This window comes from Castor canadensis, chromosome 11, assembly GCF_047511655.1.
Source record: "Castor canadensis chromosome 11, mCasCan1.hap1v2, whole genome shotgun sequence".
NCBI lineage: Eukaryota > Metazoa > Chordata > Mammalia > Rodentia > Castoridae > Castor > Castor canadensis.
The window spans coordinates 71,180,713-71,252,801 of NC_133396.1; the positions used below are offsets into that span (position 1 = coordinate 71,180,713).

The following is a 72,089-nucleotide window of genomic DNA, read 5'->3' on the forward strand; positions in this document are numbered from 1 at the left end:
TATTCCTCTTTTCCTGGCTTCTGATGTAAGCAGTTGGCTGTACCATGCACTGCTGTCATGTTGTTGGTTCCTACCAGAAAATTGATGTAGGGGAAAGCATGGATTTAGATTAGTATTGGCTTGGTTTCTCGCTTACTTGAGTGAGTTTGGACAAGTTTTTAATCTCTGTGAACCTCCGTGCTCTCAAGATTAAAATGCAGTTAATAATAACTTTCCTGCACATTTATTGTGAGAGTTACATGAAATAAAGGGAGCAAATGACCATCCACGGTGCCTGTCACGAGTAGTTTCCAAGTTTTCTCCCTGGAAGTGAAATCTCAGAATCTATTTTCTCTTTCTCTGCTCAAAAAATAAGAGTTCATGACACTTTTCACCCCACACCTTTCAGCTAATAATAAAATTCTGTGTGGCAACTCTAGATACAAACTGCCAAACTGAGACATAAAAACTGTGCTAGCACATAGGCTCCAATTTAACATGCATATGAATCACTGAGAGAACCTGGGGGCTATCAGCCAAAGACAAACTGTATTTATATTAACTGTCTTTTATTATTCTTCTCACTTGCAGAGTTCTGTGAGAAAGAACTGAGTGGCAAGTGCTGTCACAGAAACACATCTAAGTGTCATGACACAAGAAAATACATTATTAATTAGAAGCAGCAAGATGAGTCGTAATCTTGTCAAGAAGTCAAATTGTCCAAAAGATTTCTCACTCATTTCTGTACATCACACCTTTAAAATGGTAAGTTTCAAGCTAAAATATGTTTCTAGATCTGGCATATTCCTTTCTTTATTAGGTTTCCTTTCCTTATTAGGAATGGAAGTTCTTCAATGAGTTTATCATTATAAACATGGCTTATTTACTGTTTAGTCTTCCCTACATTGTGATTACTTACTCATTTATTTTTCTTCATTCTGACGTCAATCTAAGCACACTGAAGGTTTGAACTAAATTTTATTTGCCTACTGCTTACTGCCCCCAGCTAGCCCAGAATTCATATATACTAAGATTTTAATGAAGTGCTAATGAAGCAATGGATAAATTCAACCCAATAAATTGAGATACATTGGATCTGTGAATCCTGTTTGACATCTGAGACAGATACTTCCCTTGGTTACTGCACCACTTTACATGTTTTATTTATTTATTTTTTGTCTTGTATCTTAACTACTGCCTTTATTTTGGTTCTTATAAGCCGTTGCTTTCTAAAACCATGTGCTCTCTTTTAATAACTTCTCTTTCAGGATCATAATTAACTGCTAGATACCATGTTCTGGACACTCACATCCTTTAACTCTCTTAAGCCTCACAACATCTGCAAAATAGCTCTATTTTCACTTTGCTGCCTTATCTTTGTCATTGTACTTGAGTCTCACCACTCAACCATTGGCCCGTGTAGCATGGAAAGTCCTGCTTGTTGTGTTTCAGGACTCTCTTCTACATATCAGGAAGAAAAAGGCATCATTACTAAGTTTGTTCTGAGGCTCAAGGAAAATAATGTATGTCAATATTCTTCATAAACTCTGAAGACTTTGTTGATTTGTGAAGCTATTCTTTCAATAAACTGTTAAACTCTGAAAGTGCCTCTTGTACATTTGTGAATATATTTGTATATTATCTAAGCCCTAATTGACTAGTTTCTGATTTTAAACAAGGTCGTAAGTTGAGGCAGCAAGGTCATAGGCAAGGCAACGGTGTTAAGTGTTTGATGCTGGGTGGTACTTTCAGGAAGTGTTCAGTCCTGCTGCATGTGTGGCTGGTAGATAAAAAACACCCCAGATGAGAAAGATGCTGATTATTAAAATTAAATACAAACTTATAATTTACTATGCTATTTTCTTTAAATTCTTTGACAATATATTCTAGATTGTCTTCAGTGCTTTCTTTCTTTGTTTTTGATGATTCTAATGGTGTTTCTTACTATTGGTCAATACCTGTTCCTCAAGGATCTAAAACTGAAAATACACCCTGTCGTTACTGATTGACCCTGGCCCTGACCCTGACCCTAGATCTGCTCTGTTCACTTTTCATCCAAGGCAGGAGTGACATGCTGGATGCTGCCTGGTGAGAATCGTGGCTTCTAACTTCTTGACAGACTGGTAGCTTTGCTCCTCTAACTTCGCCTTCTTTCCCTTGTATAAATATTTAATGAGTACTCAATATATATTCTTTGATTTTTAGCATAAGCAACATATTTTCTACTTAAAGAGAATGTTTCATTTTAGGATTGGAACATGGGCCTCATTACTCAGTTCCCTGGTAATACTTCTTTCTAATGGAGACATAAGCAATATGGTATTTTAAATCAGATTGTATGAGTTTATTAGTGGCAGTAATGAGAAGTTTGGACAATAGAAAACTTTATATTAAGTTTGTATAGTTAATGTATTTTAAATTTGAATGCATATTTATATATTAGATCACTGTAATTTATTTTCTATTTAGCTTGTTTGTGGGAGGCAGTACTTATAATTGTTAAGGTATAAAAAGAATCTTGGTTCTAGATAGCAGGCACTGAAAAAAGTTGTTTATACAAATCCTTAGTACATTTTGGAATCAAGTTAGTAGGGCTTTGTTATTGCATTGTGGGAGTTACTTAGATACTTTGGGCATTAACCCCCTCTCAGAGGGTTTGCAGATACTTCCTTTCTGTGGGTTGCATTACTGCTGACTGCTTGTTTCACAGAGTTCTTAGTTTGGTGGAGGCCCTCTTGCCTACTTTGCTTTTTTTGTTGGTGCTTTTGGTGTCATATCCATGCATCTAGAGTCAGGATTGGTATCATGGGAAGTTGTTTCTTGGTGTTTTACAGTTTTAAGTTTTATGGTTAAGTCTTTAATCCATTTTAAGTTGATTTTTGTGTATGGTGTAAGAATAGGGCGTATTTCATATGTAGATATTCAGTTTCCTCAAAACCATTTCTTTTTTATTAATACTTTTTAATTGTGCAAAGTAATGGGTTTCACTGTGACATTTCAGTACATGCATATATTAGTTATATATGCCCTTCCTTCTACTCACTCGTGCTCTCCCCTTTTTCTCCAGGCCCTAATAGTCCTTTTTCTACTTTCAGGTTATCTTTTCTTTCTTTTTTTTTTTCCTCAGTTCCCACATATGAGAGAAAGCATGTGAAACTTGTCTTTCTGTTTGGCTTATTCGTTTAATATAATTCCTCCAGTTCCATCCATTTTCCTGAAAGTGACAAGATTTCATTCTTTATGGCTGAACAATTCGCCATTGTGTGTATGGGTGTGTACATTGATATGTACATATATTCATATGATACATATGTATATACATATGATGCATATATATTCATATGATACATATGTAAATACATATGATACATATATATATATATATATATATATATACATATACTTTTTGTCCATTCATCTGTTGATGGGCACTTAGGTTGATTCCATATCTTAGCTATTGTGACTAGTGGTACAATAAATATAGGTGTGAAGGTATCTTTTATATACCAGTACCGTTTCATGAAGGGTATATTCTTTCCCCATTGTATATTGCACCTTTGTCAAATCTATCTGCATTGATTAGTTTCTGGGCTCTCTCTTCTGTCCCGTTGGTCTAAATGTCTATCTGTATACCAGTTCCATACTCCAAAGAAGACACATACTCGGCAGACAGGTCTATGAAAAGATGTTTAATATTCATCATAATCAGGGAAATGCAATAGAAAATAACACAGTTGTTATGTTGCACCTGTTGGGATGACTATTAAATTTTGAAAAAGACAAGTGTTGGCAAAGATATGGAGAAATAAAATCTCTGTACATTCTATGTGAGAATGCAAAGTGGTGCAGCTGCTATGCAGAACAGTATGGAATTTCCCTAAAAGTTTAAAATAGAACTACAATATGATCCAGCAATCTCATTTCTGAATATTTCTTTGAAATTAGATCTTGAAAAGATATTAGCACTCCCAGGTCCATTGCAGTCCTATTAAAAAACCAAAATGTAGACACAACCTAAATGTCTATGGGTGGATTAATGGATAAATTAAATGTGGTATATACTTACAATGGAAAATGACTCAGACTTTTAAAAACACAGTCCTGTGATAGGCAGCAGCATGGATGAATATTGGAGACATTACGCTAAAAGAAATAAGCTAGTCATAGGGGACAAATACTGCATAATTCCAGTTTTATGTGGTCTCTAAAATAGTCAAACTAATAAAACCAAAGAATAAATAGCATGATGCTTCCCAGGGGGTGAAGGGAAAGGAAAATGGGGAGTTCCTAGTCAATGGATGTGAAGTTCCAGTAAAGGAAGATGAACATACATGCACAACTGACATACAATACTGAGCCTAGAGTTAGCAATACCTTTTTATTTTTTGTACACTTAAAATATCTGGACTAGCGTTGTATCTCAAGTGGTAGATAACCTGCCTACCAAGTGGAAAACCCTGAGTTTAAACCCCTGTACTCTCAAAAAAAAAATCTGTTGAGGTAGAGCCGATAGTAAGTGTTCTTAACACACACACACACACACCACACATACCACACACACATGCTTTAGTTAACTTATAAAGCCTTGGACTCCTCACCCTTGGTTATGATTGTCAGGAAGAGAAGAGTCTGTGAATGACAAAGAGGATCCCTGACTACTTTCCCCAGTACAACCTCGTGCTGTCTCTCTTATTCCCTGTATTATCTTGTTTTTCTTTCTTAATAGCACTTACCCAATCTGATATGATTTATTTATTTAATTATTTTTTGTTACATAAAGACGATGTAAACTCTTTTGGACAGACAAATTTCTGATTGGTTTGTTGATGAATCCCTCTCTCTGGTAACCATGTTGACCTACAGTAGAGATCTAATAACTTTGTTCAGTGAGTGGATAATATGTGAAAACATGGCCCATTACTCTCCTCTTAATAAAATCAAATGTATGATGTTATTGCTGCTATAGACATCATGATCCGCTTGCAGTGAGAGGTAAAGAGTAGTTAACATATTATTTTGTTTCCTAAATTTGATTGGGTCCTTTGAGTTCCTGCTTTCTCCTCTGCAGTTTCCCTCTAAGACCTCTTTCCATTCCTGACTTGATTTTGCTAAGATTTCCCAGTTCTGTGTCTCTGGCCTCTGTCTCTCTCCCTGGAGTCCCCCTTAGGGCATGTGGTCACCTCATACTCAGTGTCCTTCAACTACTGCTGAGCTCTTCTCCTCAGTTGTAACCAGATATAATTTCTTTATTTGGTTACTTTTTGTTACATAGAGGCAATGTAAGCTCCATAGGGCATCTGTGCTTACCTTGCTAGCAAAACTTTGGATCATCTGTGATATCTCCCTCTTTGCTCTAATCTTATTTGTTCACATTTTCTCCCTTAGATATATCTCTCTTTCATTCATTTGCCCAGTCATGCTAGCATTTTTTGCCATTTTGGTTTCTATGATAACTGACATGGTTAAATTTCATTGAACACAACAAACACAATATCAGAACTTTTACAAACACTTTAGGAATACAGAAGGTTGTGAGGTAGATATCATTAATACATTATTATTTTGCTATTTTTTATTTATTCATTTTTTTGGTGGTACTTGGTTTTGAACTCAGGGTCTGCCTCATGCTTACTAGGCAGGCGCTCTACCACTTGAGTCACTCCGCCAGTCCTATTGTTATTTTTAGGTGAGGGAAAAGCAATATCCAATGATATTAAGCAGTTTTCTTAATTCTTATAGCTGCTCTGTTTTGGAGCAGTGCCCAAACATGGAACAGTCCAAATCTTGCTTTCTGACACAGGATTCTTCCTTCTGTAGCTCTATTCCAATCTCACAGCTTCCCTTTCTTCTTAGTCATCTCTTACTTATTCTTCAAGCCTCACCTCAGACAGTACCTTCTCTGTCTAGATTCCACTGGGAAGAGGTAGAAGCATTTGCTGGGGTTGAACAAGTCTTGACCGTGTCTGTTTTGACCATTACTGTGTTTTAATTTTGACCACAAAAAACTCAATTAATGTTGTGTGTACAATATCTGGGCTCCATAGGAGCTACACAGATTTTTATTAAATATGCTTCTGTAAATATGCTTCATGTAGAAATTTAATATTTCCTCTTTTATTTTTATAGCAATGTTATTTTTTCTAGTAAGGTGCATAATTATCAATTTAGAATACCTAAATTTTAAGCTCAGTTTGCCCCTTTGATTTTTCTATAAATCACATAGTGAGATGTTTATAAGCAATGCCTTTGTACTTGCCATCCCCACCCACAAGTTCTCACTCCAATTTGATATTTGGTAACCTCAAATCTTCCTAATGTTTTTTCTCTCAGTCCAGATATTATCCAGCACTATCTAATATTCCTGCATTCTGTTTTTCCAAGTTTTGTTTTCTGTGGGCAACTGCTAAAGTGTTAGCAGTAGTGACTCATTCCTCACTTGAATGTGAGTTGAGATGCCATTTTTCATCCGTGACAGTGGTGGAATTGCAGGTCCTACATACTTGGAAGATATGTGGGGGGGAGGTAGTCTTACCATTTTCTTCAAATTGCAACTTTCTATGTCTTTGAAGATAAAGGCATGTATATCTTTTCTATAGTCATTCTTCCAAAATTGGTAAAAAGTCCTTTGTAGTTAATGAAACTCTGGTGTGACTGACGAATTATAAACAGGGAAGTGTTCATCTCTGCCAAGATGCTTGAATTCTGAATATGCAAATCTTTGTCACGATTTTCTTTTGGAAAAGGTAAGATTTTATTTTTATGTAGGAGCAATGAAGACTTATTTTACATATTCTCAGAGTTGGAAAAATGTCTATCTAATGATGGAAAACATATAAACATATCAGGTTCTGATCTCAGAATTTTTAAATGTATGCATCTCAAACTACCAAGGACAAAACAAATACCATGTCAAAATCTGTTAATACAAAAATATCCTTATAATCACATGACAAATACCAATTTTTGAATTGTTTAAAAATTGTTTTAGTTAATGAATGTTTAACAAATATTTATTAAAGTTAAGACAACCTGAAACTTTAACTGTTTCCTTCCTTCCTCCCTCCTTCTCCTCCTCCTCCTTATTCTTTTTCTTCTTTCTCCCTCTTTCCATCTTACTGTCTTTTCTGAAACTACTTTAACTATAAGTAAAATAAAACACATACATCCATACAGAATTCTCAGAGAGATAGTATTTATGATTAAGTGGAAATTGAATTTAAGCTTATATTCTCTCTTCTCAAGTCAAATATTTCAAAAGAACTCCCCAAACTGAATTAAATGCTAATGAAATAGTTAATTATTTATCTTCTCATGAGAGCCTCAATTTTAGGAGAATTAGTAAGTCCAAGAGCTTCATAGAAAAGAAAATGATAAGCAAATATGTAATGGATATATTAACACACACACAGCATTTGGCTTATTAATTGTGTAGTCTCACTTTGATTTATAAATGATTAACTGACATCTATTGATACTAAAAGTTCAAGAACACTGGGTGAGCATCCCATAGCATTAATCCAATGAATTGTACCATAGTTAAAAGCTTTTGTTTCAGGATACCATATGGTACTTTCCTTACCTAACATGAAAGAATATAACATTTCTCCATTTAAAGGGAGAAATAAGTAGATAAGAATGCTAATTTTTCTGATTCTACTAATTATGTCAGTATTTGGAAGATTTGGTATATATATGTAATATTGGGATTTGAACTCAGGGCCATACTTGCTAGACAAGCACTCTACCACTTGAGCCATGCCCCAGCTCTTTTTTGCTTTAGTTATTTTTCAGATAGGGTTTTTACCTGGGGTTGGCCTAGAACCATGATCCTCCTACTTACTCCTTCCATGTAGTGGAATTATAGGCTTGCTCTACCATATATAGCTGATTTGTTGAGAATGGAGTCTCTCTGACATTTCTGCCCAGACTAACCTGTAACCATAATCCTCTCTCTGCCTCCTGTGTAGCTGGGATTGCAGGCATGAACTACATGCCTAGCCCAAGATTAGTATAATTTTAGTGAAAATAGCCTAAGATGTTGCTCAAAACATATGAATTACAGGTATGTATGTGTAACACTCCTTCTTGTTAATATGCTCATCCACTGGTAGAGGAAGATTAGAAGACTATCTAAAGCATGTAGAAACTTTTGGTTTTGCTCATAGTTGCTGCTTATGTGTCTTGCTCACTTGGCTTATCTCTTTCTGTTTGGCAAAAATAGGAGAGTTACAATTATCTTAAGGCTGAATAATACAGGTTGAGTATCTTTAACTCAAAATTCTAAAATCCAAAACATTTCAAAACATGAAGTTTTAAAAGCAATAACATGATGCCACAAGTGGAAAATTTGACATTTGACCTCATGTGATAGGCCATGGTCAAAGTACAGGTGCACTAAAACCATTGTATAAAGTTACCTTCCGCCTGTGTATAAGGTATATATGAAACAAATGACTTTCATATTCAGCATTACCTACTCTCCCTGAGATAACTCACTACATGTAATGGACCTGTAGGTTGTTTCCATGTCTTGGCTATTGTAAATAATTCTGCTAAGAAGATGGCAGTATTTATGTGTCTTTGAAATCTTGTTTTCAGTCTCTGAAAAGATACCCAGAAGTGAAAGTGTTGGATCATCTGATAGTTCTATTTTTACGTTTTTGGGGATACGGTCCACTGTTTCCACATTTCCTGAGGGTTTTTCTTGAATCTTGAACACAGGTTTCAGCAGTGAATGACGTGGGAGTTGTGGGACAGGAGTGGAGGAGGCGTCTTGGAAGATTGCCTCTGTGGCAAAGCTCAGTTTGGAAGGTATGACATATTAAGTACTATGAAAATCAAAGGACAGGCAACAGAATGTCATACAAACCTCTTCAACTGTTGAAGAACTCTGCAACTTAAATGTACTGAAGATAATTAGAATTATAAATAAAGTGCTTTATCTATTTTAACCACTTCATCTCAAAGACAAGAAACTGAAGAACAGAAAGAATAAGAAACGTTTATAATTTTCTATAGTTCACCCATAGCTCAATGAATTTATATAGTTAAACTAGGTAATCTGGAACTTTTTCTTAGTGATGAATTTAGTGTTCTTTCCTCTGTGTGGAATCAAAGTGTTGTCCTTACTATGTTAGCAGTGCTTCTTTTCTTTCCTTCCTTCCTTCTTTCTTTCTCTTTCTTCTTTCTTTCCTTCATTATTTCCTTCCTTCCTTCCTTCCTCCCATCCTTCCTTCCTTCCAACCTTCCTTCCTTTCTTTTTCCTGGGCTTCCTTAGTTTCTGAGCTGGAAGCAGGGTGGTTTGTCCCCCTGTCCTTCTCATCACCTGAGTACGTGGTAATCAGGCACATACTCATGTCACTCCTTGTGAAAGTGGAAAACACTACAGACAAAATGCTTGAGAGCTTGTGAACCATAAAGGGATCTCACTGATAAAATTTATTCTTCTTAGTACAATAAAATAAAATAGCTCAAAGAATATGGCATGGGGAGGTTTGAAAATTAGTACATCACTAAGAAGAGAGGGAAAGTTCTGTTTCCACAGGAGGGTCAAGTCTATATTTAAGCTACTTTTCAAAACCGAGAGAAAACACAGATTTTTAAAATGATTTCCTAGAAAATCACTTTTTATGTTTTCCTCTCATCAGGAATATAAGGCTTGAAATTTCTAAAATCTCTTTAAATATGAAAGGCAGTAGATCAATTTTTATACTTGTAAATATTGTGTTGCTCTAATGAATGTGGATGTTGAATCTAGACTCAGTGTTTTAAAGTAACAGCAAGGCAACATCAAATGCATATGTCGTTACCTACACTTTCAGTGAGAACGATAGGAAGTAAAAGTATTATATACTCTTATTATTCCAACAGACTAATTTCAGGCCTTTAGAAATATGTACTGGAACAATACCTTTATTGTGTCTTTGAAAAATACATATATTTATAACGCTTAAATTTATATTTAGATTTATTGATTGCTAAGATCATGCTCAATACATATGCTGAGAAGAAAATCTCAAAATACAGGAACCAAATCTCCTTCCATCATAGCAATGTAAGAGCAAGAATCAATAAAAAAGTTCACACATTTTTAGGAGCATAGAATCATTGCAGGTTTTTCACATGTAGGAGAAATGTATAATATAAGTCAGTTATAGGCAAATTAGTGAGAACATTTTATGGATAGAATCTCTCTCAAGAACATATCCTTTTAATATAGCTCATGATAAAGTATAATGGATTGTACTACGAGTACCAAACTTGTCTATTAATTTAAGTACTAAGAGCACTCTATTTGTACAATACATTCATGTAAGAGATTTAATTCACTAGCTATAGTTTTAAAGAAGTTTCCTGTGCATTATTACAGCAAAATTCATTAATAAGAAAACAATCATTACTCAGTTAACTACCATAGCAAAAATGTAATAATGCTTGTCATGAAGAAAGATATTCCCTTTCTCTATATGTTTACTGAGCCACAGAAATACACCTTCAATTGTGCTGTTTCATGTACTAAGAGTTCTAGAGTTCATACCTTTGGAATCTGCTTCTCTTTGGAAACTAGAAATCAATTTATAGCTCCATTTCTGTTTAAATTCCTACTTTATTTCTCATTTTTTTAATTAAAAGATCAAAATGAGTACTTGAAATATATCATCTTCAACTCAAACTTTTGGGAAATACTCAAGAGTCATTGGACTGAATAGTTTTCAGAAGTTTCTGGTACATTTCTGACTTTAGAAATCTGGGGTAGGAATCCCTTTCCATGTGCATATACACTATCTTTTGAGCCTCTTCAAAGCATGTTTGAGTAGGTTCTTGAATATTCCTGGTGATACTTTCTCTTGTCGAACTGTCAATGTTAATCTGAAAAGTGAAGTTACATGTAGACTATAAGTAAGCATAATCAAAGATAGACACATCTAATGAAAAGATTTAATTTATTCCCTCTCCTTTTCAGGGCAATGGAGTTTTGTTTGTAGTTTTCACAGATATCCAAAAAAGACTTATAAGAGACAAACTTTTTGTTTTTTTAAAAATAAATATCCACCTTTCACATGCCAGAAATCAAGACATCACAAGGCCCAAGATCACGGAAGACTTAGAAACCATTGCTTAGTGAGGAGGATGGAAGAAGTTGGTTAGTGGCAGCCTGCAAATGAGGAAGCTTATGAAATGAGGTTTCTATTTAAAGAAAAGGGAATCTGGTGCTGTTTTAAAATTTGTCTTCCCTAAGAGTCACAAATGTTGCTTTAACTGACTGTCTTCTGAGATGGGATGACAGTGAGGAGAAGTAGAGGGGAGAAGTGGTTATCTCAGTAAGCTGAAAAAATTTCCAGTCAAGAGTTTTGAAGGTTAAGTCAATAACATAGTAATATCCTGAGTGATAGAACTCTCTCATGCACCATCTTCTGTCTTTTCCTCCTTAATAGAAATTTTCATCCTTTGTTGTCTCTTGGCCAGGAGAGACCAGGAGTCTCAGCATGTGTTACTCAAGACTCTTTCCTTTCCTTAATCAGTTTCAAATGAACAGTAATAATAAAAATGTGGTCTCTGCTGGTTTTATACTAATGTTAGCATTATACTCTAGTAGGGTGCCACACAGTTCCTAACTGCCCTGGTATGTGCACATTATAATATGTGCAGCAAAGGCAATTCTTCCAAAGACTTCCCTTTTGTACTGGACACTGAGATAGTTTAGCCTGTAGAGACTCGGAGCCAGGTAGCCTAACTTTGAACACTAAAGTCACCACTGAATGGCATTGGGTAAGCCAGTTTGAGTCTCAGGTTTTTAACCATTCTTGTCTGCAAAATAAGATTAGTGAGATTGAAATTTTATCATTTTAGGAGATACTGGAATGTAAAATGCCTGGCTCATATGGATGTGTGACATATCGGTGTCCTCCAAGAGATGTGCCCATATCCACTTCCCATCCTTGTTACCTCTCTAGGGGACTGTGGCTGGATGTAGATCTTATAAAGCTTCTTTGCCCTGAAATTTCTGCTCCAGCGTGAGGCAATTTTCTTATAAGTTTCACATGCCATCCAGAATTTAATATTCTCATCACTGTGCTCCATTTTTAAGTATGCTGCATAGACTACTGGACCATCTGAAAGTAATAGAGAAATCAGTTTATTTTCATGGATTAAAATTATCAAAAAATCTGAAAAATATTTAATGTAGTTTAAAACAAAGCCTAAATAAAGCTCCCACATTATGTTGTGCGTATTTTATATCTACGCATCTGAAGTATGTTTGACAATGCCACTCAGTGGTGAGGTCATCCCTTTTTTCTGAGTCTCTTAGTGGAAAATGCTCACCAGGGTAGATGGCTCTAAGACAGATAGCAAGCACATGTCACAAGGACCCAGGAAAAAGATACACTGGACAGATAGAACACTGGTCCACAATTTACTTAAAATATCTAAGCCTTCACACCAAACCCATGGATAAGGGCTGGGTATCAAATCTAAGAAGACAGGTCAAGGTTGGGGGTAAATGATTTGAGCCATGTAGGAGTGATACTCTGATTAGATTGTATGGCCTGGCAATATCCAACCAGCAGGAAAACACAGAAAGCTGAAAAAATTGAGCTTCATGTTCATAATTCATAATTCAATCAAACAAGAAATGAAGAACAGGCAAGGTCTGGCATCCGGGAAGGACGCTGACCCTCTCTCAGGATCTGGCACAGGGCCGTGGTTACGCTGAGCACAGCTATGGAATGACACTGGATGCTAAGAAGATAGGTATCTTCAGCTTTGGTCTTAAAACCCCTTTCTGGGATGGGTAGATAACCATGAAGATGGGGAAGCTTTCCTGACTGTGTCACTCTTTTGTGGGAACTTGTGACTGAAGGATTGGTGATCTCTTACAAATCTAATTCATTACTCACAATCTTTAGGAGGACCAAGTATTATCAAGGTTCAAGATGAATACTTTGAGATGAAAATTAAACTTCTTTTGTTGACTACAAAATCTCTCAGTATATCTGAAAGATAGAGTTACTAGATGATAAAACAGTGATTTTCAATTGATATGCTAATGGAAATGTGCATATAGTCAAAATATGTGACCACTTAAGACAGTTAGCATAGGATTTTTCTTTTACAAAAAGTTGCATGTAATTTGATGTATACAACTGAATGATTTGGATATAAGTAAATACCACAATGAAAAATTGTCACCACAGTCAATGCCATAAGCATATTTATCACCTCTAAAAACATAGGCTTTTGATGACCACAATCTTGGTCAATATTATTAGCTTAGGAGAATGGAAATGATGATGATGGAAACTTATGGAAGGAAATGATGACAAAAGTCAGATTTTCCTAGATCTTCACATAAGAGATTTTCTAGCACTAGAAAGCCACGCTTCTTGAATCCTTGGTTTCTACTGACTGTCAGCAGTGATACAGGAATGAAGACAACAGTTAAAGTATTTTTTACTTAAGAATACAAACACAGAGGTGGATTCTATCTATAGAGGCATTAGGGTTAGGGAACACTGATAATCTGCAAGAAATATGGCATCCTAGGAATACACAAACTTAGAGCATGGCTCACTATTTTCAGGTGAGCAAGAGTAGCCTTCATGACTTTGGGTGATAGATGGTTGGACAAGAATATCAACTATGATGAGAATACATAGAAATGTAACATAGAATATTACATAGATTAAATATCCCTACCCAGTGGGGAAATATATTTCAACTTAGATTTTAAACAAGAAATTTATTTTCACACCAAACTTACATTCAGTTTTACCTTGCCTCATCATAGGCACAGAAATCTGGGAACAGAAAATAGATGAATAGTGGGCAAACAAAAAAAACCCAAACAAACAAAAACCAAAAAGTCATTTCTGGTTTAATAGAGTAGAGTTGAATGCCAATATTTTCAGTATGCATTGAAAGAAATAGTTCTATTAAAATGAAGAAATTGGTATAGTTGATATTTAGAAGAATTTTGACTGGATGCTTCATTAGAAACAGAAAATAAGGACTTTGAAATAAAGAAATGAGCTATGGAACAGAAATAATTATATGGTAAAATCTACAGATCATAGAATGAGAATCAGACACACAGGCAACTTGGATGGGTTAAGTGGATAAGTGTGTGTGTATTCCTGCCTTCTTTAACTTCCTTCTTGAGAGAGAAGAATAAGTATCTGTTTCTTTGGGGGCTGGCCAAATTCACAGTTCTTGATGTACCCAAGTCCTTTGCTAACAAAGCCATATGTGCATTGTTATATAAGAATAGTCTATGTATGATATATAAAATATAGTGTATTGTGGCTTATAGCAATATTCTCAGTTTTATTTATTTTTTTTGGTGACACTGAGGTTTGAACTCAAGGTTTCGTACTTGCTAGGCAGGTGCTCTTACCACTTGACCCACTCTTCCAGCCCCTAAAATGTGACTAGACTGCATTTTAACTGTGTAGTTTTTTTTGTTTGTTAGGGTTTTTTTGGGGGGGTGGTATTGGAATTTGAACTCAGGGCCTCACACTTGCTAGGCAAGTGCTTGAGCCACTGGAAAAGCCCTTGTTCTCAGTTATTATCTGCCCTTCTTCTAATAGAACTATGTTTCATGTCCTGCTTATAACTACAGTGGATTTGTCCTAGTCAATGGAATACATGCAAAGTGCCATGGTAGGTCCAAGCAAAAGGCTTAAGAGCCCTGTTATGGCTTTGCTCCTCCACTGCCACTAGAAGAATATGCTCTAGAAAAACCTGCCTCTTCAGTCTAAAGTCCAGAACAAAGATAACGCAACAAAGCAGGAGGTGACAACAGATTTTGTGCATCATGAGTGAGAAACCAACCTTTCTTTTTGTAAATCACTGGGATTTTAACGTCATTTGTTACTGTATCAGAACTTCACAAAAACTGATGTGGATGACTCAATCCTGTCTGACATTTCAGATATGAGTCTGGTGCAGAAAAGAAGCAGATTTACGTGACTGGAATGTTTTACAGAATTCTGTACACATCAGGCTAATTTTTATGAGTTTGCTACAAGTTACCCAAGCAAGCAGATGAAACTGCATTTGTGTGAAAGGTTTCAGGCATCTTAGTAAATATTAAAGTCAGGATGGAATTGCTCAGTCAACAAGAGAATTAACAAAGTGGAAAAGTGTTTCTCAAGTCAAGCAATGCAATTCAAGCAGCCCATTCTGAAGTTTGGAATGACTCTCTGTCTTGAGCACCATGCTCAAGAGACCACGAATCTGTTTAAAATGGGTGAATAAAGGATTATTATCAGACTTGTTCAAGGAAGTTGAGATAATGGAGAAATAGCTGTAAAATATATGTTCTGTTTGCCTTTTCCGTGAGGAATGAGAGTTGTGTCTGCAGTAGTCTCTAGCTTGGGCTTTTAAAACTAATCACAGAAATGAGCATTTCTGTGACACACAACATGACACGTGCCAGCATTTTTGGTGGAGAAGGAAAATGTGGGATTTCTTTTGGCTGAGTCAGAAGAGTGGCCTAGCTATCTCAGGGTTCTGTTTTCTGCAATGTGTAAAACCTTACACCATGCATTAATTTTGAAAGCATGCTAAAACTGTCACTGTACATTGGAAATGAGACAGAACCAATTTTGAATCCATTGTATTTTCAATCTGTTCCACTGGGAACAATAAATTCTATGATTGTACCACAATCTGTGTGAGGTTTTATAGTAAATCTACTGTTTTATTAAAATTCTCTGACTTGGTTTCTATAATATTAATCTCCTCTGATTTTTCCCCTACTTTCTCTTTGCTGTATCATTGTAAAGTTAAAGTACTGTGGGTTATTTTTAATATATAAAACTTCAAATAAAGAAGTAATCATTATTAACAATTTGTTGTATTTCCTTTTAGTCTTTCAGTCTTTTGGTCATGTATAATCACATATCTAGTGAGTATTTATTCATCTTCACACTAATATATATACAAATTACTTATTGACATAATGTGAAGCTTTTTTGTATCAGTATTGTTAATACCATGTAGCAAATGCTTTGCTTTCTCCTGTTTACTTTTGATCAAATGGCTGGGTCATAGGTCATAATACAGTTGTCCCTCAGTATTTACAAGGGAGGATGAATATCCATCAGTAACTTCATGTGCCTGTTCAGTGCCATTAATAAAGATGCCCCAGGCAGCAGAGATGGTTCATCAATATGGTGAAGGCTTCATTCACTTCAGCAGTGTATTGATCCTACACTATTCAGCTTGACATTTCTACAGTTGTCTACATGTGATCCTGTTCATTTAGAATGGGAGGAAAGTATGCAGTACATTTCAGGATGACTTTGGTCAAAATTAAAAGATTGATACCAACTCCATGATTCAGAACAATTGTCTGTGCAGAGAGGCTTAACTGTATCTCAGCTCTGCATCTGTGCTGGAGCAATGGTACAGACTACAGAAAAACATCCCCCTGTACTTTCTGATGTGAAGTCAACACTGAAAGTTTTCAATGGTCACTCAACTGTGCCCAGGCATCAACTGACCTCTTCCTGATACTGTGCCTCTTGGAATCTCCAGAAGCTATTTTATCCCTTCTTTCTCTCAACATGCCAAAATAGCCTCTCCTAAGAAACCTGCAGGTGACCTTCTTGCACTTCACTGAGAATACAGACTTAATCAAATGGAGATACACTTCTATTCTTCAACAAGTCAACCAACCTACCACCATCTGTACCTTCCTTTCCTGTTTCCCTCCTGAGAAAGAATTGACCTGTTTCTTTTGGTGCTGGACAAACAATTGGTTTTCTGGCTCTACTCTGATTTGATTTCCTCATTGCTTTGCATTTCTTAGATGCTCTTACCATCATCTCCACTCTCTATGTCTTTCGTCTGCTTCTCTTTATTGGTTGTCATCAGCATACAGCTATGTTACCGTAGTTCCCAAATAAGACTAAAACAACTATTAGCTCATACTCTTACTGTGGACCCTCTCAATCTTTGCTCTTTTCATTTAAAAAATGCTTTTTATTTTTGACACACAGTGATAGTACATGTTTATGGGGATCAATGTGACATTTCACTTCAGACATTTATCATTTATGTTGAGGACTTTCAAAGCTTCACTGTTAGTTATTTGAAATATTCAATTAATTGTTGTCAAACTACTACTGTGTACCCCTGTGTACTTTAGAAGTTATTTTTCTTAGCCAGCTGCTCCCCCACATACATTGGCCATTCTTTCTCCATTCTTCTTTCCCTACCTTCTCAGCCTCTAGTAGTAACTATTGAATTCTCTACTTCCTTGAGATCAATGTTTTAGCTTCTTCATACACATGAGAACATGCAGTATTTTTCTTTGCCTGACTAACTTCACTTAATGTAATGCCCTCCAGATCCATCCATGTTATTACAAATGACAGAATTTCATTCTTTTTATGGCTAATGATATTTCATTGTGGTATATATAAATCACATTTTCTTTATCCATTCATCCAGAATTGGACACCTAGATTGTGAAGAGTACTGCAATAAACCTGTGAGTACAGATGTCTGTTCAACATACAGGTTTTGATTTCTTTGAATATATATCTGGTAATGGCATTGCTGGATAATATGATAGGTTCTAGTTCTACTTTTGAGGAACTTCCATACTGTTTTCCATAATGGCTGCACTACTTTACATTCCCACCAACAGTGTATAAGAATTTCTTTCTTTGCATCCTGGCCAGCACTTGTTATCTTTTTGTCTTTTTGATAAGAGAGATTCTTATTGGGGTGAGGTAATAGTTCATTGCAGTTTTAGTTTGCATTTCCTTGATGATTAGAGATGTTAAGCATTTTTTTCATGTACCTGTTTGTCACTTGTATGTTCTCCTTTGAGGAATATCTATTCAGGCCATTTGTCCATTTAAAAAAATTTAGTATTATTATTATTATTGTTTTGGTGTCAAGTTGAGTTTTTTAATATTCTGGAAATTAATCCCTTGATGGATGAATGGTTTGTAAATATTTTCTCCCATTCTGTGGCTGTTTCTTCACTTTGTTCATTGCTTCCTTTGCTATACAGAAGTTTTTTTTTTAGTTTGCTATAATTCTATTTGCCAATTTTTTGTTATTGTTACCTGTGCTTTTGAAGTATACCCAAGTATCTTTGCCCACATCAAAAGTCTGTAGCATTGTTCTTACATTCAGTAGTTACCACTCTTACATTTAAGTTTTGGTACATTTTGAATTGATTTTTATATGGTAAGAGATGGAGGTCTATTTATTATGCTATCGCTATCCCTATCCAGTTTTTTCCAGTACTATTTATTAAAAGGTTTTCCTTTCTCTAATGTATGTTCTTGGTGCTTTTGTAAAAATAATTAGCTGTCTAAAAATGTCCGTTGATTTCTGAGTTCTCTATTCTCTTCCATTGGTTAGTGTGTCTATGTCCAGATTAGCACCTTGCTGCTTAGGTTGCTATCACTTTGTAATATGTAGCCTAGCATGGGTAAAGCCTGGAGAATGTTCCAGATGCTCATTCTTTCCTTTTTCCCTTTTCAGTTTTCATCTTTCTGTGTTGATGATTTTCTGTATTCCCTTTTGTGTATCTTCTCCACTGCTGAGGTCTGTATTTTTGAATGCTTTCATGATGGCAGTTATTTTCCTTTTGATTCTAGAAATGATCTTTCAATGTTTCTTGTAGAGCTGTATGATGGTGATAAAATCCCAGAGGTTTTGATTATCTTGGTGAGTTTTTATTTTCTTTCATTTGTCAAGAATAGGTTTGCAGGATATAGTACTTTTGGTTGACTTTGTTTTTTTTTTTTTTGGTCTTTTAGGACTTTGGATATAGTGTTCTATTCTCTTCTGGAATACTCAGACTTTTGCTAAGAATCTGCTGTAAATCAAATTGGCATATCCTTATAAATGACTTGATGCTTTTCTCTTGCTAATTTTAACAAGTCATTTTTTTCCAGTATTGGAATCACACCCAGGGCTTCATGAATGCTAAGCAAGCACTCTCCCTCTGATCTATTTTAGCAAGGTCTCTTTGTCTTGTACTTTTGGCAGTTTGACTACAAGCTTCAGAGAGGACCTTTCTTTTCACCAAATACATTAGGAATACTTTGAGCTTCTTGAACATAAATGTCCATATTTTTCCAAAGTTTAGCAAATTTTCAGCAATCATTTTCTATGCTTTTTCCCATCCCTTTTCCTTCTGGACCACCTATCATGTGAAGGTTTGTTCACTCAATGGTGTCAACTAAGTCTCAATAGCTTTTTTCACTTCTTTATTATTTTTTTAATTAGATGGGGTTATTTCAAAAGACAGTACAGAAGTCTGTCTTTAGCCTGGTCCATTTTAGTGTTCAGGCTCCACTATATTGTTTATTGTATTTCTTGAGTTCTACTGCTCCAATGTTTTTGATTGTTGCTTTTTTTATGAACTCTATCCTTTTGCTAAACTTCTCATTCATATCATAAATTGTCTACCTGTATTTTCTAGTATCTCATTAGGTTTTATTAAAATCATCCTTTTGAATTTTATCAGTGCCTTGCTTTCCTTTTCTTTAGAGTTTGCTGCTAGAGAGTTATAATTTACTCAATTATCAGTGAGCACTGATAGTCACATTTTTTGAGAATTAATCAATGCATAAGTGTTTTTTGCATTTTTTTCTGGCATTACAGATTTTGATTATCTGTATTCCTCACATTCACAGTTTGAAAAGTCCTTGGGTTTCAGGAGATTTCTGGTCCTTTACCGTTCCAAATGTATTTTTCTGCACCTTTTCTGGATCCAGTCTGCCTCAGGTTTAGTCACCAGCAATGCCCACAGAATTTTGTCTCCAGCTCCTGAGTTGGTGATGGCTGAGGCTTTGATAGCCATTTGAATTGTGACGCCAAGGTTTGAGTCATCATCATTTAAGGAAGTGTCTTAGGTACTTTTTAGGTATTTTAATGGGAACATGACAAAATGTTTCCAGTACATTTAAAATCTTACCACTACTGATATGTCCACTTAAAATATTAATTGTTTTCTAACAACTTGGGTGTTTGGAAACTTGAAGAACTTTTTATCATCTATAGACACTGAAAAATTACAGTATATTTTCTGCTCAATTCACTATGGTGAATTTTTAATGGTGCTGGTCTTAATACACTAGGAATCATATACACTACATTTCTTCATTAAAAGATACAGCCACTTATCTCTACTGGATTTACTTCTAAAGTAGTTTCCTATCTTTAAAATAAGGCCAACCAGTTCCTTATATAGTCAAATGACATTATTTTTAAAAAGTGTGTTTTCATCTTGCTTTTGGAATTCCATTCAGAATTCTTCCAAAACTTACTTTAATAACAATTTTCTCTTTTACTCCCAATGTGCCAAAAATGGCAGTCCTCTGTTCTTTTCTAGAAGACTTTCACTTTTGGAAAAAAATCTGTGGTTTTTTACGTGTCTTATAGGCTAGTGGTTTTGTTTTGTTTTGTTTTAAAGCACACTGACTGACTAATACCTAAGAAATGCCTAATATGTGCTTATTGAATGAATGTAGAACAAAGGCACACACTATTTTAAAAAAAATCTTTGATGTTTAAAAACCTATTTGTCAGCAATGTGTCTTTGGAGATATATATATATATACATTGTATATATATATATATATATATATATATATATATATATATATATATATATACAATGTGTCTATGTTACTAACATTCTTAATTTCTAGCTAACATCTGTGTTTTCCCATAGTTCTGTTCTCAAATTGATAGGTTTTTTTTTTTTTTTCAATTTCCCTTTTCCACAAAGCCTTTGAATTTAATTGTTGGGCTCTAGTTTCTGCTTAATGGCTCCTAACAGTCATCTTCCACATCTTCCAAACTAATTTCTATTCATCTGTATTTTCTCCCCTTTTGGGCTTTTGAAATGTATGTTCTTAGAAACAGTGTTTTAATCTTTGTAAACATAATCATTTGCATATCTTAGCCTAGAGTATGCATTTTTACTAGTATCCTAAATTAATGTAAGCACATTTTTATTCACTGGAATATCTAATGTTTGTATTCTTAGTTTTATCTTTCTGTTTGAATAGTACATAGTGTGATTTGTCTTACCACTTTTTAATTATATGATTGTAAACCTTTTATTTGAACTGCATATTAATTTGATTTCACAGAGGAATGCTACCATGTTTTTGTTGGCTTTTAAAAAGAAAAGTGATGTCTTACTGCCACCATCTTTTCTGTGAACTTTGCTTATTCTCATGGCACCAGATCTTTAAATTGCTAATTCTAGCTCGACAAGTTCTTTCTTGAGATCCATGCCAGTAACTAACTCTATTCACTTTGTTTTGAGGTCACCAGTACTAGTGCATGCAATTATATAAGAAAGTTTGGTGTACTGGTCTTTAGTTGCTGATGTTTATCTTGAATTTACTCATTGAACATTTATTCCCTGCCCACTAGGTACAGAGCATGGTTTTACTTAATCTTTCAGGAGAACACAGGTAAACAAGAAGCAATCTACCTTTAAGAAATTCACAATCAACTGAGCAAGCTGCTGAGGAAAAGATCCATTATGTAATGGAGTTGCTACAATTAAAAGCAGAATAAATAATGATTCTAATAAAATAGAATAAGAAGGAAGAATATTTTCAAGTGTTTTCATGGAACTTAAATTTAACTCAAGAATGGGTAGAGTAAGGAGACCAAAAGGAGTGGAGTAAAATGTCTGCTGCAGGAGAGTCACAGATGTACAAGTGAAAAGATGCAGCAATAGTCACATAGGTCAAAGATGTGTTAGGTGAAGAGGCATAGTTGGAGATAAATTTTAGAAAATGTGTCACATTAAATTATAAGAAGTCTTGAATACTAAGATTTTGGACTTTTTGGTAAGGAGTAGAGAAAAAAGATCACTATTCAGAGATGTGCACTTTATTAATAATAAAAAACCTGCCAGTTATTGTGTGCTCAGCCCAGAACAGGCATTGGACTAGGTGTGTCATATCCAACCTCTGCAATCATGTGCAACAGGAAGGTGACATTATTGTCATTTTACAGTTGAAGAGTATGAATGTCAAAAGGAAGCTTAATCTACCCATGCTGCAAACATGGATTACAAAGTATTGTGACTGATATCTGAATTATTCAGAGGAAAAATAAATCTAACCAACAAAGCAGACATTTTTAAACTCACAATTATGCTGGCAAATTGCATCACAAAACTATGAAGAATTTCTGAAAAGTGAAAGGCATAGTTTGAAATTGCATCATTAAAAGAAACTATGAACCAGGGGCTAGTGGCTCATGTCTGTAATCCTAGCTACTCAGGAGGATCACCATTCGAAGCCAGCCCTGGCAAATAGTTTGCAAGACCCTATCTCAAAAAAACTCATCACAAAAAAAGGGCTGGTGGAGTGGCTTAAGGTGTAGGCACTGAGCTCAAACCCTGGTACCACATATAGAAAAAAAAAAAAAGAAAGAAAGAAAAAGTAAGAAGGAAAGAAAGAAAGCAAAAAGTTCATTGGGATGACTTGCTACAAAAACTGGAGCTCAGGTGGTACCCCAGACCTGGAGGTGTAGATCCCAGTACTAGGAGCTGAGCCATGAAGTCAGAGCTAGAGTGGCTGATTAAAGTGTTTCATAGGAATAGTCAAGGAAGGGTCCGTAGCCACTATTGCCTTTTGGGCCACACAGTAAGTATTATATTCCAAAGAGGGTTCAAGAGTCAGGGAGCAGGTAACATCCTAGGAGCATGGCAGTCCCCAAGAGTGACACAAGAAACCTCATCCAGAAGAGCCCTGCACACCAACCAACCAAAACCTCTAAGATGCACACTAACTCCCTTCCACAGTGAATAGATCTGAGCAGATTACACCTCCACAGAGAACCTAAAGGGGGAGCCAAGATAAAATTGTGCTTATAAGCAAAAATTGATGAACATTTGAGGGGAACTAACTCCATTTAAAAGTACCAAATTCAATAGGATGATTTTCTGTGAGTACCCACTATATATTTTTCTGCACTTGTTTTCTAATTCCATCATTTGCTACAACCTGCAGGTTTCCTACCCTAAACACAACTGACATTCCCTTCAGTGCACAGCATTCTTTCTTTCCTGAACTAAGCTTCATCATATCCATTGGTATTATCTTTCATTTATATCATGTGAACACTGATAGTTGTATACAATTATGCATAAAACCATATGTAGTCCCACTTGAATCAGACACTGATAAACTTTGGGGAGTTTTAGAACATCAAGACTCAAATTTATTCTTTTAAAAGCACTTAGAAGAGCAACTTTTTAACTTCTTTTCAAATGCTAACTTTAGTAGGCTCTGGTAAGGCAGTGTATTTCGGTTTGTGCTACTATTTCAGCATATTTTCAGAGGGATTTTATAGATATACTTGTGAAGAATAAATACCCACAATGACTAATCTTGTTTTAATTAACATCAGAGAAAATAACAGTGGCTGTCACTATTTTCAGGTTTTCCTTTTTTTAGCTATGTCAGTTGCCATTTAGAAAGCAGTGAGAAAGAAGAGCAGCAAATGTTCGTCATCTGGCACTCTGGCCCCCTAAGAATGAAATGAGCTACTTATTCAAAGATAATGTACACACAATACTCACATTTTGTAGCCATCAAATTTTCAAAAGATCGGGCCCATTCTGACACTTCCTCTGAAGTAAGGCTTCAAAAAGAAACAAAAAGCATTGATTAGGATAAAATATCCTCAAGATTTTGCTGAACTCAACAGATCTATGTTACTTTGCAAATAACACCAAAATACAATTACCCTCCATTTGTGTGTGCACTTGGATGGAAATTTCTCTCCCTGTTACCTTTTGCATTTCATTTTTATTATCTAAATTTTGTGATTATAAAAATTATAGGAAGTTGTATGATATTTATAGGCATAATTATAGGAAGTAGAGTATATACTGAAAATATGATGAAATAAACATTGAAAAGAAAAGTAAAGAAAAAATTATCCTGTAATTTTTCTATTGCCAAATTTCTATTATATAGAATTTTAATAGATTTTTAATGTCTTTTGTTACACGTATATTTATGTTTTAACCAAGAATTTGTCATACTCTCCATGTGTGTGCATTCTTAATGAGTACAAACTCTTCTAATAACCACTTTGTATATTATAATTATTTTAATCATTTACAGTTTTATAATTTATAACTATAAATTTATAATCACTCATAGTCATGTTATGTTAGCAACTGTGTAGTGTGCTACAAAAGATCTTCAGCAACTTACATAACTATTTTCAAAAACCATTTTGATTATTTCCCATTTTTCATCATTAAAACCAAATGCAGAACACCCTGCAAACACAGCAAGAGTGATTTCTTTGATTAGTAGAAGTCAATTCAAAGGTAAAGAAGATACATGCTTTTATAGTTCTAAGTTCAAACTGCCAAATGACTTTTACAAGGTTGTACATTGCGTGATCCCACTATCAGACAAATCATGCACTCATATAATAAAATCGTTAACCTTGTGTCTATTATTTTCTCAGTCTCCTCTGTACTGTAATTTCTTTTGCATTTTAAAGGATTTGATTTTAATTAGAGCTTAATATGTCAAGTTCTATCTGACCTAAAATGTATAACAGAGCTGTTTTCTGTTTAGAAAATTGTGGAGAGATGCTGGCTTGGAGGCTTTGTTTCTGCCTCTCTGCCAAGCTTCGTGAGGTAAATTGTCAAGTGACAGTATTCTCACATACAAATACTTTTATTTTTCCTCTTTTAAAATAGTTAATATTTTTATTGTTATTCAGTTTATGATACATTCTTAATTTTCCTGCTTTTAACAACTAGATACACTCAAAGATAACTGCAGATGCAAGACTTGTCTACTGGATGTCCCATTGGAGTGAGCACAAAAGTTAGTTCAGCAGGAACAGATGTCACCATTAGCAGGTTCTTAATGAAAGAAGATTAGTTAGAGAGCTTAAAAAAATAGAACATGGAAAAATATTGGGAGTTCTCAAGAGTTCAAATATCTTTTGTTTTCTAATATTTGATGGATCCTGCCAGTTTGGAGTGGACTGCTTGCATCAGTACTAGGCTTAACAGTGTACTGTGCTAAGATTGCTTTCAATAGAACATTTCCATGAAATTACATCTGACTCATTGTTCTTTTCTCTTATTAGAACTTTAGAAAGAGTAACCTGGAATAACCTTTTCAATCCAGCAAAGTGGAAAGTGCTAGGCAAGGTTTATTGCATGCCTGTCTGTTCCACAAATTTCCATTATACAAGAAATTAAAAACTACAACCTGAGAGAAGATGCCTTCACTGAGTTGGGAAACTTAAGGTTAGGTGTTGGAAATTGTTGGTGAGGGATTTCCTTTGCCTCTAAGGTACATGAGAGTTATGGCGATAGATCAGAATTAGTTATGTTTATAGGCAAAATTGTAAAATGAAATTTGGTTTTGTTTTAACATCATTTTTGCTTTTAATTTTTTTCTGTTTCACAAGTTTCATGGTGGCCCTTGGCTATCCAGGTCCTCTGCTCAGAATTATTTTCAGCACCTTTGTCTCATTGCTTGCAGAATTTCCTGATGTAAATTTCTCAGTTTTGTGTTTCCTCCTTTCTTTTGGGCAGGTCAGCAGTGACTCGCAATCAGATATAAGGAATTTTGAGGTGTCAGGACATTAGGGAAAAAGGAATGAAGATTTCTTAGAGTCTGACCATCTTGGATTCTAATTCTAATGTTATACTTAATAGTTTTTAGTCTTAGTGCCCTTAAAATCCCCAGACCTTAGTTTCATTGTAACATTGAAATAATCATGTCTGTCACAAAGTTGTACAGACCATTAAATTTGGTTGTGAATGCAAAGCACTTATCAATCACTTTTACCAAACAACCTTCCATATACATGAATTCTCCTTTCTGAGCTTCCCCATCCCTCATTGAGAGTTTAGGAAGCAGGAAGCTAGTGATGCAAGCTCTGATGGTGAGCCTCCCTGAGAATCATCAGAAGAATAAAAGACAGTTAATCCCAATGAGCCTGCTTTCTCCTGAGATGCGTACATTTCAGCAGTCTCAAGTCTTATTTAAAATGCTGAGCTTGGGCCTTACAGCACTGTAGCCTCTCTCTTCCCACCATGCAGTCAATAGCTTGTGAGGTTTTTGGAAATTCACTCTTCAGTGGGAAAGAGTGCAGGCCAGGAGCTCTGATTATACAGGGAGACATGGGCAAAATTGAGGTTTCAATTTAGGCTAGGTTAGGCATTCATGGTTAACCTAACAGGGATCTTCGACCTGGGAATTCTTTAGGGCAAATCCAACCTAATGCTGCATTCTCAAGTGTGAACTATGAATAATGACAAAAGAGTCAGCATAACACAAGATTACTCTTCAGGTGGAGTTTCTCACATGTAAATGCAAATTCTACCTTCTGAGCAAAATATATTAAGAATGCAGTTAAATAGATAACATGCACCATTTATCATGTGATAAGAACGCGTTAAAATGGTTACAGAATGTCAAAGCTACTTACTTTGAGGGAAGCCTCTTAGATTCATTTCTGCGTATCTTACACATCCAGCAATTGCGCCTGCTCATTTTTCTAAGGAAATGTAGTATATATTTGTATAAATTACTCATTTAAAATAATTATATGTTAGTCAATTTTTTAACAACATACAAAAATATAAATCAGGCAAAAAGAATTACTGAAGTTAATAGAATACAAATCACAGTGGGAATGGGGAAGAATAAAATGATCCAGTTCTCACAAATATTTTATAAGAATATAAAATATGCTTAGAGTTTTAAGTAACTTTATAATCATCCAGTCTTCATATTCATTAAACAATGAGGTTTAAAAAATACAGAACTCTGAAAATGGTCTATTTATAGCCCACTGACAATGAATTTACCAACTTGTAAGGCTTCCTTTTTTGGACAAATCTTATTTTTAGAAATCACTTTCACGATATAGAACTAAAATTTCCCTCTTTCTAATTAGCCAAATAAAATTGTATAAATAGCTATATAAAAAAGGAAAACTTAAGAATGATTTCTGAGAGGGTTGCAGCCTGTGTGGTCAGATCCATTCTGGAAATCGTGACTTTAATGTTAAAATCCAGACAGTTTATTCAGCCTAGGCACCTTTATATAGCAGTACATGTCTTTGAGAAGACAACTAAAAATTGTTTTTAGGAATAAATAAGTCTGCATTTTATAATGAAAGCCAGAAGTAGTCTGACCATGTAGAGACAGTTATATACAATGAATTATTGAGGACCAACTGTGAGTTTTTACATGAATCTCTATTGATTCATTCAAAATATCTACTGAGCTCTGTGTGTCAAGTTCTGGCTGCTCATAAATTATCTGCATAGACCTGTCCTTGCTGACAAGTAAGATTTTGATATGGGAAATGCAGGGGCCATGAGACAGACTTGAGGGTAGTTAGTAAAGGCTTCCAATAAAGCATCATCAAAGCTGGAAAGGGAAGGATGTGTGGGGAAGTGCTGAGTGAAGAAGGGCTCTCTCTGTCAAAGTTAGGAGGAAGTAGGTTATGTCCTTGCTGAAGAAAAGAAAGCATTCAGCTTCTATGCTAATCTGGAGTATGGCAGGGGGAGAGCTGAGAGAAAAGACTAGAGAGTTAAGATTGGACTACAACCTGTGCTCAAAAATGTTCGCTGCAGCAATCAAGTGGTGGGAGATAAAGCTGTAGAATAAACTGAGGCCACACGCATGAGGCTGTGCAAGCCACAGGTTTCGTATTAAGGACTAAGAAAATCTCTGAAGCATTTGTCATTTAGAGTAGACATGTTAACATTTGAAATTGGCTTTGTGACTAGAGTGGATCATAGTACAGGCAGAATGGAAAAGAAGAAACCAGTTGACAGGCAGGACCATGAGGAGGTGAGAGTAGAGGTAGAGGGAAGAGATACATTTTAAACATTTTGAAGAAAGAACTTTTAGAACTTGCTGATATATGGATATAGAAGGTGAAAAGAAGGACTGACACAATGGCTCACACATATAATCCCAGCTACCCAGGAGGCAGATATTGGGAGGATCATGTTTCAAGGTTAGTCTGGGAAAAAGTTACCCAGATTATATCTCAATAAGCAAGCCGTGTGTGGTGGTTCATGTCTGTAATCCCAGCTAAGTGGGAGGCATAGGTAGGAAGATAGTGGTCCTAGGTTGGCCCAAGAAAAACATAAGAACCTCTCTGAAAAATAACCTAAAGCAAAAAGCACTGAGCATGGCTCAAGTGGTAGAACTTGAACCTAGCAAACTCAAGGTCCTGAGTTCAAGCCCCAGTATCTGACCCCCACCAAATAAAAGGTAAGAGGAGGAAAAGAAGAAGTCCAAGAAGAATGTGCACCAAGAAAGAAGACAACTGGAGAACACACAGTTAAGAAAATTGTAAAAAAGCAGCTTGCTAGACAAAGATTGGAATAACACGGTACCAAAGAACCACAGCGTGTGTCATCAAAAAGGAACAATGTGCCAATGAGTGTTAGAAGAAGGGTAGGGAATAAGAGAGTAAAGGAAGGGAAGATGCTGTCAGATTTCTGAACAAGAAGGTCACCAAGCACCGCAGTGAGATTAGTCTCAGTAGATCAGGAAGGGCATAATAAAAAAATAGAGAACAAGAGGAAATGGAGCCGAGGACAAATGGTAGGATAATTGTGCAGAGCTACTTATAATTTGGTTTCTTTTCCCCACCCACTTTCTCTCCTTCCTTCCTTCTCGATCTCTCTCTCTCTCTCTCTCTCTCTTTTGCTGTCTTTCTTGTGTTTGTGAAAGCTGTAGACAGAATGATATAATAGGGTCAGAGAAGCAGGACTCTGAAGTTTGACCATTTTGTCCTGCCTTTCTGTAAGGAGTGTCATTACTGTACAGACTGCAATGTGATTGACACACTCCCAAGATGACCAATGATAGCCATGAACAGAGGTGGAAGACTAGAGAAAGAATTTCAAGAGCCTGAGAAAGAAGGTGGGACTAGAATTCAGCATGCAGGGGTTAGGACATTGAAAAAGTGGCAGTACAGGAAGTAGTCACTGTTCCTTTGTAAATGAAAATAGTGATGAAAGTTTAGGGCCCAAGTCAAGTACATTTGGAGGTTTGGAGATAAGAACTTCTGGGAGATGTGGTCTGAGAAATTTCCCTTTCAGATTGGTTCTTCATCGTAAGTGAGGAAAATCCATGGAGCTAAACTTATCTACAGGAAGAAACAAAATTGAAGGAGGGTACGTTTAAAGTGGCTTAAGCAGAAGGGGGAGTTTACTATAGGGATATGTTGTATATACAGTTAAATTCTAGATGACTTTAAATCATGACAAAGGTTTTGGACTCTAGCTGGTTAGTAATAGTAATTTATTGATGTCTTTAAATGACAATGGAATGAAAATAAAAGCCTTTTTCTAGAAAGAAAAATCTGACTGAAGATGATTAACACTGAAATGACTGAAGCAAAGAAAATTGTTACATTGACTGTTCATAACGATCCTGTGTATAACTGGACATTGAACTACCTAGTGTAGTTCGGTATTTCTCATCTCTGTAATCAGTGTTGGATAACTACAGCTCTTGCTTATTTCCTAAGTGGAAAGATGGTAATTATGTCCTTTATATCATTATAGATAGTCATCCCTGTCTTCTATGAGGACTTGTCTTCCCCTGTACCTGCTACCTTTAACAATAATTCTGTAGCTCATTGTCTCTTCACTTGATCTACTGGAACCATTTGTACACATTTTCACTTTTTTTGTTGCTGATCTCTGTTAATTCAAATAAATGTGTCTTTATAGGTTAACCCATCTTTCTGATTTTGATGGAATTGTTTGGCAAAAGTACAGAAATCTTAGCATACAACACTTACTGGGGTCAGATGCATAGTGGAAGCAATTTCTGAATTCACTAAAGTTTAGGGGACTCCCAGTGTCCACAAGAGGTGTCAGAGTATATTCAAATAGTTCTGAAACCAGACAGGTTCAAGCTCTTATTAGCTTTGTGACCTTGAGCATGCTAAGTCACCTCTCAGATGCTCCATTTTCTTTTCTTTACAATGGAACCATAACGATTAGAAAAATAGATGTATGCAAAACTCTCTGTTCAGCTTATCTGATCTTCCTTTAGTATCTTGTACCCTGTCAGCCAGGAAATATGTCCTAAGCTCTTTTCTTATGTACAGGAAACACACATTTTTGTCAGAGACCACATTCCTTCCTCTTTTTAAATTTCAACTCAGACATGACCAGTTTTCCTTATTAACCTTATTCATTCTTCTGATATGAATATACTCTCTGCAAATCTTCCCTTTCATTTTTTTGCTTCCCTTCTCGCATATTTCTATTGTTCACACAGTATTTTAGTGGTTGGTTTACAGTTTTAGAATCAGGTATATCTGATACAGGAACATATATGTCATTCTGAAGGAATGAGGCCACAGGTGGGATTTATTTGTCCAGAAGTACTCAGACATGTTTGTATGCTAGAGGGGGAAAGAGATGAGAGGACAGTCTAGCTAGAGTGTCTCTTTGGGAACAATTACATAGGTTGCCTCCTCTATAGAGATAACTGATTGAAACAGAGAGAGGAAGTTGAGATTCTTGTCAAGCTAAGGAACACCAAGTCAGGCTCCATGCTTATGGTGGAATAATTGCTTTTTAATCCAGCTAAGGTTGTGTACAGAATAGTAGCAGTTCTGTACTCAGTTGCATGACATTTTTAGAGGAGCATTATCCAATCCAAGTTATTCATTAGTAAGGCAACATTGGAAAAGGAGTGAAAAATAGCTATAAATAACTATATATGCATAAACAAAAGTAGATATAGTGTTATCTATATTTCTAACATCTATTCTTATTTTACTATGACTCTCCTGAAATATTATGTTGAAGAGTTTTTTAATAATCATGTATATAAGTACTTGTTCAGGATTCTAAGTAAAACATTTACAGATTATTAGATTATTGAATACAAATAGAATATAATGTCATAAAAGTGTCAGTAATTACTTTGAAGAAAATGTTAAGTGAAATAATTATATGTAAGATATATTATGGGTAGAATAAATAGACCACAGAGAGTTGTTGCTCACAAAATTCTCTGGTTTTCTAGTCCCTTAGAAAATGGGACACATTGAGTGCTGACCCAATGACTTGAGTTCTGCTCCCAGGCACAGCCCAGAACCTGGTGTTTGCTCCTGTCTACTAAGATTTCTGGAACTGAATGTCCATTCACTTGTCTGATTACTACTGGATTCATCATCACCATGCATCACTGCTTTGGAATATCACAAAACACCCCTGTGTCCTCATAATGCTGTCCACATTGAAGCAAAGAGGTAAATTGATAAGTATTTAATCCAGGTTTAAATAATAAATTCAGGTTGACCACCTGAGCTCATTACCTCTTCCAATAAAACCACTGGTAAAATTATAGTAAAAGAATATGCAAAACTTAACATAAAGGAAAAAGGGGATCAAACAAGGAGAAAGACACAACAAAATATTTCAAATAAGTTTGGAAGAGAGAAAGCAGATGGAGGAGTAGTAGTTAAAATTCTCATACCTCTAAAATGAGAATAGAAAAGGCAGACTTTAGAATTTCGTTGACCAAATGAAGAACATGTAATTCTTAGTCTGAGAGCAAAGAATTTCCAAAATAACTATTTCCAATATAATTCTTATTTCAAAAAAGAAATATCTGCAATCCTGCATTCAACAGTAGTTATCATTAAGACATCTCCACCTATAGTTTACACCAAAATATGGAGTGGCAGCATCAAATGCTTTCACAGTTATAATTGGGTGTTTTTAAGAAATGTATTTGGTAATCCCAAAAAAGGTGCATTCTAAATTTTTTAAGAATTATAATTCTTCAGGATAAGAATTTGGTTAATGCATCCGATTGATAAATCCAACTAAGGATACCTTTAATTAAATTACAATCCTCAAAACCAAGTAAAAATAAAAATTAACCTCAAATAATTCATAGAACTTTAAGTCTCTTCTGGCAAAAATAAACAAAAGAGGTCCTAGTTTACAGTGAATTAAACTGACATAACATAGAACTGACTTACATTGTGGACAAACTCACCAAGCTTCAAATCAACAATAATCATTTTTTCTTATGTTGATGGTAATGATATGTGGAGACAGTCCATTACCCTAAAAATATAATGATAATAAAGCAAACAGAAAGAAAAAAGATTAATGTGAGCTTCCTGGAGAATACATAGTGGCAAGGATTTCTATAAATATCCTGCATTATGTTTTAAGTAAATGTGTTTTTCCACTTGAACAATGCTGGGTTATGGTGGTCTTACTCATTTCTTATCTAGAATTTTATTAATTTCATATATTGTTATATAAATACCCACATAAGTATATATTTTATTTACATCTTTCCATTGCTTTTTATTTAATTATTTTAATGTTTAAATAGAAAATCTCAATGTTATGGATCAATTCCCATATCTTTTCATTTTTCAGTCATCTTTTGGTAATCTACTGTACACTTTTGCAATCTAAACATAGGGTATTTTGCACAAGTTTTGGTCTTCACAATGGTTTTTCTTTCAGCTTTTTTTCCTGATAATTATTTAAAAGAAAGAATACATTTCATTGATAGGATCTTAGAATAACCATAAACATATTAGCAATGAAATGAATTCTACATATATTATGACATATATAGATTCAAATTTTCTTCCTGAACTCTTAGAAGCAAAATAAAAATAATTGAATTCTCTTAAATCCAAATGTTCACCAACTTTAATCATTTTATAATCCTTATATGCACTCAGTCATTTCCTTTTGTTCACAAATTATATCTACAAAAATTTAGTGTTCTTTGTGATGTTCTTTTATTTTAGTATGTTGCATAAAATTTAGAAAAATTTGGAGCAATTTACATTTATCCAGACTTTGTTTGCTGTAGCCCACAAATTCTTTCCCTTTATAAAAGCAAGTATCCCTGTGTAGTTGTGCTTAGGTATAGAATGAAGGAATGAAGAAATTCCATAAAATTTAGATTAACAGTGCTTCAGATAAATCTTATGATGATCTGTACATGGAATCAGTACAGCTAATAAAATGATGAAACTAACAATTTAATAATGAATGATTCTGCAGTATCTGACTTTTTATCATCATCTAAACATATAAACACATGTTCACAGAAAAACACAATTAAATGAAAGAAATATTATAATAGTTCCTCTATTGCCTGATTTAGAAGACTCACTAACTTATAAGGCTATGGTAAGTTTTATGTATAGAAAATCTGAGCCTGGAACAGAATATGTGTTTATAAATTTTTTTTCCTTAGAAAAAAGCCCTGCTAACACTCCTCCATGTCTACTCCTATACTTAACTATTTTATAGAATCTCATACTTACAAATGAATCCTGTGGCACAGTCCACCATGCTGTTTTATTTCCTCTTTGTTAGGATCCGTTTGGACTCAGGTTCTGAAATTTCAAGAGACACCCAGCATTTTATTTTTCCTGGCATAAAAAGACTTTACTGTCTCTATAATTACCTCTGTGTCCCTCAGTGTGAATGTCTGTTTTTACAGACACATATCTATGCAAAGAGAGGTTTTGTTGAATATGGAAAGTAGTGCTGTGGGACTGATAAAGAGGTTTTATCTAACATTATTAGAGCATCTGACATGACCAGATGACTGGAAGTCAGAGCTCCATGACATCTTCAATATAGTAATCAGTATTTCTTTTCCAAAATAATTCACTATTCATGTTTTACAAAACATATAGCCTGCAGTAAAATCCCCTTCTATACAACAGAGAACTGAGGAAAAATTAAGTAGGCTGCCCCTGCAAACATTTGTTATCACTTTTTGAGAACTAGAATAGTCAAATTACTAAGGACCTTATTATTACTATTTTTTAACAATAGAAGAACCTAAAAGGTCTCTTTTCTGGTTAAACATTTCTAGTTTCTTCAACTGGTCCTCTGTGGAAGATTTTGGACTTGTCATCATTATTAAGTTTGTAACTGCACCTGTTAAAATAGGGACTGAATACAGTGCTTCAGCTGAGCTCTAATGATTTGTAGAACATGGTGAGACTGCTAATATTCTTGTCTTGTGTCTATCCGTGTGTGTGTGTGTGTGTGTGTGTGTGTGTGTGTAATAGCAGAGTGGTTTAAGCTGAGAGATGATTGGAATAAAATATCAGGAAAGATCAGAATATGTTTGAGAGAGTGTTTCCTAAAATAGTCAGAAGCCCAATGAGGTAGATTGTCTATATTTATATTTAATAATTTTGAGGTTCAAACCCAAACAAATGGAATCTATCAAACCTAAGGGATAAGTTTGGGACTGGCAAAGGCAAATAAGAAAGTTGACTAGACAAGGCCATGATGCATGAGTAAGGAACAGTGTTTGGGAAATTTGGGTGGATCAGGGTTATTTGCTAATAGCACCCATTTTAACTGGTGGTTATTTGTCCAATTTCCTTCCTTGTCTCAGAAGACACACATGCTGGGAAGATGGATTTTTCCAGAAAATCTTCAATGTACTAGTCAATTCTTTTACCCCCACATAATCCATTTTGGCATGTTTAGGAATGTTTCTTCTTTCTTAAGTTTTGGAGTAATATAAAAACCCTGCCATCAATGTTCTTTCTAACAAATTTTTACTCATAATTTTTTATGAGTGAAAATTATGGGGTAGAATCTGGGAAGAAGGATTATATTTTATATTTTCCCATATCTCATACCCTTCTAAGATACAGTACTGGCTCTCTGCCAGTACTTTTTTATTACACCTTTTTATTACACCTCTATAATTAGTGTAGAGGTGATAATGTATATTTGGAAATACTAAGTTTTGTAAGTATAATTTACACAAATATATATTTTCATAAAGCATGCAAATTTGAAGAGTAGAGTCCTTCTGTCAAATAAGGAACTAGTATAAAACACAAAGTAAGCATTTGTCTTTAGGATCTGAAAATAACGTAATGAAACTATATCTTAAAAATTCTGGAAGGACAGGATATACAAATGAGATTGGATGAAAATTTTCAATATTTAGGAAAGGCAAAGAATTTTAAAATATATTGCAACCCCAGAATCTTCAGAAACATACTTTCTTCCATTAAAAAAGAACATGCCTTTCTCCCCTCAAGTTTGAATACTTGGGGAGTTACTATAACAACTCTATAACTAGTACATCAAATAAATGTCTTTTTCAGATGTAGAAAATGTATACTTAAAACACTTTCATACGCAGTAAAAGTAACTTTTCCCAGACAAAATTATATCCAAAGGAAAATGAAGAGCAATTGCATAATAAGAGGTATGGTTCTGGAGGCCTAGAACCACATAGAGCATCCTGAGAGCACAGCATGGGCCAAGAGAGTATTCCAGGGATGACTTTCCTTTGAAAGAGAAAAACTTCAGAACATTAACCATAAACATCCCAAATGCATTTTCAAATACTTATGAAAATGATATCTAATAAAACATGAAATCTTTAACTTTATTAAGAACACCATATACAGTAATTTAGGAAAACTAGTCTTTTGGTTATTTTTCCAGATGGGTGGGCATTTTCTTATCTTATTGCTTTCCAAGCGAGTAGGAAACAGATAAATAGAAGTGGAAAATTTATATCTATAGCTTACTTTCCTTATACCTTTGCTGAACAGATTTGTTAAGGAAACTTTTATAATAAGGGAGGTATTTTTATACTTAAATGGTGGTCATCTATGTAGGAAGTGGCAGAACTTGTATCAGAAACTGCTTCCCCAACTCCATTTTATTTTTTCAGTTGTGGTGGCATTTACATTGTGGCATTTACAAAAATTCTTATAATCTATCAAATATGTCATACTTGAATTCACCCCTTCCATCATTCTCCCAACTCCATTTTAAAGTAATTCTATCCTAGAAATTTAAAGAAAATACATGTAACCTAGTTCCAGCCATTTCTTTAATTAAACAAAGAATCTGATGTCTTGTGTGTTGCTCTGAGTCTCAGAGTAGTTGAGGTAGAGCTGATGCTGAAGTCAGGCCTCCAAACCCTGCTAAGATTTCTGCAAGCTTTTAGTATAAGATCTCTCATTCCATTTCTGTCGTAATTCTGGTTAGTCAAAGAATCATGTATGTTCTATCTTCTCTACATATGTCCCTATAATCTACTCTCCTTTCTTTGTTTACTGGAAATGCATGTGATACAAGTAATTTGCTTGCATGAATTCTGGCCAGTTTTGCTGAATGATATTAACTGTAAATTATTAATTCCACATTGAGACCATGCACTCTCCACCTGAATGTTATCAACACGGTTGCTGCTGAGTTGGATGAATAGAGGGTTAGGCTTCTAAATCTAACTTATCAGATTTATATGAAAGAGTTGGAACATCATTCTTGACAGAACACAATATATGCAGCCTATTATCCGAACATAGTAGAATACCCGACAGAAAATTATAGATTAAGATGTTTACTCTTATTGAAAAATAAGTTATTATTCATTAAGATTCCATAAGGATTCTTTTAGCAAATTCTACTGTCTTAAAGTTCTGATTCAGTTTATGCTTAGTGCTTCAATAAAATAACACAAAGAAAAAATTCTTTTGAATTTGCTTACAAGTAAAAAATCACCCAAACTTTTCTAAATAACCTTAATAGTTCAGAACAATAGTTCTGATAGCACAAGCAATAATATACTCAATAATATATTGCTTACTATTTTATTTTTACTTTTTGCCAAGGGCCATTGTGGTTTAGTAGGATGAGTGATGCTATCTGCAAAATGGAAGCAGATTTAAATTGCTCAAGTGCAATGCCTATAAATACCCTGGAAAACCAAAAATGCTTGAGAAAAGGGGTGAAAAAAGTATTATGAAACTGTGATAATTAAGGAATATTCCACTTAGGTCTATTTTAAGTCAAGTACTACTCCAGAGAGACCATGTGACTTTATTTTTAGGCTTCAGTTTATTAATTCAGGCTGCAGCCTCCACTAATTGACAGAGTTGTTCTTTAGCCAACAGATGTGTTAGTGGTTCTAGATATTGAGAAATTAAAAGTTCTGCCTGCTTCCTGGAGGAAAGAAACCAATTTTCTGCTGAAGATTCTTTTTCCGGGGAGCAAGTCATATTTCTAGGGTGGACCACATGCACAATTATTTGATAGATCCTGAGAGTTACACAGTCCCCATGCACAGGGTTTCCCTGGACAATTAGTGATGGACTAGTCAATAAAAATGCAACCAAGATTTTGAGAGACATACTTGAGCAAAAATGTGATGATTAGACTTCCCAGGTAACATATAGGACAATTGCACTAGCAAATTCATTTGTTCAGACCTTGGTCTCTGAGGAGTTGAGATGGGAAGCTAGCAAATCTCAGTAACACACAATATAAAACTAAGATGACAAAGGACTGGTGAAAACTCACTGACAGTTGCTTTGGGAGAGAAGAGCATACACCCGCAGAGGTGTTTGGAACACAGGAGCAAGAGACCCTTGTCTTCTTCATGTGCATGTGGCATGGCTCACAGTTGCACAGGGCCCAGAGGTTGGCCTCTGTGCTCTGTTGTCACGGTCTTAAAATTCTTAATGCTTGGGTCAGGGATGTATCGCAGTGCCAGAGCACTTGCCTACCATGTGCAAAGCCCTTGGTTCGAACTCCAGCACTGCAAAAATAATTCTTAATACTTTTTAAATATTTTCATTAACAGATATTAATTGTGCAAACGGGTTTATTCTGATATTTCCATACATGCATATAATGTATTATGATTCATCCCCTCTATTACTTTTTCTCCATCCATCTTTTTCAACAATTTTTAACAGGTTTCATTTCTATTGTTAGGCATGTGTATAAAGAACTTTGATCATATTCACCTCCACATTTACCTTCTCCTTTTTCTTCCCTCTCATGCTGGTTCCCCCCTCAAACAGTCCCCATTTTATACTCCTGATGTTCATTTTTTTTAAGGTCTAGAATCCACATATGAGAGAACATGGCTATTTGTCTTTATCAGTCTGGGGTATTTCACTTAATCTCACATTCTCTAGTTCCATCTGCTTTCCTGAAAATGACTTAATTTCATTCTCCACTATGCCTGAATACCATTTCATTGTGTATGTATACTACATTTGCTTTATCCATTCTTTGGCTGTTGGGTACCTGGGCTAACTCCATATTTGGTTATTTTGAATCATGCTGCTATAAACATGGGTATGCAGGTGTCTCCATGGTATGCTGCATTACATTCCTTCAGATATGTGGTATATAGCAGGATCATATGGCAGATATCTTTTTAGTTTTTTGAGGAATCTCCATACTGAATTCCATAGTGGCTGTACTAATTGTATTTCTACCAACAATGTGTAAGTGTCCCTTTCCCTTCCATTCTCACAAGCACTTGTTTTTTGTTTACTTGATTGCCATTCTGGGGCAACATGGAATCTCTATGTTGTCTTGATTTGCAAATCCTTTATGGCTACGTATGTTGAACATTTCTACATATATTTGTTAGTCATTCATACTCATCTTTCGAAAACCATTCAATTGATTTGTCCATTTATTAATTGCCTTGTTTGTTCTTTTGGTGTTTAATTTTTGGTGCTCTTTATATATTCTGGTCTAAATCCTTTATCTGGGGAATAGCTAGCAAAGATTTTCTCCCATTCTGTAGGCCATTTCTTGATTCTGGTAATTGTTTCCTTTGCTGTGCACAAGTTTTTAAATTTGATGCAATCTCATTTGTCAATTCTTGCTCTTATTGCCTGAGCTATTGGGGTCTTATTAAGAAACATATGTATCCCCAGTTGAAAGCTTTTCCAGTACTTTCTTAGTACTTAAAAAAGGGGGGAGGGGCTGCATTTTTATTTTGCAATAGATTCTGCAAAGTATTTACTAACATTTCTGAAAAGTTCACAGAATGGAAACCAAAAGGCAAATTTTGTGTGCATTTCAAATTGGGTTGTGAAAAATTCTATTTTTTATTACAGGATTTAGAGGAAAGCCATTTAAGTAATATTCCTAACATTTTGGTTCTATAAAATATCAAGAGGACATTTGACTATAAAGTTAGCGTGCATGGAGTGATAGTCATAGTGCTGCTGATGGGGATGCTCCTGGGGGTGAAGGGGGTAGGCAGAACCAGGGCTGGGGTGACAGTGGGAACACCCAGCAGGAGTTGCCAAGTGAGAGCTCCTTAACAGTAGCCATACAAGTTGTCTGGCAGTTGCAGCTGACCTAGTTAGGAGACTTGATGACTAAAATTTAAAGAGTAACATTGCCCTTGACTCACTGGTTGCCAAAGAAGAAAGTCACTTGACCATCAACATTTCAGATTACTTATCAAAATGACTTTTCAAACTAGCTGCTTTCCAACGACAAAGAAGTTTAATGTGACGGTATCTGTCAAGTGTTATAAGTCCTTAAGAGATAGTTCTTTATCACATGATAGAGTAGCTTGTTCCTTTCAATAGAAACAAATGATTTTGAGGTCTGGTAGAGGTACGTAGGAGGATGTGGTTTGAAGAAGTTTAGGAATTCAAGTGTTCTAGTTGGCTGTTCTCTAGAAGACATATCCTGTGCACTAACCACTCTCTTCCCCACAAAAGCTCCAGTATACTACATAGTTATTTCCTTACGCAGTTAAGTATGGGATCAGACATAAGACATTAGATGTTTAAGAGACTATAGAATGATTTAGAGGATTCATACAAACAAGATTATGTGATTTTTGGGGAGGATTACAAACAATTTAGGTTGACTGCTTAAAATTTCAAATAACAAAATAAGAAGAGAGCAGAGTAGTAAATAGCCCAGGACTCATGGCCAAGTGTGTGGAGTCATGTCTTATGACTAGCCTCTGGATCAGAGCTCTTCCTCTGTATCACACGTCTCCTAGGCAGTCAGATCCATCATAGGTAAGCTTGAAGAGTTCTGGTGCACTGTGTGTTTACGAATGCTCCCGAGGTTATTATGAAATATTTATTAACCACGATGGTAATGATAACAACATTATATACCACAGTGAACTAGGAATTTTACCTCGTCCTTTCAACAACCTTGAGAAGCAGATCTGATTATGTTCAGTTTTTGTTGGAAAGGGAACTGAAACTCAATGTTACATGACTCTTTTTTAAAAAAATTTCTTCTCACCACAATCTCTTTTTTATATTTTTCATTTTTGTTTTACTGGGGATACATTGTGACATTTACCAAAGTTCTTACAATACATCATACTTGAATTCATCATTCTCCTTTATCAAATGGTTCTTAAGTACATTGATTTCAGAATTTCTTCAAACTTCAAGTAGTTTCTGGCAACTATTCAAATCTGAGAAGACTCCAGTACACTTTAGGGGGAGCTTTTCCATTTCATCCTTACCAAAGATGAACTAGAGTACCAATTATAAGGATTTTTATCTTATAGCATTTAATCTTTATATGCAATATAAACTCAATCATAGCTGGTCCTTTGCTGATACTTCAGAGACAGTTAATAAATCTGTGTATACATGTTATAGTTGTGAATAAACAGAGAAAATGAACTAAGATACTTACTTTGTATTATTTAAATTAATTAATGATAATTCATTTCATTATCTTATTTTTTAGTTGATGACTTAGGAGACTTAATTTACCCCTTGTGATTACATCTGTCAGTTGGAGACTGTACTCACTCTTACAAAGAATCCAGGGAATAGAAATGGAATAAACACTTTTATAGGAATAAACACTACTTTTATAGAAATATACTGTTGTCACATATAATTGCCAGCTACTTGGAAGACATGCTCAGTGTATTTTGATTGTAAGGTAGAACAGTATTTTAAATCAGCATAAATAGAACTGACTAGAAATGGAGAGTCATCTAAGGTAAAGAAGAGATTTTTCTATGTTACACTTGCCCAAAACATTTAGGATTTGAACTAAAGGGAAGCAAAGATCAGAACACTCTTATGCACCCTTCTGCTGGATGCAGAGGAGCAGAGTGGATGTAGCGGAGTGTAGTAGGTGGCAATCTGAAGACAGGACTGTGGACTTGGTGTCCAACCTGCTGCAGCTCTTTGCCAGCCCTGTGCAGAGATAGGAAGATTCTGCACCTCCTGGTAAGCAGTGAAGCCAGTAGACCTCATTTACCTAAACTCGTGTTATTTATACCACCCTGACAGTCTTGGCCTGCTAAAGTTACAGTAAGCAAACCAAAGTGTAAAATTGCACACAGGTTCCTGTTTGACAAATGGAGTGCTGGCTTCTCATAACTCCCCAGAGGTCACTTAGAAGGAGAACTTGGCCTTGTGAGCTTTAAAACTTTTCCATTCATAGCCCTATGTGCCTTTTATTATTTTGTCTTTTAAAATTAGCATGCTATTTTAGAAAAGATAAAAAAAATAGGCTTCAGAAGCATAACAGGGGCATCTGCTTTGCAGAACCTATTAACCAGTCCTGTCTCTTCACGGAGTTTTGCTATTATCCAAAATAGGAAAGTATGGAAATACACGACACATGTTTTGAGTATATTTTTATCCTGAGGCACTTCTACATATCGAAAGGATTAATACTGTATGGAGATTTGATTCGTATTTCTTCCTGAGACTGTGCTTGTGGATTCTAGGATGTGATATGGTCAAGAAAGCATGAAAATTCAGGAGTATGATTATATGGTATACCTGATGCCTTGGATCACACCATCACACAGGTTTTATTGTTGATAATGATCGCACTTTGTAAGTACTAAGTTTTAGAATTTAGGCTGTGATCCAGAGATATCCAAAGAGTGGGTCTTCTCGTTTCCTGCGTTCAGTATTTGTGCCCAGGAGCACGCTATACTTGCTTCTGTGTTCTGGGCTTATCAGCAGCACAACATTGCATATAGAATTGTCTGTCTTCATTAGACTCTAAGCTCTTTGAAAATAAGGCCTGTGTTTGTCTTGTCCATTATTAAGTCTTCAGAACAAATTAGCACATGGTCCTCAGTGGGAACTTGATAAATATTTTTTTAATTTGGTCAGTACCTTTAATTCAATTTTTAAGTATCTTTAATATGCCAGGTACAGTAAAGAATCTCTTAAACACATTGTCCCATGTAATGTACCCAATAACCATATGAGATTGTTATTTTGGTGTTCATATTAGTGATAAGAATTCTAAAACTCAGCTAAGCAACATGCTTAGGTCCTCCAGCTGAGCCATATAATTTGGAGCTGGATTTTTGTGACTGTACAATATGTCATTTATTATACCACACTGCCATGTTTAGCAGAAGGTAGAATAACATAAAAATCACTCCAGATATGGAAGGATACTTGCAAAAATGAGAAAGTGGAAAGTTTGTAAATAAATTGGCAAAGGGGCATTGGCAAAAGCTGACTTGTTCAAAATTTTTACACAGAAGTTCCATTCATTAACTATAAATACTTAGAAAAATAAACCAGAGAAAGCCTATTTAGTCATTGATTCTGCCATTTGAATTAGCATGACACTTACACTTGTAATTAATGGTATGGTATAATTTTTACTATTTGAATTCATGGACACTATTGAGTACTTTGCAATTGTGAGAATGACATTGGGTGGATTAGGGGTTGGGGCAGAACAGAGAACACAAAATAGTATAATATATTGCTTTTGTCACAAGCTTACAATATAATGAGAAATAAGATCGATGAATAAATTGCTGTATTACAAAAGGTAACATAATAAATGTAGCTGACATAATGCAAGCTACAGAAGATGTAGAAGGAGTAAGTGGTGGCATCAGACATTTATTATAGAAGGCAGCCTTGAGAAGGTCCTTGAAAAAGGGCAGGAGTGAATGGCTTCATGTGCAGGACATTTGAAGATAAATAATGACATTTGAAGATAAGTAATAAGAATTTGTGAAGATAAATTCTGCCCTAAGAACAGAGAAGACTTGGTAGGAAAGAATACTGAGTAGTGACAAGGCAGAGAAAAGAGGACTAGAGGAAGAAATTATGAAAAATTATGCAAGATAATGTTGGAAAAGTAACGTGAGCTTTGCCAAACGAGCAGTTTAGACAGAGGTGGCCAGCAGTTTATGAACCTGTGCCTTTGGACCGTATTTATTTGGCTATTCAACGTTTCTTCCAAGAAAAGACTCAAAGAGTCATAGAAAACTGGCTTAATTAATGTGAGCACCAATTGAGTTCAGTGACTCAGTTTTCATGGGAAGTCAGAATGTTTTGATGTCTGGAAAGGAAAGGGATTTCTTCCTGAACGATGGTGTGGAGTATTATAACACTCATCAGAACTGGCAAAGAAGAATCGGCAGCACTTGTGTTGCATTATATCGAAATCACGTCAGAGACTGTGAGTAATTAAAACCACTCTAAAGGAAGTTTGTTTTCCCTTCTTGCAATGCACATATGACTAGGACACAGAAAACCTTTCTTTAGTTAAAATTTGCTTCATTTCCCATACAAGATTTGTCACAGAAAATGAGCCTTTAGAAAACAAAGATATCCTGTATGAAAAATAAAATGAGTGCTGTCTGCATACTATGCAATCAACACTATTTGGGGATCTGTCAGCTTCTCCTTAGGTGAAGACTGTCATACAGTAACACACATATCAAACATTAGGAATATCTCCCTGGCACAGATGGCCAAAGATGCTTTTGCTAATAGAGAAAAAAGGCAATATTAAGGCTGTTAATTAACTGTTCTATTCCACAACCTTTCTACTATACTAAGGTTTTCCATTCACCACCTCATGTTTATTTGCTCCATGATGCAAGATAAAAATAGTGTGCTATTTGCTTTTATTAAAAACGACCAACAAGTCAATTTTAATAGCTTTTTGGGGAGTTATTTACTTACCATAAATACAGTCATTTTGATTGTAAATTTCTATGATTTTTAGTAAATATATAGAATTGTGCAACCACTACCACAGTCCAATTTTACTTTCTTTTATTTTTTATTTATTTTTGGTGGTACTAGAGTTTGAACTCAGGGCCTCATGCTTGCTAGGCAGGTGCTTTACCACTTGAGTGACTCTGCCAGCCTTGTCAATCCAATTTTAGAATATACCCATCATTCCCAAATGATCCCACATGCCAGTTTCCAGTCACCGCCCCAGTACTATTTGTATAAATTTGCCTTCAACATTTAAATTTGAAAGAGACAAAGTTCAATGCATAATATCTACTAATACTGCTAATAAACACTCACATGACGTGCCACATACCAAGCGCTGATCTATGAGCCTCACAAATATTAATTAACTTGTCCTCATACTAATTCTAAAATACAGACACTGTTATTATTCCCATTTTATACTTAAGAAAGTTGTGGCACAGAAAGGTCACAAAGCTAGCACATGGCGGATTGTGGTCATGCATTCAAACACAAGCCTTCTGCCTCAGCATGCACACTCTTACACCACAGAGAATCCACAGCTTGCCCAGATGAGTGCTGTGAATATAAAACTCCATTCCTAATGAAGACTTTATGACCTTAATCTTTTAGGATAGCTTTACAAAGGGGATTATATTCCTTCTTTACAGAGAAAAATGGATTCGGAGTTGTTCTTGATTTCTATTAAAAAGAGAGAATATGTTAAGTTAGATGAACTGACTCATGACATGTATATAATGACTAATATGACATGTATATTAGGTTGAACCACAAAGAAATTGTCCTTTTAAAAGTCAAAAAATGGTAACATATTGATAATATGTGGTTCAAGCTAATGTATTTTACTAATGTTTAAACACAAACTTTGTTGGCTACTAAGACTTGTCTCTTTGGAGATCAAAGATGCAAATCACCTCATTTCAGGGAAATGTCTTTACCTTCCCAAACCCCATACTCTGCCACTCCCACCTTTGCAACCATGTCTCACAGCAATCATTGCCTCAGAGAATAACAACACATAAAACCCAGACAGCAAAACCAGCAGGAACAAAACACAAGAGTGTAAATGCTTAAATCAGGATAAAAAAAACAACATTTTGAAAAAAAGGTAGATATATTTCCCAGATTAAATATTCTTAGTGCATAAGAGAGGAAAGTACTAGTCACAGTAAGAATCTTCTTTCCTCAGAAGAGAGTCCTTGATGGAGCAGGGTGCCTTTCCAGCCTCAGGCCTGTCCTGGAAGGAATAGAGGGAAGAGAACAACAGAAATGGGTCCTATGGTTTCCTAAGTGCCATAAAAACAGCACAATGCCATAGCCATCCTGGGACATGTGATCATTAGTCTCACTGGTGTATTTCTTTCTTTTTTATTATTAGCATACAGTAGTTGTACAGAGGGATACATTGTTGATATTTACCTATGTGCTTTTAATATATCTTAGATTCAACCCCTCCATCTTTCCCCCTCATGTCCCCTTCCTACCCTTCTTAGAACAATTTCAACAGGTTTCATTCTTTTATTTTCACATATGAATACAAAATAAATGCACCATATTCACCCTCATTCACCCTTTCCTTATGCCCTTCCCCTCCCACTGGTGCCCATCCCCATATAAGAACTGTTTTACCCTCCTGTCCTTCATTTTTTTAAAGTATATATATTGATAGTCCAAAGGGGGTTTGCCTTGGAATTTCAGACATGTATATAAATATATTGTGTGTTTTAATCAGACTGAGCTTACTCTTTCTCTATAACCATGCTCCCTGTTATTCAACAGCTTATGCTAAATTATTTTCATATATAGATAGGGTGTTGTTCAATATTTTTCATTCTCTTAGTAAGTCTGTACTTACTGATAGAACAAATAAGTTCACTTTAGAAAAGTAAAGATTTTTGCTCCCTTGAATTTGTTCACTGACATTTATAATTATTAAATAGAAGAATGGTAACTTTGAAGTTTAAATTTTAAATTCACCTTTTCCCTTCATTTTTACACTAAATAAATGTTCCAGTTACTTAGAGACATAGTTGTAAGAACTGAGGCTTCAAAATTTCTATGAAAGCTTTTATCTATAATGTATTTTACTGGTAAATTATCAGGTATTTTATGAAGTACTTAGAGAAAGATATAAGATATCAGAAAAATAAAGTATTTTCAAATAACTGTGGCTTTTATTTAATAAAAATCAGGTATTACATGAGGCAGTGGGATTATTAGGTAAATAAGACACAATCTTAACCCTTGATTATATTTTATGTATTTCTTTATAATTTTAGTCTCTATTTGTGATAATTTAGCTAGACAAATTTACAGATTAATATCAAACTCTGGATATGCAAGTGGATGGAGGTCAATATAGTGAATAAAGGCATGAGTTTTACTTGGGCAATCTTGAAGTAAAGAGCTTACAGGCAGAAATGATAAATACTTGAAAACATGAACAGGATTTCATCACTATACAACATATGCATGAAAACATCACATTGTTTTCCATGATATATAAAATTATGAACTGACAAAAATAAAACAAAACTTTAAAATAGTATACAGATAAAAAGTCTAAAATAAACAATATAAATTATTCACCACTAATGACAATGGAAGTTTCTAATGTGGAAAGACTATCAACTTTGGTTTTTTTGGTTTTTTTTTCAGTACTGGGGCTTGAACTCAAGGCCTACACCTTGAACCACTCCACCAGCCCTGTTAGTGTTAGGTATTTTCAAGATAGGGTCTCGCAAACTATTTGCCCAGGCTGTCTTCAAACCATGATCCTTCTGATCTTTGCCTCCTAAGTAGCTAAGATTACAGGTGTGAGCCACTGACACCCGACTGTTTTGTTTAAAAAAATTTTTTTTTAATTTTGTCCTGGGGGGTAACACTGTGGCATTTATAAAAGTGCTTGCAATATATCTTAGGAGACTACCCTATTTGGTATTAGAAAGAAAAGGATCTGTATTTCTAGTTGAATCATCAAACTAGTTGCATGATTATGAAAAAGTTATTTAATATTATAAAAGTTAGTTTTCTGAAGGAAATCAATAATTGTTATAAAGATTGTTAACACATTCTTCTAAACACAATGATTCAATTCTAATGGTTAGGACTGAATAAATAAAAATATTACCATTTTTATTTCCAGCAATTCTTTGAATCAAGTAACTAAAAATCCTCCCATTATAATCTAAGGTTTGCTGGCTTAAATGGTTAGAAATTCTTTTTTTATTTTTATTAGGATATATTCATTGTATAAGGGGGATTCATTTTGACAATTCCAAATAGGCTTAAATTGTACATTAGTTTGGTCACCCACATTGTCCTTCCCCCTCAATCCCCTCCTTGCCCTACTTAAAGCAATCTCAAGAAGCTTCTTTGTTCTATTTTGTATAAGTATATGAAATCATCCACCAAATACCTCACCTTAATCTCCTTCATTCACTTCCCCTCCCACAGGAACCCTCCCCACACACTGTACCTACTTTACACTTGTCTTTCATTATTAATATTTAAATGGATATTCAAAGGGATTTCTCGATGGATTCCTACTGAGTAGTAGTCTTTTCTCTGCTGCTATTAGCTGTGTGATTTTGAGCAAATATATAATTTCTCTGTGCTATAGATAAATTTAATATTTAAAACTTACAAACATACAAGCCATCATGAGCAAAAGAACTAAAAATTTTAAAGAGTAATAAAAATAAATTAAGAAACAAGAACATGTTATAAAACCTTCAAATAATATAATTATCAAATAGAAACTTAAAGCAAAATATTTTCAATAAATAATGTAATCTAATAAAGATTATATATTTAAAAACAACAATATTACAAAACACTAAGAGGATTTGAACAAGAACAAAATACCACTTTAGAGGAGAAAAATATAACTGAAAATAATTTTAGTGGACTAATTCAACAACAGATTAGATAGAGCTAAAGAGATAATTTGTGAACTGGAGGTGGGTCTAAGAATATTATTCAAAAAATAGCATAACGGTAAGTGTGAAAAATAAGTTGGCTGATAATTTTCAAAACTGATAAAAGATTCATCAGATTCAATGATCAGAATTTCTCTTTGTTTCTTTCTCTATTCTCCTATTCCAATGCCTTGATATACCATGATAAAACTATAGTATTCAAAAGGTAAATAGGAAAACTTAATAGTAATTATATATAAATGATAAACTGTTTTTCAGAGAATAATTACAAATATCTGAGTAGCAAAAATAGGAATAAGTTCTTCTAAATGGAAAATTTTCCTCAAGAAATTAAAGAAATTATTATATGTAGCTGTATAGGTTTACAAAAAATGACTCAAAAAACTATGATCATTTGATTCCTGGAGAAAGAGTTCAAATAGCTTTAGGAAAAAAGGAATTAGATGTAGAAGAATATTGAGATACAAAAAAGAAATGCTGAACAAAGAAAATGGTAGACATTGAGTTTCATCTGCACAAGTACTGACTATACGAATGACAGAAATAATTTTAGATGCACAACAACAAAACAGAACTAAAATATTGCCAACAATGACTAGATTGGGGTGGGTTTGATAGAGTTAAATAGTGTCTTTATAATGGAAAGAAAGCATGTGTTCAAAAAACAATTTCTTAACACTTGAGCCACTCCATAAGCTCAAAAAACAATTTCTATACTTTGCTGATTCATGTCACAGTTTTATGGGTTTTAGGGGTAGGGAAATCCTACAACTCAATAGTACAAAAACTAATAGCCCAATTAAAAATTAGCTAATGATTTGCATACACATTTCTCTAAAGAAGACATAAAAATGCCAAAAAGGTATATAAAAAGGTATATAAACATTAATTTGTTTAATGTCACAAGTTATTAGGGAAAATCAAAAGTCACAATGAGAGATCATTTCATACTCATTAGACTAGATTTTGTCCAAAACAGACAAGTGTTGGTGAGGATGTGGAAAATGGGAATTCAAAGTGATGGAGTCACTTTGCAAAACAATGAGGTAACTACTTTTTTTATTTATCAAAAGAATTAAGATTAGAATCTCAAAGAGATGTTGGCACTCCTTTATTTATTGAAGCATTATTCCCAGTAGCCATAATATAGAAACAGCCTAAATGTCTATCAGTGGATGAATAGTTGAAGCATATTTGGTATACACAATGGTATCATCAAAAAGACAGAAGTCTTGCAACATACAACAAACTTGATAAGTCCTTAGCACATTGTGTTAACTGAAATAGCCAGTTTCAGTAGGACAAGTACTGCACTTCCCCCCGTATGAGGTTACTGAAAGTAGTTGAACTCACAGAAGGTATATATCACCACACTCAGTGAGAAATATCTCTTAATGAAAAACTAAGGTATAAAATCTAAAGAAAAGATTGATAGATATTACTAAATTGAAATCAGCAATGTATGCCCAAACAGATTACATAATACATATAATGTTCAAAAAAATCAAACTAATTTACATATTATGGTATAATATACATAATACAATATAAATATATGCAGTGTATTATAATCTCCAAATTTAACAGTGGTTTTCTACAGAGGTAGAGATAAGGGATAGATATACAGGTCTTAATTCTCTGGCAGTCTTCTATTTATACTAAATCAAATATGACATAGTGTTAAAATTATAAAAATGATAGATCCTTGGTTTTTGATATATTATGACTTACTATTTTCTCTCTGCCTGAAATATTTAATAATCATTTTTAAAGGAGGAAAATGAACTGTAGTACAGGAAGTACTGAAGGAAGAGCATGTGATGGGGAGAGCAGGGAGAATATAAAATAGCGACCAGAGCTTTTGAGATGTGAAAAGTGGAAGGCTTGGGAAGATTTGATGGAGTTACATACAATTAGGAATTTCTCGGATGAAGTGAAAAAAATTTCAGTTAAACATTAAACATTAAGTAAAGGAGCCTAGTGGTTCTTTTTTCTTTTTTGGTGAACCAAGTTTAGAAAATATCCAAAGCTAATATTTTATTCCACAGGTAATAAAATTAAGGTTGAGAACAAATGAATTAAATATTAGAGATATATTGTGAATTTCTGATCTGAAAGAAAATCCATGTGCCAGGGAGTCTGGCATCTGTTTTACCCTTAAACCTGAGTTCAGAATGGAGAACTTACTGTTCTGCTGGGTTGGGAACAGGAAAGCCATGTTACTGACACAGTAGTTTCTTGTGAGAAGTCTCTAAATTCAACCTGTCTTACATTATCATTTATACAATTGAGGCACAGAGAAATTGCACAATTTGCTCAAAGTCATGGAGTTAATTAGTGAAATAGTCTGATTTTCTATCTATCTGTGATGGCTGTCCCAGTAAGTTGAGGTTTAATGATTCTATCTCAAAATCAAATATTTTGAGGAGACTTGACCATTTACAATGCATACATTCATTTTGAATTTGCATAAATTTTCCTTTCTTTTTAATGATCTATGATTGATGGCTAATAGATAGTATGAAAATTAATTTAAGTAGAAATTTTAATAAGTAACCTTTCTTTTTAATTTTTTTTCATTTATTCATATGTGTATACTTTGCTTGGACCATCTCTCCCCTTTGCCTCCAGCCTCCTCCCCCGTCTCCCCACCTCCTTGCTTCCAGGCAGACCCTGTTCTCCCCTCTTCTACAAGTTTGCTAAAGAGAAGATGTAAGCAATAATAAGAAAGACATAGCATTTTTGCTAGGTTTAGATGAAGATAGCTATACAAGAGATTCCTAGTATTGCTTCCATGCACGTGTTATTACAACCAGAATTGGTTCATCTCTACCAGACCTTTTCACTGCTTCCCAGTCACCTTCCCATAGAGGCCTCTGTAAGTTTATGATTACTTTATTTGCTCCTCTACAGTGGGCACATCAAACACTTTCAAGTTTTAAGTTTCCTTCTCTTTCCCTATTCCTCCTGTACTCATCCTCCCCTATTCCTCCTGTATGCATCCTCCCCTTAGCATGTGACCCATGTCTAATAATATTACTGCAATTGTTTTAGGTCTGAAGTCCACATATGAGGGAGAACATATGATTTGTGGCCTCCTGAGCCTGGCTAACTTCACTTAAGATGATATTCTCCAGTTCCATCCATTTACTTGCAAATGACAAAATTTCATTCTTCTTTGTGGCTGAGTAAAATTCCATTGTGTGTAAATACCACATTTGCTTAATCCGTTCATCAGTAGTGGGGCATCTTGGCTGTTTCCATAACTTGCTTATTGTGAATAGTGCTGCAATAAACATGGGTGTGCAGTTGCCTTTGGAGTAACCTGAGTCGCATCCTTTGGGTAGATCCCTAGGAGTGGGATTGCTGGATCATAGGGCAGATCTACATTTAGATTTTTAAGAAGCCTCCATATTGTTTTCCAGAGCGGTTGTACTAGCTACATTTCCACCAGCAGTGTAGGAGGATTCCTTTTTCCCCACATCCTCACCAACATGTGTTGTTGATGATAGCTATTCTAACAGGAGTTTTTATTGATATGGATCTGTAATATAGTTTGAAGTCGGGTATTGTGGTATCTCCAGCATTGTTTTTTTTGCATTTGTTCTTATTGTATTGCCTTTGCTATTCTTATTGAATTGCCTTGGCTATTCATGGTCTCTTTTGTTTCCAAACAAATTTTAAGGTAGATTTCACAATCTCCATGATGAATGTCATTGGGATTTTGATGGGAATTTCATTGAACATGTAGATTGCTTTTGGTACTATAGCCATTTTTACTATGTTAATTTTACTAATCCATGAGCATGGGAGATCTTTCCACCTTCTGTAGTTTTCCTTAATCTCTTTATTAAGAAGTTTGGAGTTCTCCTTGTAGTGATCATTGACATCCTTTGTTAAGTTTACTCCTAGGTATTTAATTTTTTTTTTAGGTTATTGTAAATGGAATTGTTTTCACATATTCTTTCTCAATTTGTTTGCTGTTAGTGTATAAAAAAGCTAATCATTTTTGAAAGTTGATTTTGTATTCTGCCACATTGCTGAAGCTGTTTATGGTGTCTAGGAGTTTTGGGGTAGAGTTTTTTGGGTCTTTGAGGTATAGGATATTGTTGTCTGCAAATAGGGATACTTTGACAGTTTCTTTACCAATTTGTATTCCTTTTATTACTTCTTCTTGCTTTATTGCTCTGGCTAGGAATTCCAGAAATAGGTTGAATAGGAGTGGGGAGAGTGGGCCACCTTGTTTCATTCCTGAGTTTAGGGAAAATGATTTCAGTTTTTCCCCACTAAGTATGATGTTGACTATAGGTTTGTCATATATAGCCTTTATAATGTTGAGTTACATTCCTTCTATTCCTAGTTTTCTTAGAGCTTTTATCATGAAGTGGTGTTGAATCTTATCAAAGGCTTTTTCTGCATCTATCGAGATGATCAAGTGGTTTTTGTCTTTGCAGCTATTAATGTGCTATATTACATTTATTGGTTTGCATATGTTGAATCACTCCTGAGTCCCTGGGATGAAGCTGACTTAATCATGGTGAATGATCTTTCTGATATGTTGTTGGATTCAGTTTGCCATTATTTTATTGAGGACTTTGCATTGATATTCATTAAGAAGATTGGCCTATAGTTTTCATTTTTGGATTTGTCTTTGTCTAGTTTGGGGATGAGTGTAATACTGCCTTCATAGAATGAGTTAGGCAGTGTTCCTTCCCTTTCTATTTCATGGAAAAGTTTAAGGAGAATAGTTATTAGTTCTTCTTTAAAGGTCTGATAGAATTCAGCAGAGAATCTGTCAGGTCCTGGAGTTTTCTTTTGTGGGAGACTGTTTATTGTTGCTTCAATTAAATTTCCTGTTGTAGATCTGCTTAGGTGGTTAATATCTTCTTGGTTCAGCTTTGAATGGTCATAAATATCTAGAAATTTGTCCATTTCTTTAGGATTTTCAAATTTATTGGAATATGGGTTCTCAAAGTAGTCTCTTATGATTTCCTGGATTTCCTTGGTGTTTGTTGTTATCTCCCTTTTTGCCTTTCTGATTTTACTGATTCGGGTCTTCTCCCTCTTCATTTTAGTCAGATTTTTCAGAGGTTTGTCAATCTTGTTTATTTTTCAAAGAGCCAGCTTTTGTTTCATTAATTCTTTCTTTTTTGGTCTCTGTTTCATTAATTTTGGCATTTATTTTTATTATTTCTTTCTTTCTGCTTGTTTTGGGATTTGATTGTTCTTGTTTTTCTAGGAGTTTGAGCTGTAGTATTAGGTCATTGATTTGAGTTCTTTCTGTCCTTTTAATATATGCATTCATGGCTATAAACTTTCCTCTTAGGACTGCCTTCGCTGTGTCCCATATGTTCTGGTAGGTCATGTTTTCATTTTCATTAACTTCCAGGAACCTTTTAATTTCCTCTTTTATTTCATCAGTGACCCACTGCTCATTGAGCAATGTGTTGCTCAGCTTCCAATTGTTTGCATATTTTCTGCTGATGTTTTTGTTGTTGAGTTCTAGTTCTAGAATACAGGGGATTGTTTCTATTTTCTTATATTTGTTGAGGTTTGCTTTGTGCCATAAGATATGATCAATTTTGGAGAAGGTTCTGTGGACTGCAGGGAAGAATGTATATTGTGCAGAAAATTGGATAAAATATTCTTCAGACATCAGCTAGGTCCATTTGATCTATGGTGTGATTTAGTTCTAGAATTTCTTTATTGATATTTTGTTTGTATGACCTATCTATTGGTGATAAGGGGGTATTATGTCACCCATACCACTGTGTTGGAGTCTATATGTGCTTTTAAGTCCTTTAAAGTATGTTTGATGAAATTGGATGCACTGAAGTTGGGTGTGTATTGGTTGATAATTGTTATTTTCTTTTGGCACATTTCTCCTCTTATTAGTATGAAGTGTCCTTCTTTATCTGTTTTGATCAATGTAAGTTTAAAGTCTACTTTGTCTGATATAAGTATTGCTACTTCTGCCTGATTTCAGGGGTCATAGGCTTGATAAATCTTCTTCCAGACTTTCACCCTAAGCCAGTGTTTGTTTCTGTCAATGAGATGGGTCTCCTGTAAATAACAGATTGTTGAATCTTCCTTTTTAATCCAGTTTGCCAAATGGTGTCTTTTGATGGGGCAGTTGAGTCTATTGACATTCAGCATTAATATTGATACATATGTGATGATTCTTGACATTGGTTGTTTTTGTTGTTTAAGGATTTGATTGTGTGCAGCTGAATAAATGCTACTCTCTGATTCTTTGTCTTTTCTTCTCCTGTGGTTTGGTGTTGCCTGTCCTCTCATGGTTTTGTTTGCTTTCACTTTCTGTGTGCAGAATTCCTTGGCGATTCTTTTGTAGTGGTGGCATTGTGGTCATATATTGTTTTAGTTTCTGTTTATTGTGGAAGACTTTTATTGCTCCATCTATTTTGAATGATAGTTTTGCTAGGTAGAGTATCCTAGGGTTGAAGTTATTTTCAGTCAGTGCCTGAAATACCTCACTCTATGACATTTTTGTTTTTAAGGTATCTTTTGAGAAATCTGCTGTGATTTTTATGGGTTTACCTTTATATGTTATTTGGTTTTACTCTCTTACAGCCTTCAATGTTCTTTCTCTGTTCTCTGTGCTTGTTTTAATAATAGTATGTCATGGGGAAGTTCTATTTTTGTCAGGTCTGTTTGGTGTGCTGGAGGCTACCCATATCTGAATGAGCATAACTTCCTTGAGATTTGGGAAATTTTCTGTTATTATTTTATTGAATATATTATGAATCCCTTTTGCTTGTACCTTTTTTTCTTCTTCAATGCCCATGATTCTCAGGTTTGGTCTTTTGATGTAGTTGGTGAGTTCTTGCATATTCCTCTCACGGTTCTTGAGTTGTTTCACTAACATTTCTTCAATTTCTATTTTATCTTTGAGTTCTGAGATTGTGTCTTCCACTTGCTCTAGTCTGCTGGAGTGACCTTCCACTATGTTTTGTGTTTCTGTTTGATTCTTTTTTCTGAGGTTTTCCATATCTTGGGTCAGTTCCTCTTTAATATTTTTTATTTTCATCTTTAATTCATTTATCTCTCTATTTATAAGTGTTCTCTGTTTCACTTTGATGTTTATTTAGGGCTCCTCTGAGTTCATTAATTTGTTTCTTCTGTGCTTTTCATATTCTTTATTTTTGGTTTCTTGGTTAACCATGTCTAGTATCTTCTCCATGAACTTCTCGGTGATTTCTTGCAAGATTTCTTCTTTGAGGGTGTTTTGTGGGCATCACTGGGTTCCTTTGTGTCATTTATCATTGTTTTGTTGGAGTCAGGAACTGGGTATCCATTTTCTTCATTTTCCTCTGAATCCTGTATGAAATTATTTTTGTGGGAGAGTAGTTTCCTTCCCTTTTCCTTCTTCCCATTGCTCCACTTGGTACTGTGTAACTATGTTTTTGATAGGCTAGTTGGAATGCATACATTCATTTTGAATTTGCATAATTTTTCTTTCTTCTTAATTATTTATGATTGATAGCTAATACATTGTCTGAAAATTAATTTAAGTAGAAATTTTAATAGGTAACCTTTCTTAGAAAATTTTTCTGAGCATTTCTATCTTTGAGATGGGAAAAGGTAACCTTTACATATTTATTTTCTTATTCAAATGTTCATCATCAACAAAAGGAAACACTGTGACTGTATTTATGAAAAGAAGAATTAAAAATTAGTTGCATTGTTCAAATCAGGGACTTCAGAATATGCCTGTTAGCCACTAGGTGTCATCATATGCCCCTATAATAACAGCAGTATAATCTTATGGGAAGGGTCAATAGCCAAGCTCTTTCTCAGACACTAAGTGGCACTTAGGTAGCGCTACACACACATCTCTTCTGGTGTTCATACTGGACTTCTATACTTAAGTTCTAGATGGAACAATTAACTTGGAATTTGTTTCATAGATTTATTTTCATAATTATAATTGTAGTACTAATGATTTAGTGATTAAAGCAGTGCTGTCTGGTCAGTGTTAAACAGTGCAGACATTTATCACATCTTTGGAGTCCTCTGGTTATGCTGCTTATTCAAAAGAGAGGGAAGGCTGGGGGAAGACCCAAGGACTACATTATTTGGGTCTGTTCAGGGTGGTAGATGAATATCAGAGGCAATGGTTATTTAGAAACCACAGCATTGGGACTGGCTGTCTGCACGCCAACTGGGTACCTAATTACTCCTGTACACTGCTTGTGCAAAGGTTTGTTGACATTAAGCAAAATATTATCTTAATCTTGGCTGTGAATGATGTTAGGGAGTTTTCTGAATGGGTCGGTCATATTCATTGTTGACTTTGAAACAGTAGTCATTTCTTTCAGAAGAGAACAAAAGAAGAGGAAAAACTATTTGAATTCTCTTCATCTCTACCACTGCACTCCTTAGTTGATATCTGTCATTCTACTGGATTTCTTAGTATCTGAATCCTTTGAGGAACCCCCTACTTTATAAGATGGAGCCCACATCCCACTATTTAAGTAAAAATTAAGAATGTTCCATCCTCAATTTTAGCTAGGACATGAGCACAAGTATAGTGCCTGCCAAGCAGATGCATCTGTGGCATAATGAGACAGTTACATGAAAATAGGAAGTGCAGATTCCCTCCAGTGGAGTGGCAAGGGGCAGCAGGTACAGCCTCTTACCAATCCTGTGGGTTCTCATGGTGGTGGGTGGTGCCTGGGGTCTGACAGGCAGGCACTGCAAGCAACAGTCCTGTGCTGAGGGGTGGTGGTCATGGCTTATATGTGGGTGGTTTTGAAGCAGGGTTTCGGAAGGAGTTTCTAACCCTGTGGGTCTGTTGGAGATTATGAAAACCAAGCAGTAGCCTTGTAATGCATAAATTAATTTTATGCTTAGCTAGGCTTTATTTTGTATTATTTTGCTGAAACAATGGAAATATTCTGACTTACATACTTCCAGTTTTCAATACAGAAAAACATTGACTCCTACACTGTGAGGCGTCACATACTTTCATACTTGCATAATTATTACAGATTCCTTATTTGCTTCCCCAAATGAGCAGTCATGTGGTGGTGGAGGTGGTGGTGGTGGTGGAGGTGGCGGTGGTGGTGGTAGTGTCTGTGTGTACATAAAATAAATGTATTATGTAAAAGGATTTTTCACAACAGGAGATACTTAAGTGCTTATGTTTTCTTTACCATTCCTAAACACACACTCAAGTTACAGTACCTATAGACAGGTGAATGTTTGGGCTTTAATGTCAAACAGTAGATGCACACTACTGTGTATTGTGTACTTGTCCTTCTGCAGTATTTAGCTCCCCAATGCTAGTAGACCTGTTGAGACCTAGTCTGCATAACAAAAGCATATGAACCACAGACAACAAATTAAAGTACCTCATTTAATATTATTACCATGCTTTACAAATCCATTGTCTTATTATTGGAAATTAAGATGTTTTCTTGAGCATTTCAGTTAAGAGCATAGACAGCACTTGACAGACCAAAGGAAAAGTACCACATTTGGCATTAATCTCTGGTGATTTTGAGTATGAGTTGTTTAAATTTACAAAAATAAATTTTTTACTTATTCAAACAATATACAAAACCACTCTTCTTATGAAAAGCAAACAATTACAGATAAAGGTAAATAAATCTATTTGACACATCTTCAGCACCTGGCTTCCCAGAAATTTCTGGAAGGTTTGTGGTATTAATTCCACGCTATCAACTCTATTTGGTACCTTGTACTTGCTCCTCATTCTCCCTGAAATGCTCTTACCACAGATACTCAACTCTTCACTCCCTTTAGGGCCCGATGTCATTTGTTTTATAAAAATCCCATATAGCTTTCCTGTTTTGAAGTATTCTGAATTGAAATGTAATTCATGCTGAAATCAAATATTTGCTAAGTAACTGCATAGATATTAGCAACAATTGCATTTTAATATGCTAGGGAATAGAGAAGGGTGAGACATTATCTCATACTGGCCAAATTACAGTTTCTGCAATAATACAGTGTCATCAGAGGGGCATTCTCTGAATACTGTGTGAACCTGTCTGTCCACAAATACTCTATGCCTTTGACCCTTACTATTTTTCATTTTATTACTTATTGCCAATTGGTGTCTCTTCTGTCCGCCTTCTCTTTCTTTTTCTTCTTTCTTTATTAGTATTATAATCTGTCAATTTCAGATAGTACAAATAAATTATTTGCCAAGATCATAGAGCTATGAAGTAGAATGATTGGGATTTGAACCTGGCTCAGTCTGTCTCCAGGTTGGAGCTCTTGCAGATGCAACCCCTTTGTACAACCCCTAAAACACTATATGAAATTCAAAAACCAACTATCTAATGATGTTTTAGCAAATTTAACTAGCCAAATAATCATGTTCTCTTTGTCATGTATTCTTCAGCAAGAAGCTAAGGTGGCAGACAGCTCACGTCCATTAAGCATTGACATTAGAGATGCTGCTTGAGTTGGGATTCCTAGCAATCATTAAATGCTTTGTTTAGTCTTAAGTGGTTTTTAAAATTCAGTTAGAATAGAAAATAATGGGAATTAATTGTCATTCTATAAATGTTCTTTGAAAACATTTTATTTTTATTAGTTAGATAAGTTAGGTCAAGAACATTTGGCCAGCTCACCTTTTATATCAGAATTTTAGATTCCAGGAACCAGTGGTTTACATCTCTCTCTATCTTATACAGTTATCTGAATGTGTTCAAAATTACCAAATAATGAAGGATGTTAAAATCTAAAGAAAGAAACAATAACAGTAAAAAGCACATTGCATTCACATGTGTCACCCTTCTGTACATCATGATATGGATGACTCTGACGTGTGGAGTTAGATGTCACTAAAAAGCACAGGCCCTAGTTAAAAATAGTTGCTGTGGTCAGACATGTGAGACCACAAAGCAGAAAAAGTCTAATCTTGAGCCACATGTGTTTTTTAAAACATCCCAACGCCCATTTATTTTCAGTAACAAGCGTGGCTGTTCATTAGTAACCAAGGCAGGAAGACGTCATCTGATATGAGTATACAGATTTGAGCATTTCAACTTGAATGAATACAGTCTTGAAATAGTTCATTTTTAGATGGTTATATTTATTCATAAAATTTTGACTAAATTTTATGTAAAACTTTACTATTTGTAACTTTATGTTACTTTATACATTTTTTCATGATATAGAAGCAGACAGGACATCTATTATTATTATTCTATGTTATAAATGAGGAAATAAACTCAGAAAGCTCAAATGACTAGTTCTAAGACACATGACTGTTGGTGGTGCCCAGACTCAGTTTAGTCTTTAATCAGAAAGACTGTTCTAGAATAAAGTTAGAAACCATCCAAAAGCAATATCCAGGTACATTTATTTGTATGCAATTTACATATTGTTTAAATGAAATTTACGTCAAGAATCTGTAGTCAGCAGTTGATTTTATAGTTCACATAATTTGAAAATTACAGTAAACCTTTGGTATCTGTGGGTGTATGGTTCCAGTACATTATGTTAAAATAACTCAAATTTACCTATACTGTACACAACTTGAAGCCGCATTTGCTACATTACTGTCACAAAAATTATTATTGTACACGTTTATACTGCTCACCAAAAACTAGACCTTGTTTCATTCTCTTTATCTCAAATACTGTGGATGGTTGCTCCATTTTTCCAAGAATGCCGCCCCTCCTGCTAAGGACCAAAATTTAACAGTCCATTAAGCACACTCACTTTCACCATTTTGTTTTGGGGAGGCATATTTTCACAAATACCCAGCGGATCCCACAACAATTTAGACACAATTGATGACACAGGACTAACAGGGCTGCTTCACATCAACTGAGCTGCCCGATGCAGATGCATGTGTAGGAATTAAAATTTTTTGGTTTTGAAATTTCTTTTTTGCTTTTTGTTAATTATGTTTTGACCATGTTTGGTCAAAACTGTGTGTAGTAAATCCACCAATAAGGAAGGCTTACTGTTAAAACTAGATAGATCTTAGAAACCCAGTTTCATTGTGTCATTTTACTTTGCGTTATAGCAATAATTCCCTTATGTTAATCTGTCAAAACCAAAGTTGCAACCATTCCTATTTGTAGTAAAAATACTAGATAAACATAGTGCAGTAAATTTGGTCATATGATGGTAAGTTCTTTTTTAATATATAAGAAAGTATATACATATAAATAATATGTATTATAACCTGAATAAATATATATATATACTTATATATATGTATAAGTACTATATATATATATATATATATATATATATATAAGTATTATAACCTGAATTCATTCATCCCAAACCTGCTGACATTTTAGGGAGTATAGTTGATCCTTCCTAGTTTGTCTCTAGTTCATTTAGTACACATTCTCTAGAAAAATACCAACAGCAAAATATCATTTATGCTGAAAGATGATTAAAAGGTTGACACTACATTTTTCTACATTTTTGACACCATGTAAATGTACCCATGTCTGAGTTTCTCTCCTTTGCTTCCTCTCTCCCTATTTTTGGTTAAACATATAGTCTAATACTTCATAATTTATGCAATGAAAATCCCACAAAGCTTTTCTATTTTGAGACCTTATCTGTTGAAATGTCAGTTCATGTTGAAATCAAATACTTGTTATGTAACTGAGAAGTTATTAAGAACAATAGTATTATATATGTTGGGGACTTGAGAAAGATAAAACATCATTATTTCATACAGAACAGAATATAGTTGATATAATGTTCAGAGATAAAACACTGATGAAAACTAGAATATTCTTGGTGAAATAGGACATGTACCAGGATTTGAAGGATGACTCTGACTTTGTTGAAAAGGGTATAACATTCTAAAAGATAAGGAACAGCAAGAAAAATACAGGAGAGTGGCATGAATACTGTTGTGGAGCCTGCAGTGAGGAGGTTGGGTTTGTTTGTGTATAGAATGAGTCAGACTAAAGAACTTCAAGAGCTAGAATTGATACACTCAAGTCCCAGTGATCTTTGGAACGGGGAATCATGGTTGTGAGAAGTGGTTGTTTTGGGCAATGTGTGAAACTAGGATGTTTATTGAGAGAAAGCAAAGTGGGTAATTTTATTCTAGGTTTCAAACAAGTGCAAGGCAAAATTTAAAAGAAGCTATCAATGAGGCCCAAAGTAGTAGTCACTGAACAGAAACCCAGGAAGACAGGAATTAGTGGAGACCAATTAATAGAGGTCTAATATTAGGTTGGGTATGTGGGGTTAATAAAAAGTAAGCCAGTCTGAAGCACTAGTGATAAGAAGAAAAGATGAAAGTTATTCGTTTATAAGCTCAGAGAATAAGCAGAAAGACCAGTTTAACATTCCACAGCAGAATGCTTCCTCATACTCTCCTGTTTTAAGTGCTGTCTTGCTCAGTCCCTAGAGACAGAGTTGGGCATGTGAATGGAGATACCGGGTCTTCCAAGGTGGGAGACATATAGTGATGAAAAGCCAAACATGTCCCTCCCTATGTCTAAACTTGAGAGAAAATATTAAAGTTTGGGAAGTAAGTTATCTGTGAAAACCTTAGAACCAGGGAAAAAGCATTCAGTCCAATTGTGTGTCCTTGAGCAAGGGAGCAGTCACATCTAGGCAGTGCTTATGAAAACTCTTCTGGCTGTAACATGTAAGATAGCTTGACAAACCAAAACTGGCAGAACACATGGAAATATTTTGTAGCAAATGTAAGTGTGAAGTCATGAGCACATTAATTTCATTTTTCAGGAAGGTTCAGAAAAGTTACGAAGATTGAATCTGAAGTGCAGTAGGTTGAGCAGTGGATAGGAAATGAGATAATGGAATTATCAAGAGTAGACTATCATTTTTAGGAGAATGCCTAGAAGAAGGAAAAAAAATAATGGAAAAAGTTGTGAGTGAGATTTAGGATGTCATTTTTTAAAATAGGAGAGGTACTTGGTCATTTTTATTTCCATATGGATCTTTCAGAGAAAATACTTTTCTGCTTTTAGGACCAGAAGAGTGTATTTTTGAGCAGTCTGTGCTTTGTGACTTAGGAGCACTTTCTATTGAGAAATTGATCAGAATTTTTCATTTTGCCTTGACTTTAAAAATTTAAAGCTAACTCTGATCCAACCACAGGCAATTTACAGAACTTCAGAGGGTGGATTTTAAGCCTAATTCTTGATTCCATTTTATGACCTTGGTTTTATTTTTCTCTCTTTTGCTTCATTCCTTCTTTCCATCCTTTCTTCCCTTCCCCCCCTTTCCTCTTTCCCTTTTGCTTTCTTTCCTTTTGTAAACTTGTAACTCATTTATAATACTTTCTAGAATGAGATAAGTATAAAAATTCATTACTCTTCCTTCCCTACCAAACACATTTCCTGGCACATGTTAGAAATCCTAGCTAACATTTGTAAAATGAATGAAATAAAGCCTATATATGAACAGAAAGAAGAATCATACATTTTGAAGGATGATACTACAAAGTACAGTAATACCTTGAGTAAAAGCAACAAGGACAGAAAATAGTGAAAGATAAGTTCTATGTGGGAATTCTTGTAGAGATAGTTGGAACAAAAGTGAGTTTTGAAAAATTCATATAGATTTATAGAAAAATTAGCTTGGATTTTTAAAAACACCTCCAATTGTCTATCATATGCAAAAGGCTTCAACTTTTCAGGGTTTATCAGATGCTGCCTCTTCGATCTGTTATTGCCTTGTGCAGACAGACTGGTATTCTGAGAGAGATGGTGGACTCTTCTAAAGTATAGGAGAGTGAGGTTTCATGTCTGTTGGCATTACCTACAGTCTCCTTTACATAGGACTATGCAAATACCCATGCTTGACATAGTCAGAGACCACTGATTTGAAGTTAAAATTTAAAATTATCAGCATTATCAGCATGATCCCTTCCTTCAATTCTAGCCTTTCTTGAGCACATCTTCTACTAATATTGTGAATAGTGAATGGTAGGGTTGGGGCATCCCCAGAGTGAATTGAGAGGATCAAGAATAAACATCAATGAAAACATTAGAAAATCTTTCTTTCAGCTTTTTAAAATGTACAGTACATTATTGTTATCTATAGTCACCCCATAGGTAGAGATGCTTCATTTGACTTAAATATTACAAAATGTATACATGTATAAAAACACTACATGATATCCTATAAAATATGTACACTTTAAAATGCTTTATGAATCAATTAAAAAGGCACATTTAAGTTAAATTTAAAATTTTTTAATGAAAACAAAAAGAATAAATGAAGTTCTTAGTGACACAGAATATGAACTGAAAAAGTTACCAGGTATAAAGTCAAATGTTATATTCCGGTCCAAACAATGGGAAGCCTTTCATCAAACAGATGCACACGAAAATGAATAGAACTTATGCAATAGAGTTGGAAAATATTGTGATTAAATAAGATCGGGATACAAACTCTAACAGCAGTATCAGAAGTGACTGAGGGAGGTATAGTTTCTTTGCATTTGCTGGGGTATTCTACCCTCAGTCTATAATACATTCTAGGGGATTTTGACAGAGGCACATACTAGAGACAACACCAATAGAGCAGGCTGTGGGACCAGGCAGGTCAGAGTGGCCACAAGATTTGTGGTTACTAATTTGGTGAAGAAAAGTTATGTTAAATATCTTAAAGTATGGGAAGCTATTCTTATGGAAAATAACTTGTTGTGTTCTGAAAATCTCCAGAGATTTTCCCCAAGCCAATAAGCATGAAATCCAGAAGTATTTGTTAAGAATCTGTTGCTAAGCAATATCTTAGGTGCTGGGACAAGGCCAGCACAGTTTCTGTGTTGAAAGAGTAGACGTTGTACCAATTACACAGAGGGAGTGCTAAGAGGGAGTTGATAATAAGGGTGCATACAGCTGTAGGAACAACAGATAGAAGTTATGAGGAGTCGGATTTTTAAATAATTGTTACTATTCATGACTGAAGTGAAATTCTTTAGTCCTCATCACCAGTAAGAGCTGTCTTGTTTCTAGATATCCTGTAGTTGCTGCAAGATGTCAAGACAGAATATCTTTTGTGGTGCAAGACAGTATGAGAGAACTTCTTTAGGACATTTTCCAAGCTTAAGAATTTTTGTGTGGCTGGGCATTATAATTACGCCTGTAATCCTAGCTACTAGTGAGGCTCAGATTGGGAGTATCAGAGTTTGAGGCCAGTCAAGGCAAATAGTTTGTGAGACCTCATCTCTAAAATAACCAGAGCAAAATGGAGTGGAGGTATGGCTCAAGTTTTAGAGCACCTGATTTATAAGCAGGAAACTCTGAGAAACTCAGCACCATCAAAAAAAATTTATGTGTGATACTAATATTTCATATACTTAATTTGCAAATTTATGTGTGATACTAAAATTTTCTACAGTTAATTTGAAATCTATGTAGTCACTTAAAGTTTTTTTCTTTATCACATGAAATAATTAAGCAACCAGTGGCATGAGTTATTTCCTTTTATTCAGTGACTAAATAGTTTTATTTATAAAATGTGTTCTGTGAATGGAAGTAGGAAAGAGAATCTAAGGAGGAAAGATCAGGATGGCAAATACCCTTAAAATCTTTATCACCATCTCTTGATTTTTAACAAACTTGAGGGGAAAATATCTTATCTTGTCTTATTTTATTTTTTCAGAAGTTTCTCAGGTGCTGGTGCTTTCTTACCTCTTGAATAACCACAGAAAGAAGGAAAAGAATCATCTTGTTCACAGCTATGTCATTTACAGATGAGGATGGTAGTTTCATTTGGGGGAATGACTTGTGATCTCATCCCTATTAGTGGTCCTGATGGTTCAGAAGACTGGCCATTAGAGACCACTGGATTAATCATAAAAATTCCTCCTTTTAGATTATTTAAAAAGAAAACTAGATTTTAATTATTAAAATGTAGAAAAGAGTGAAACAATATCAAAAGAGCACCAAGATAAAATCTCAAAGAACTGGATTTAAGTTCCCTTTGGTTTGGAGTAGGTTGTATGGATGAGAGCAAGGCCCCAGTCTCCTTTGTTTTCTTAGATGTGCAATTAAATGCATGGGTAGATCATCCCTGATGTCACTCTCAGTTCTAACACTTGGAGGTATGTATTTGTTCTGAACAGGAGGACTTCCCTTTAAAACTGGGTGACAACAAATGTCCCCTGGTAGTATGCATCAATCTTAATAAACTACCTATGAATGTTTCATAAAAGAATATGTCTTCTCTTCAAATATTACTAGTTGGTAATATTAACATCAGATATTTTTATAGAATTTTATATGTTTCATACCTATACCAAAACATTCTTATTTGGTGGGAGTAGTAGTCAAAATTAAGTAAAAGTAAATAACACCAGTTTCATTATGTAAAATAAATGACTGTTCATTACTGACAAGCTCAAGTTCATCACTGACAAGCCCAAGTGCCGGCCTACTTCATGTTAGCCTAACATGAGGCTAATGTGAGGGAGGCCAAGTTTTGGTTTCCTATTTCTGTACTTTCTCAAATGAACAGGGCTGGAAAGATGTTACCATTGCAGTGAGGTCACCTACATTTAAGAGAGGTACCCTGCCTTATTCTCCTCATTGTAGATCACACAGGACATAGATATATCCGAGGGTAAACATGATGTAGAAAATCTCACTTCATCAAACTCCTTATCTAGTCTCTGTTTGAGTTTAACATACCAAGTTAGCAAAGAGAAATAGTGAAGGTGGTGTCCTTTTACAGGTGTTTGGGTAAGGCCATTTCCATTTCCTTAGAGATTTGGAAATCCATCCAGTCACACAGGCCCTACAGTTCACACCCTGATTCGCATTGCCCCCATCCTGGTTAGGTGGTCCTCTTCTCACCCCAGGGAGACAGCACTCCTATGTTATCCAGCTCCAGGATCCTAGGGTCCAAGGTAAACACAAGTATTCCTCAGTTGCATCAGCACAGAACTTGGGGCTGGTTCGGTCTTCTGACCTATGAGATTGTAGCTGCCAGCTAGAGAATTGAGTCCAAGTATTCAGTAGTTTATCTTGTATTAGGCAGGGAAGTCTGAACACCAGAAAATAAGACAGAAAAGAAACATTTAATAACTTGTACTATTAGGAAACTCCCTAATCTCTGTGGTTTCTGGAATCAAACAGATTGTCCTTAAATACTGCTCACATTTGATAAATTACCTTATTTACTAAGCTTTAATCCACCTGGACAATGTCTGAAAATAAATGCTTACAATGTTGTGGGTGCAGACTAAATGAGAAAGCACAGGCAGCATTTAGCTTACTGCCTAGCATATGGTGGAACCCACTTCAGTGATCTGGTGCGGCTCAGTGGCAATCATCATCCTGGAGACAGAAACTGTGTCCACAATGTGGACTTCGGAGACTTCTAATAAGTATGTGCTATGTTATATGACAAAGCATTGCTTTATAAATGTATTTTTACAGAGATGACCTTAGTATTAGTATTTGTTTTAGGAATACCATTTACCCCTTTGAAAAATACACTCCTAAGATATGAATATAAATTATCAATAATGAAAAGACTGTAGTGGATCTCTGCACTGTAGGGTTGTACTTACTACACCACTAGCTGCTTAGTGCCTTGGAGAAGTTATTTTGATTTTCTAAACTTAATAAAAATGAGATCTGAATGATTTCCAGTACTTCTTCAAGGTCTAAGTGACTATGCTTCTAATGAGTCTATACAAACCTATTATTGGCAACTATATTTATTTTTTTTATGAATTTCTCTTCATAGTGTTGGGATTTTCTCTAGGATAAACTAATGGAACATCTCCTAAAAGTCACAAAGCAGGGAAGCTACTCTGAGTTGGTTACTTTGCTAGAGTAATTTGTTATCCCAGAAGCTGTGTGGTTTTGCCACGCAGGGTATATCAAATCTACCGTTTATTGCCAACTTTCCATGTACTCAGCACTAAACAGCTTTTCTCACAGTCATTTATTTGACATACACACCCTGCCAGCAAGGAGTTGTTCTGATTTTATAGATGGCAAGATGTTAGCAGAAGTTGGGCAACTTGTAGAAGGTCACATAGCTTGTGGAGATGCCATGACAGAGGCTTGGGTCTGTTTGACATTCTAACTAGTCCTTATATCCACATTATGTCCACAAAATGGTTTAAGCATTTTATTAACCATAAACATTCTGGGAAATAAACTGCTAACTTGCTAAATTTAATACTAATCAAGATAATGTTTTTTCTCTACTGTATCCCTGTACAGCTCTGTTAATCAAGCCATGGCTCATTTCTACAAAGAAGGTTTATGTGTATTTAGCACTGTACTCCTAAAACTTCACACAGTGCTGGAGTAGAGAAGGCACTCAGTCAATATGTGCTGAATAACTAACATTCAGGAGGCAAATTTATTCACTCTTTTAATTAGAAAACATTTATTCTGTATGCATTATGAACAAGGCATTCTAAAACATCATTTTTCCCTCTATGTAGATGATAACTCAGGGTGAACAATACAACATGCATTTTAATGCTATATGAAGCAGTACATTTTTTCCTCAAGATGATTACTGTTCCATTCAGGCCTAAAATGTAGACTGGGTTATAATCAAATTGTTTTTAGCATCCTTTTATATTGTTTGACTTCTTTTTTAAACTGTTATCTAATTTCTCAGCTGAAGAATATATTCTTGTGTCTGCTACCTAAAAATATTCAGCAATTAAATTCTTTTGCTAGATTAGCCATCTCTCTTATATCTATTCTTGTCAGTATGAGGCATATCTGTTGCCAATGGCATAGAATAATCTATCCACTTTATCAGTCACAGTTCTCCATAGAAACAGAGCTAACACGTACATACATATATATGCATATACATACATATATATGCATATACATAAATACTCTCTCTCACACACACACATATATGTATATGTATAATACCTAAATGTATTTCAAAGAACTGAGTCCTGTGGTTGTCAGGGCTGGTGGTCTGATGCTATGGGCAGTTGGCAGTTAGGAAACTCTTGGGCAGGAGCTGATGCAGGATAAAGTTAGAATTTCTTCTTCCCAGGGTGACCATGATTTTGCTATTAAGGCCTTTTAGCTGATCCAATGAGGCCCATCCACATTACTGAAAATGATTCCTTTGTTAAAGAAAATGGATCGTAAATGTTTCCCACATCAATGGAATACCTTTTCATAACAACAGCTGGATTGGAGTTTGAACTAATGATTGTGTCTGTAACCTAGCCAAGTTGACACACAAGATTAACTATTCCAATCACCTCTTATGATATGAAGAAAGTTGCCAAAATAGTAGAAAAAACTATTTCGCTTTTTCATTTTAAAATCTTTTTTTCTTTTCCTTTGTCTTTTCTGTTTCCTTTTTCCTCTTCTTTTTTGCAAAGTGTAAAGGACTCCTTCCATGGAAAGTGGGGAGGCAGTCTGAAGTGTTTAAGAAGTGCCATAGAATTCTGAGATCTAAAGTAGCATGTTGATTCCAATAAAGAAGTTTAAAAGTTGTGTACTTCCAAGGATTATTACAACAAAACACTTCTTAGAAATCTATACTTCATAATACACAATTGAGAATGCTCTTTTGGTTGAGATTTAATTCCCATTTCCTCCTTCTACTTTACAATTACTCATAAAAAAAGAGAACAAATCTTGTAGCAAATGGGGTTGATGTTTAGCCTCTTCCACGTATCCCCTGAAGAATGCTTCTCTGAACCAACCAAAAGCACTTTCAATATTATTCTTAGGTACATTTCTAATCACCTGTTAGTGTGAAGAAGAACACATACCTGATATCTACTGTCAAAGATAATTCCAAGTCTGTCCCAGTAAAAGTTCTTTATATCAATCTATATGCTTCTCTGAAACCATGTTTTAATTAGAACTTTATTTCAGTTTACATAAGAGAGTTCATTCTCAGAAATCACATATAACTTTACACTTTTTGGGGGGCTTTCTTTTCCCATAAATTTTAGGTATGAAAATTCTTGAAACTTCACTTATATGTCCTATGTAACACAAAAACCACATCTAGTTTTCTATGAATTCTGGGTGAGGGAGAGTTGAAGAACTTATAGCTCATGGTTTCCATTGCTTCCTACATTTCTCCTCCCTATTTTGTTGTAGGTTTTATTTAATTTTCAGCACCTCAACATAGATGATCATAGGTTCCTCCTCTCGTAATTAACAACAACAACAAAAATTTCCCTTTATCCCCACAAAGTGTTAATTAGGTAAGTAAGTACATGTTACTGAGACATCTGTTGTCTGTGTGTGTTTGAGAAATTGGATAGAATGAAGGGTTTTACATCATAACAAGCCAAACAACCCCAAATGTAGCAAAGACAACCAGCATCCATGCTACCACACCATTTCCTACCTTACCTCCATTTTTCTGGCTCTTCCTTGTCTCTCTTCTCTAGTTAGAGCTTTCACTTCCTTTCAATAGCTTTTACAGAAACTTTCTCCCCTTTCTTACATAGCACATCCTTTTTCCCCTCCCTGTATTCCTTCTGATACTTGAACCTAAATTCTAATCTATTATAAAGGAAATACCATCATCATAAGATAGGCAATAATTATAAGAGAAAAATAAGACATTGGAAACAAAGGATGCCACATTACAAAGGCATGGATGGGTTGGAAATGATGAAGATAATTCAACCATAAATAAGACTTTCATCGGGTAACCATGTAACATGCAGGAAATTTCCCGTTCTGGGAATACTGCTGCGGAACCAAAAAAAATGTTTCCTCTTCTCCTCTCGTCAGTTGCTTATAGGGACTTTTCTTCTTAATTCTGGCGTTCTCTACCCAAAGTATTGCAGTCAATGTTGCTATGCAAGCTTATTGACAGGTTGAGTGATATTTGCATTTATTCAGCAAACATGCATATATTTCAGGAGTGAAAGGAAATGGGAGTGCAAAAATAAGTAAGATATTTTACCATCAAATATATTACAGTACAATGAGTATCATTTAAAAACTATGCAGATAGACTTCATCAGTGTTATGAAAAGCCTGTTTTGAAAAAGGGAGCACTAAAGAGGATCTGGAGATTTTCATTGTCATGGTTTAGGTGTGGGTGAAATGACATATGTCATTTTGAAAAACAAATAACTATTAAATGACCTAAAGTAGATAATTTAATACTCAAGAAATGAAGAGTGTTTTTCTAATGATTTAAGGTAGGCATTGGTTAAGGGTAAGGAAAGAAAGGTGAAAAATGATGGAAAGGGAAGAGAAATTTGTTTCAATTTTCTCAGTCTACTGCAATACATTCAAGTTACAGGCAGAAATTTTCTCTGAAATATCTAGTGGAGTTTGGCTGTTTTCCAGTTTGGGTCATAATAGCTCACCAAATTGCACTGATAGATTATGAACTAATGGGGAGAATATAAGTGGGTAATCAGCATATTGGCTCCCACTGGTTGTTATGTGGTGTGCAGAAGGGTCACTGGCTGCAGCAATTCTCTCCGCTTCATCATGTAGCACATCTTCTCTCCTTTTCCTGGGTTCCTTCTGACACCTGTGCCTGGAAATTGGTTAGAGGATTAACAAAACATTTATGTCATGTGATTGGTGCTTTCTGTTCCCACCAGAGAACTTTTGGGAAGCTATAGTATTGCTTCTGATGTATAAATGTGTATACACTGAACTGCCCTGTTCTAATGTAATTTAATGAAAGCATTTAATAAGAACAGTTTATAGCATTGTATTACTAAAGTTTTACCAAAGCATTGCATTGTCAAAGTACTACTGAACTATTCCACATTCTAATACAGCTTTAGTTAGGAAGGCATAATGGAACACTTTATAAAATGCTCAGATCTTATGCAACCACCTGTGTTTTACTAACTCATGGGTTTTTAACCTCATGACTTTATTATTTGAGTCTCCTTGGAGAATTCCACTTCATCTTCTTGTATTGTGGCTGTGTCATCTACAAATGGGAAAAGAAGAAGAGACAACCTCTTAACCGTCTAGATCTGACATTCTGTGTTTCAGACAGCAGAATACAATAGTGTGGATTTTTGTTACCCTCCCACAGAGTGGATGAGAGACAACTTATGTAATAAGCAAAAAACTCTTTTATACTGCTTTCCCATCTCATGATTTCCTCCCACACACTATGAGAGTGTATCCAATATTTAATAGGTCCTTGTTGAATGAATAGTATTCCTTGTGTATAATCAGGAGAACTCAGAGGTTTTGCAAATATTCTCCAGATTCAGGTTCCAGGAAATTAAAGGAAAATTCCCATTTTGTCAATGACACGCCGTTTATGATACAACTAAAAGCATGAGTTTTCCAGGTTACGACATAGGTTCATTTTTAATAAATGGAAAAGTTAAGTAATCCAGCCAAAGGGGATTCATCTTTGGGAGAGAATCTTGTGGAAATACAACGTCATCCCACCTCCTCTTCTTCTCAGAGGAGAGAAGCAGAAATCACAGGTAGTAGCAAAAAGGCTCCGAACTATAAGAAGTAGGAAGAATGTGAAAGGAAGGTGCTGGATTCTCACCACAGACGAAGTCACCAAAATCTCCTTGGTGTGATTTCCATGGAGCTCGTCTGAAAGGGAAATGGGTGGTGGAGGGCTTTTAGTATCTAAATTTAGTCACAAAGACAATCTGTTCTATTGCATATGGTCCATGAAGAAAAGGCAAAACAGCAAAGGAAGGATGAAGAAATAACTTTAGCTACTCTTTATATTTGTTTTTTGAGCATACAATGTCTGACATGAGTCCACATATCTGTCACTGTGGCTAGATGATGTAGGAATATGAAGTGTAGAGAAGCAGGGATTTTGGAAGACATATTTAGAAAACTATAAGTTAGTATCTTCCTAACTTCTTTACCTCAGGGCTCTTTTTTTTTTAAAGATAAAATTTGTCTAAATCAATGTAGTTAAGTGCTGTAGAGGGAGACAGGCCAGTACTGGGTCTTTGGCTACATGAGGCTCATACAGAGTAGGTCTGATGGCTGAGGGATGAAGTATCTTTGTTTACCTGAAATTTGGTTTTGGAACACTTGCGTATCCTATAACCTATCTGAAAAACATTAATATTGTACCAGAATTTGTGGGTTGTGTGGAGAACAACCCTTCCTCATGTCACTGCAAAGTCTTACCAGGAGTGCTCTAAATCTATTGAGTTGTACTAGGCTTGATTTTAAAACTTATCCACATCAATGGCATCCTGTGGACTTTGTGATTTACTTTTTTAAAAAATGAGAGGAGCTTGTCTCTTAAAGTCAGTCTTGGACTCAATTTCACTTGCTTTGGGACCTTCTTTTTCATCAAAATGTTTAACGGTTGATTATGTGTTTTTCTTTAAAATTTCTTCTCCTATTTTCTATTTCATAGTCCCAGTTGAAAACTTAA

General features: G+C 35.0%; 1 protein-coding gene across 2 annotated transcripts; it reads right to left on the bottom strand.

Annotated features, from left to right (window-relative positions):
• Positions 1-9,902: 9,902 nt before the first annotated feature.
• Positions 9,903-33,558, bottom strand: Rgs13 (regulator of G protein signaling 13). Of its 2 annotated transcripts, none has more exons than XM_020179606.2 (6): positions 33,337-33,558; positions 32,034-32,104; positions 26,464-26,532; positions 23,570-23,631; positions 11,926-12,092; positions 9,903-10,848 (listed from the first exon to the last, which is right to left on the bottom strand). In XM_020179606.2, exons 3-6 carry the CDS (start codon positions 26,526-26,528, stop codon positions 10,666-10,668), a joined length of 477 nt encoding a protein of 158 aa, XP_020035195.1. In that variant the 5' UTR covers positions 26,529-26,532; positions 32,034-32,104; positions 33,337-33,558; the 3' UTR covers positions 9,903-10,665. The 2 variants fall into 2 exon arrangements, with proteins under 2 accessions (XP_020035195.1, XP_073905048.1); XM_074048947.1 differs by having other exon boundaries at positions 32,017-32,104.
• Positions 33,559-72,089: the final 38,531 nt, after the last annotated feature.

What these genes read in the sequence shown, in the direction of transcription:
- Rgs13 (XM_020179606.2), bottom strand. Translation starts at nt 26,528, where the DNA reads ATGAGCAGGCGCAATTGCTGGATGTGTAAGATACGCAGAAATGAATCT. An exon ending in TCTAAGAGGCTTCCCTCAAA is followed by an intron (nt 23,632 to 26,463) that starts GTAAGTAGCTTT and finishes TTCTTTTTGAAG; the next exon opens with CCTTACTTCAGAGGAAGTGT. An exon ending in AGCCACAGTCCCCTAGAGAG is followed by an intron (nt 10,849 to 11,925) that starts GTAACAAGGATG and finishes TTCACTTTTCAG; the next exon opens with ATTAACATTGACAGTTCGAC.